This window comes from Psammomys obesus, unplaced genomic scaffold (genome assembly GCF_907164565.1).
Source record: "Psammomys obesus unplaced genomic scaffold, mPsaObe1.curated_primary_1811, whole genome shotgun sequence".
NCBI classification, from domain to species: domain Eukaryota; kingdom Metazoa; phylum Chordata; class Mammalia; order Rodentia; family Muridae; genus Psammomys; species Psammomys obesus.
In genome coordinates this window covers 25,904,024-25,966,979 of record NW_026592118.1, presented here as the reverse complement: position 1 = coordinate 25,966,979, position 62,956 = coordinate 25,904,024, and the positions used below count along the sequence as shown (strand labels likewise).

The 62,956-nt window shown below is 41.2% G+C and overlaps 1 protein-coding gene across 1 annotated transcript; it reads left to right on the top strand.

The window, feature by feature from the left end:
- The first annotated feature begins 20,531 nt into the window (after positions 1–20,531).
- Steap4 (STEAP4 metalloreductase) lies at positions 20,532–44,818 on the top strand. Its single transcript, XM_055612880.1, has 5 exons — positions 20,532–20,620; positions 38,510–38,967; positions 39,611–40,138; positions 41,539–41,703; positions 42,993–44,818. Exons 2-5 carry the CDS (start codon positions 38,512–38,514, stop codon positions 43,254–43,256), a joined length of 1,413 nt encoding a protein of 470 aa, XP_055468855.1. The 5' UTR covers positions 20,532–20,620; positions 38,510–38,511; the 3' UTR covers positions 43,257–44,818.
- The last annotated feature ends 18,138 nt before the right edge of the window (positions 44,819–62,956 follow it).

The following is a 62,956-nucleotide window of genomic DNA, read 5'->3' as shown; positions in this document are numbered from 1 at the left end:
ATAGATAGATAGATAGATAGATAGATAGATAGATAGATAGATAGATAGATGGATAGATAGATAAATAAATAAAAAACAGGAAAATGGAAGACCTGATCAATAATTTCTGCTTCATCGCACTTTGATTAAGAGGGAAAAGAGGAAATTTTACTTGGGTGCCTCTCTTAAATTGGGCACAGTTTTAAAGCAAGGCCTTGGTGACGACTAATGTAGCAGTTCATTTAACATGTGCTTCTCGTTGACCTTGTGACTCACCCATCCCGTGCGCCCAGAATATCCTTCATAAAGAAAGCTGCACCTTTGAATGTTGATGTCCTTAGAAGCCACTCAGGCTTTGCTTCTACGGTTAATGTGTCATGAGAATCTATTTGCAGTTATTGTGTAGATAGGTTTGTTGTAGCTTCCAATTACCATAGTACATATACTTTCTTCCTGTTCTCATTCTATTACCCAGGCTGTGCATTCTGCTCAGTAAGAGCCAAGTTACTTCATGCAAGACCTATTTATAAAAATCTAACTTTAAGCTTTTATACAGTAATTGAATATTGCATTTAACATAGTGAGCTTAATTCTAGTCTGGAAATCTACCTCATCCAAACACAACACTTTGAACCCTTCCTCATCCTTCTTGGTTTACCAAATAATTGATTACATGAAAATCTCAATACATCTAAAATAAAAGCCTAACTATTCACAAACCTGTTCCCACCCCCAACAATGGACTAATCTTGCAAAACTAAAGACATAACTAAAGCATGTTTAATCTAGCACCAAAATAAGCTTCTAGACAAATATAGAAAAATAGAAGTTTCCAATAATTCTGTGGTTCTGAAGTGTATAACTCCTATACCACAAGGACTTGAGAGAGACAGATGGATATGCAAAAAATGTCAAGTACAACACAACGACCTGGGCAGTGGTGGCACACCCCAGCTCTCAAGAGGCAAATAAAAATGAGTTTAAGGCCAGCCTGGTCTACAGGTCTACAGAATGTCCAGGGCAACACAGAGAAATCCTGTTTCAAGGAAGAAAAACAAACAAACAAAAACAAAACAAACAAACAAAAAACCCTGAATGGATAATTCATGCAGCTACTACCAATCACAGATTTGTTGATATAATGTTCTTGTGGAATGTATACAGTTTACCCTTGTTCATTCACATGCTGATTTCTCTACTTCACTATATAATTTTAATCTGGACATTGCATTGTGATGCTTATTCTAAACATCACCTGTATCTGGTTTGTGTAAACATGGCACCGTTTGTTCTCTGTAATTGTCAATTAAACAACCAGCCAGTGCTGAGACATAAAGAGAATAGGGTGGGATATCCTAGTCCAGAGGAGAGGAGAAGAAAGTGAGTGGGAGGAGTAGGGGAGCAGAGAGGCAGAACAGAACTTTGACCTTGAAGAGAGATGAACCAGACCTTAGATATGACTAAAAGCAAGTATAATGGGTGAAATCTCAGTGGTAGGAAACTATGCAGGCTTGGAGGTTTAGGATGGAGTAACTATTGCCCAGCATTGTGCTCTAGGTTAATTAAGTAAATCCTAGTCTCTGTGTGGTTATTGGTATACAGCTAGTTTAGAAATAACTGCTGCTTAACTAAAAGATAAATCAGTAATAAATGTTAATATCTAACAACAAGATTTCACAATTAATGTAAAGGTGAGGATTATAAATACACAGCTTGAAAAGTAAAGCCGTTTTGCAAATAAGGAAATGTGAGCCTTGGAACCCACAATCTCTTTGCAAACACGGAAGCCTAGATCTTCCAAAGCGTTGATGGGATTTCATTTGCACTAAACTATGGCAATAGCTAAGAAGGGCGAAAGACTGGTTGCATTTCATAGGTTGGCTGATTCACATTATTTTTTCATCTTTGGACTCTTCCTGCAGTGAGTTAGGTCTGTATTCAGGAAGCCTTTCAGAGTGACTCACATATGTTAAGTTCTAATAGTTATGAGTGTCTATACTGCTTCATCAAGTGGCTTCCTAGAATTACTACTCTCTCAACTCCCAACCCTCACTCAGATTGTCACAAACAAACAAACAAAAAACTATTAAAGTAGGTAAAAAAAAAAAAAACTCATCATATTCTTTCCTATTTCCCACATTACCAAATTTGATAACCAGACCTTGTAATCTTTCCGAACAATAATAGCTGGCATTTTCTGAAGTTCTATTAAGTCATGCATTGTTGTAAACACTTTACAAATATCATCTCCTTAGTTCCTGTGACTCTATGTGAGGGCTGGACTATAAACCTTCCATTTTGAACATTACTAGATATTAAGTAAATTGACCCTGACCACAAGACCAACAAATTCCAGGTCCAAAATTCAACAACAACAAAACAAAAAAGCTCGGATTTTTCTCCAGATTCCTGTGTGAGGAGCCACACAAACCACATCTACCAATGACTTCCATTATAAACTATACCTTTATAAGGAAGATGAATCATAAGGATTTCTTTCTTAAGCAATTATGTTAGACAGATTCTATGTAATGCCCTGATTTCCGTGCTCAAAAGGAAAGAAAAAAAATAACAAGTCCTATCCAAGTATGAGGTAAATTTGTAGTCCAGAAGAAACACACACTACAGTATAGCAACAGGGCTGAGGGAACCATACCCAGTGAGCTCCTGAGGACACACAGTAGAGAAGATGACTAAGTTCTTAAAAATGTTCAGGGTGGTGCCGAGAAGAGATGACAAATGGCCAAAAACCTTGAGGAACAAATAAACTTTTAAGAAAAGTGAGGAAGGCGGAAGAGGACGATGCCCGTGTCTTTTGGAAAGGGTTGCGGATGTTGCTATCACCGCCACCACCATTTAACTTAGATACCGTAGATGACCACGTTCTGCGCTAAAGACATAGGTCAGAAAAAGGCTGCAAAGGCGAGATCAGAACAGATTCACAAGGAAATCGGGGAGCAGCAGACTAGTCAGCAGCCCCTCTGTCCAAGTCCCGTGAGAAATAAGTGAAAAAAGTATTCTTGGAAATGCATTCCATTTCCTTTTTTTTTTTTTTTTTTTTTTTTAATCCATTTGGTTTCCATTAGCGCTAAATTAAGCCAGGTCTTAAATTCTAATGTTCAGAATCTGCACGAGGCCAGTTAATATTAACCCATTTGGTAGGAAGCTGCAGCAGAGAGGACAGGAAAGGAAGGAAAGGGGGGACAGAGAGAAAGAAATGAGCGAGGGGAAGTTACTTTACTTCCTTTGCCTGTTATTTTATTTGTCAGTTCTCAAGATCCCTGCCGAGCTCCACCATAGTGAAAGAACAGCTCCACGGCTGAGTTTCAGCCACGTGTGCAATCAGTTTGATGAAAAAAAAAAATTTCCAGACCAATTTTAACAGTGGTTTGGGCAAAATGTAGACTGTAAAGGATTTATGGATGGGAGGCACATGTAGTAAAGAATCAGAAAAAAGAGACATTGGAGAACTGAGAATGAGACCATGACAGAGAAAACAGGTTATGAAAAATGGCTGAAGAGGAAGCCTGGCTGTCACTTAGCTTCCAAAAGACTACAAGGAAAGGAGATGTCAGTGATCCTCGTAATAGCTAGCTTATTTCTGAAGTGGGACCATTGTAAAGAGCTATTAGTTGGGGCCTTCGGCTGGCATCGGTCCACTGAGCCCTGAAGAAGGGCAAGACTAGAGTCCCAGACGTCAGAGCTGTTAACACTGAGCTGACTCGCAGAGGCCACGTGAGCTTTTATAGGCATCAAAATGTAAAAGAACGGGATCTGGGGAAGCATGAGGAACTGAGCAATCTGGACAGCAAGATGGTGGTGTTGCTGACTGGTTTTAAGGCTGTGGGCGACCGTTTTACAAACCTCAGAGAGTGGGTAGGATTGAAGACTGGAGAACAACCACTGAAATTTCAGATAGGCCCAGAAAATCAATTATTAACATTGATTTCCTGTGAGCTCTTTGACAAAAGGGACAACTCGGAAACAGAAGGGAACTGAAAAGAAAGTAGATAGGAGAGTGTAGTGGGCAATGAAGATAATCAACATATTTTATATACATTTCTGAAAAGGTCAAAAGGAAACACATTATCTTACACAGTTAACATAGGTTCATAAACACTTCAAAATAAGTAGCTGAGCATTTTCAGCAGACACAGGAGAGACAAACAGAATAAGTTAAGTAGGACCAAATAAGTAATGAGACCAAATAAGAAGAAATCCTTTAAGTGAATATGGAAAGAGAGGTATCATGACCATTGGTTTCTTTTCTTGTTCTTTTTTCTTCTTCTTTTATTTTATTCCTTTCAATGGTTAAGACTTGATTATAGCAGTGAGAGAATATAGGAAGGCAAGATAAAATCCAGGAAGAACTAAAAAGCATACATGAGACTAAGCAGGAAAACATGATTTGGAGAAGAAAAGGAAGAGAATACCAGGTCCTCCATCTCCCTGGGAGTTGCAGTGAGGGCGTCTCTGCAGGCATCATGAAGGGAAGTGAATCCTGCTAAGAGAGACGAAAGAAAACCTGGTACAGATTGACTTCATCAACCTGGATCAGACTTCAGGGAGTCTGATGTCAGATGGTTCGTTGTTAGGACAGTTAAAACACAGGACAATTCTAGCAAAGGTTTCTGGGCAACTATCAGTCCAATCAGCCCAATTCCAGGCACACAAGAAAGCTTAAGGTGTGATTTCACAGAAACTCTTTCACAAAGTACTTATGACCATGACGGTGGGTTGTGTAGCTGAAAGATCTAGAATCCAATGTGGTTTCTGACTGATAGCATAGAAGTCAGCAGGCCATAAAGGACTTGAGACATCTCTGAGGATGGGTAATGATGTAGGGAGGGAAGAGTCTGGAATAATCGTTCTGGGGAATTAGGGTGAGGTCTGTCCCTACCGAGAGCAAAGGGCCCCCAGGTTGTTAACTCCATTCTCAGCTTTCTGGATGGAACGCAGCTAACTGACTTTATCTCCTCCACTGAGGAAATGCCCCTTTGTGACTAAGGTTCCTAGTACTCTTAGTGCTTCTCTGTGAGTACAAGGACCTCTGTGGCCCCAACATTGCAGGTAAGCCCCCAGAGATGACCGTGTCAGCCTGTGAGAGCTCAGTCCACGGCCCAGGCCTGGGGCAGGGTCAGCACTTAACAAACACTATAAACAACTACATGATTCTGCAGACAAGCACATATGTAGAAGTGTACACATAGATATTTGGTATGTTTAAAAAAAAACACTTATTTGAAAAGGAATAGCTTTCTACCGCCACCAGCCCTAAACAGCCAAAAGTAGCAATAACTTTGCTTACACTGAGCATCATACAAGAGAATCATAACTGTGACATATTGGTTCATTTAGTCATACCCTGTGTACTCAAAAAGCCATGCCACCAGCAAAATAATTGGCTATTGTGAAAGCTAGAGTAATATAAACAGAAAACTCCATTTTCATAAAACAAAACAAACAAAAAACTATGCCACCCCTTACCACATGACCTTCCTGTGCTTTCAGTATTGTCCTACAAAATATCATCATGCCTCACGGCACTAACATTCAGAAATGGTTCCCATTTTCAGCAGCAACAACAAAAAAAATCAAATAAGATCAGGCACTATGTGAGCAAGGCAGAGTTCAGATTCTCATACAGGCAAAACCCAAACCGGAAACCTGCTGATGAGCAACCAGTATGTGTCCTTTGGCGATAAATAAATAGATAGATAGATGATAAGATAGATAGATAGATAGATAGATAGATAGATAGATAGATAGATAGATGTGTAAATAAATAAATATGAAAATAAAAAGCAGAACAAACATGTTCATTCTGACAGGAAAGAAAAAGAGAATTGTTACACAAAATGTAAAGCAATTAAAGAACATCAGACCTTAGATCTTCTGGGAAAATTGGAATGTTATTTACTGTAACTTCTCAATGCCCTTGAACAGAAATAGAATAAGTAACTCGGTTTGTAAAGGAGCAGATGATTTTGCTAGAGGCTTCGGTTGTCTTTTTAAAAGCTAACACGAGTGTTAGCATCTTGGTTCTATATGCATAGTTCCATATGCCTCTTTGGCAGTCTGGTGCACTCCTCAGAATTATATTTACCAAAACAACATAAAAAAAAAATAGGCTTACAGGGGCTACTGAAACTGAACTGCAACTGACAAGCAACTGAAATAGCTATCTAAAGCCAGACATGGCAGCACATAGTCCCAGCCTTAAGGATGCTGGGGCAAAAAGACTGCCCATGGTAACATCCAGCCTTCTTGGCTACATAGTTGGTTTGAGGCCAGTCAAGGATACTGAAAGAATCCTGGACAGCTCAAGCATGGTGAGCACGGCTCTGGCAGGCCTTGCCCTTCTTCCTGATTCCTTCTGCCTTGCTAAAAAGCATTAGATTATATTCCTAAAGCTAGCCACCAAGGTCTATCCCCTTATTTGGTCAACTCTTCCTACTGAGGCTGACTACAAGGCTCAGCTATCAAAGTATTGAAGTCCAGCAAGCAAACGCCCCAGGTGGCTCGCCTAATTAACATACCTGATTAAAATTAAATACCTCATCCTAACACAAGTTTTCTATTTTACCTTTGTAAACCACCATTTGCCTCTGAGCCACATCTGTCTCTTCTCTATCCTGAGGTAGCCCTTCGTTCCTTGCCCCTTTACTCCCCTCTCCTTTCTTCCCTTCCCCTTCTCCTTCATTCTCTATTTCCTGTCTTTGTCTCTTATTCCCTGTCCTCTTTCCCTCTGAGGCAAATAGATCTTTGTGCTGAGAACTTGGTCTTTGAGGCCGTGAGCTGATACTTTCCTATTTAGATTCCACGTTTAAATATGAAACATTGTCTCAAAAGATATATATATATATGTGTGTGTGTATATAGACATCTATATAAATAGATATTTAGATAGATATCTATATAAATCTATTTATCTATATAAATAGATATTTATAGATATAAATAGATATATAAATAGATATATAATAAATAAATAAATAGATATATTTATCTATATAAATAGATTTATATAGATATCTATCTATTTATATAGATAAATATCTATCTATTTATATAGATATAGATATAGATATAGATATAGATATAGATATAGATATAGATATAGATATAGATATAGATATAGATATAGATATATACATATATATTACTGTGACAGCATCACAAGTATCTATTAGTGCAGTATAGTTCTCTGTAGCCTGTAACTTAGCTCAGATCTAAAGAAAATTCTCAGTTGCAGTCAGAGCTTAATAAAGATTCTCCCCATCTGAAAACACAAATGCCAAGTTGAAAACTTTTAGTTGTCCCTCTCATGAAAACTAGAGATATCCCTTGTGCTCACTGATGGTGACAACGACTTAAATGAATACAAGCTTTCACTTCAGAAGTGCTAAGAGTTATCGAGGCTCACAGAAAAAGAACTGTGGCTGCACCTAGCAGAGGGAAGATTGCAGTCTGTGGATATCAAGAATCACTGACACGCTCTGAGAAACATCAGCCCAAGAATGTACTCTACCGCCAAACTGGCTCCTAGAAGAAATATGAGTGTAGAAGAGCATCCTCATGTACCCCATACAAAATAATTTTCTCTCTATCCCAGAAAGCCTAGGATGTGCAAATGGCAGTCTTAAGTACCTATGACCACACTGCCATCTTTGTTTGATCCCTGTGATTTTTTTTTTTAACCTCCATGGATGGTTGAAGATTTGAACAAGAAAGATTTCAGTTTCAATGAAATCCTAAATGTGTCACTATTCATTAAAAATAGTAACATCACCCTAACATGCAAATTGTATAATAAGAATATATGGTGCATAAAATACCTAAAATCAAGACCAATGAATGACAGGTCTTTTATTTTTTTTCTTCAGTTAGTTGATTGATTGGTATTGAAATTGGATCCTCTTAACTCTGAAGGGTCACAGAAATGGCCTTTATGCCAGGTAAAGTAGCTGTTTGATGACATGTATAATAGGAAACAGCCAATAGGAAAATGATGGCTGGTAGTAGGAAGGAGTCCCCATGACATCATTCAGTACATCCATCAAGTCTGTTCATCTCCTAGAGCTACCATCGCAAATTTCCTAAATTAATAAATTTACTCCTTCATGGTTCTATAGACCAGAAGTTCCAACTCCCAATGTTATCAGAAGACAAGTGGATGCCTTGAACACCAGCATTTGAGAGGAAGAAGGAAAGAGATGTAACTTTCACATCTGGCTGGCCTACCAAGTGTGTTCAAGGCCAACCTGAACACCTGCCTCAAAAATAAATAAATAAATATAAAAATTAAAAACAGGGCCAGCATGGTCACTCAATGGAGCTCTTACTTAGTTTGCATTCACAAGGCTAATGTACCAGCAGGCTTGACTCCTGAAACCTAGAGAGAGAAACCTGTCCTGTGCCGCCACCCTGCCTTCCGAGGCTACCAACCACCATGGCATTGTGCTTCAAACCCACAAAAACTAACTCTGATGCTACTGTTACATATTATATGTTCTCTTCTGTGTCTTTGTATTTCAAATATCCCTCTTCCTTGTCTTACAAGGATACTAGTAATTATATTTAGAGTCACCTGAATTCAGAATAACCTCACTTCTGTGTCTTTAGCTGATTACATCTATAGCTCTTTCCAAATAGCCTCACTCTCGTGGGTATCAGGCAATAGAAGGAAAACTTATCATTCTAAAGGATATGACTCTACCTATCCTGACAAAATTGAATTATATATTGAAACTACATAGGCTTTTTAATAAAAGATGCCCAAGGGATTACAAAGTTTAAAGCATTTTTCTTACATTTATATACTAAATCTCCCTTTGTGAATCAGAGCCCCACAATGTACCTCAGGATGGCCTAGAACTCACAATCCTGTTTCATCTTCCTGAATACTGAGATGGTGGGAGATTACAGGTGTGCTTTACCACAATAGATACTTTATTCTTTTTAGAGTATGTATTGTAAGTTACTGCTATTTTCAGATTAGAAAACACAGAAAGTCTACATAGCGTAGCTACATAATGGAAACAGTTGATACAGTCCTGATGATTAGATGGACAGCTAAAGCATTTTTGAGAATTTAAAAGTTACAGACGTAACTTTGAAGTTCCTGGCAATGACCTCTAGAACAAGGTATACCCAAGCCATCACTGAAGGCCATGGGTCAGTGTACAGCATAAAAATAGGAAAAATACAACTTCCTTTTAGCCACCACTGCCTATAGTATGGCCAATTATTAGCAAACTTGACTAAGTATCATCATTAAACTGTCTCAAATATATGTCAATAATTATGCTTACATTAATTCTGGACATTTTATATAATATATGTAGTCCATCTAACTATATATAGTCAATTATTCTAAACTAGGGATTTGACTTACATAGATAAAAGTCAATTAAGAACAAAAACCTCTCAATATACTACAAAAAGAAAATGTCATCTAAACTGTGTAGAACAAGTAATATTTGCAGTCATATGGTTGAAGAAGGGAGAACGCATGATGCCCAAATACTGATATTAATTTTTTGAGCAAACACTCTTGTTATGAGCAAAGTTTAAAACTGGGCTGGAGAGATGGCTCAGTGGTTAAGAGTGCTGTCTGTTCTTCTAAAGTACCCAGGCTCAATTCCCAGCACCCACATGGCAGCTAACAACTGTAATGCCAATTCTAAGGGATCTGACACCTTCACACTAATGCACATAAAATAAAATTTTTTTAAATAATAAAAATTTCTAAAACTATATGCCAAGGTATGGTAGCATAGTTTTATCAACTTAGCCAACTATATTTTCCATCTTTCCAAACAGAAAGCATATTGTCATCAAATAATTAGAAGTTTATGTGCAAAGGTATAGTTTACCACTGTATTTCTTCTCTATATTTGATTATATTACTCAGTTCTTTATAGTCACTTTTAGACTTACTGAAGAGAAGAATCTCACATCTCCCTCAAAGTAATCTTGATTGCTCTGCTTTGGCACTTTCCATGATGTCTAGGTCAGTTCCTAGCATACAGGAAATTCACCATTGACAGTAACTCCCCGGTTTCCTCAAACTCTCTATGAAATGGCTATCCTACACATGACAGTGTAGAAGGAATTCATGTAAAATTAAATTTTGCTCAATATTTTTTTTTATCTAAACAGCTATACAGACTGCATGTAGTGAGTTTAGTAAATACATTGCCTTAATGTCTTCATATGAAAGCTGGAAGTTCTAACTACATCGGCTTCAGGGGGGACTTCTGTAAATACTAATAATGGCATTTGTAAGTTGTTCTGGAAAAGGACTCTTATTAGGAATAATATTAAGATTATTGTTGTTAAATATTCCTTTGGGTTGGCTGTGATGGCACAGGACTGTAATTCTAAGTTCTTGGGAGGCTTGGGCAGGAGACTGTATCTCAAAATTAAAAATTAAAGAAGGACTAGGGGCATAGGTCAGGGTGCTTGCCTGTGTGCAGAGCCCAAAGCTTGATGCCCAGTATTGCACCGTAATACAATCTATCCCTTCAGGGTGGTTAAGAAGGGTCTTTTTTGAAACCTGAGAACTTGGGTGACTTAGCAGAGGTTCTTGGGTTTTGTTCTCTTGGCTTACTTTACTATGGGCAAATGAGTCTTTGTTCTTTGAAGTGGACACAAGAGCTAATAGAATTTCACTTCCGACTGAGAGCAACAATAACCTTTCATTCCTAGGAAGGAAACTTTGGTGGGATTTGACAAACTATTCCACTTAATTTTCTGACATTCAATTAAAATTCTTCAAATCAAAAACTATGATAAAAAACTTGATTTGCTATGACCGTTCTTCTTGGGAGAACAGCCATTATGTTGCAGAGGCCCATGGATCTAAGTTCAGTGTTAAAAAGTTCTGATTCTAATTCACTTGCACCAAGCCATATAAATTATAACCTGCCTTGCCTCTAAATATGTTTTCCCTGTGGCCTTCCTCGTGTATAAAATCTGTTGTAATCACAGCTTACAAAATACAAGAAATCAGAGGGAACAAGATGGGAGAGGGAACGCAGAAAGAAATGTGGATGGAGACCAGACCCGGGGAGAGCACAGTGAGGTGAGGAGGGGAGGAAAGGTGGGACAACAGAGGACCTACAGAGAGAAGAGATACTGTGAGCAGGGGCATTTCTATGCAAGCTGGAGACCTAAGCAGGGTAAGCTTCTCGGGGGATACAGGAGTGACTCTAACTGAGACTCCTAGGACCAGGGCTCATAGAGACTGAAGAGGACACCCTTTAACTAGACAGGACTCCTAGTGAAGGGAGAGGGTCTCCAACCCACCAATCCACTCACAAAAACTTCTGCCTAAAATTTACCCTGCTTACAACATGTGCAGGGATAAAGATATAGCAGGGATTTGAGGGAGTGTCCAACCAATGCCAGGCCCAAACTGAGACCAAATCTATGGGAGAGAGCCAACCCTGACACTACTAATAATATTCTGCTGTGCTCACAGACAGGAGCCTAGCATAGATGTCCTCTGAGAGGCTTTACCCAGATGCTGAGACTCACAGACAAACACTGGGTGAAGCTTAGGGAGTCTTGTGAAAAAAGCTAGAAGGACCTGAAGGTGCCAGGAGCTCCAGAAGAAGACTAACAGAGTCAACTAACCAGAGCACAGAGGAACTTGCAGAGACTGAAGCACCAACCAAGAACCATGCATAGACTAGACCTAGGCCCCCTACACAGATGTAGCAGATGGGCAGCTTGGGCTTCATGTGGGTGCCCTAGTAAGAGGAGCAAGGGCTGTCTCTGACATGGAATCTGTTGCCTGCTCTTTGCTCACTTCCCCCTGGAGGGGCTGCCTCACCAGGCCACAGAGGAAAAGGAAGAGCTTAGTCCTCATGGGACTTAATGAGCTGGGGTGGGTGGGTTGAGGGAATAGGAGAGAGAAGATTGGAGAAGATGGAGGGAGGGTGGGACTGGGAAGAGAGGAGGGAGGGGCTATGGTTGGGATGAAAGTGAACAACTAAGCAAATTAATTTTTTTTTTAAAAACCAAAATATAAGAAGTCAAGAATGATTTTGTAAAAAGAATTCCTGAATAGACACCAGCCAACTCCAAGCAGATATCAGAAGAGGATTAGTAAAGTGAGCCATTTATTTTTGTCTCCTTTTTTAAAAGTGTGTTTCACTTCCATAAGTTAAGAGTGCATGTCTAATGCAGCCAATCCTGAGAGCCTGGGGTCAGAGGAAAGGGGAGGACCTCCTCTATCAGTAGGGAGGGCACAGGGGGAGAAGAGGGAGTGAGGGTAGGATTGGGAGGAGACGAGGGAGGGGGCCACAGCCAGGATACAAAGTGAGTAAACCGCAATAAATCATAATAATTTTTAAAAATAAAATAAAATAAAAAGAATGCATGTCTATTCCGCTCGTCCTGCAGTCATGAGACCAAAAAGAGATGGCAGTTTCACTGAATGGGAGCTCTGTCCATGGCTGCTGTATTGTTAGTTCCATGGCATGAGGGGGACATGTCCATGTCGTCCACATAATGAATTATACTGGACCTCCTTCCACAGCCTGTTTACAACTCTGACTCTCAGGACGTAGGGGGAAAAAAACTCTCACTATAGAAACGCTTTCAGAAAGGAAAGGCCCAGGAACTCTATTATATTTTTGCAAAATGCTCTCGCAGACATAGGAGATCTGGGGTTGAGAAAGAAGTAATTAAATGAAAAGGTTATAGATGGAAAAAAAAAGTCTGAAAAAAAAAAAGGAAGCAGAGCCCTGGGAATAGCAGGAGATAAAGTAGCCGGAGGCATTTGGCCTTTCTTGAACAATTTTAGCACAAGAACATTTGGCAATCAGAAGTGGGGGTTACTGGAGCATCCTGCCTCACAGAGTGAGGAGAGTCTTTTGTTTCAACAGTGCGTTTTTTATTTAAATGGCTCTCAAAGACTTCCATTTTTACATTATCCTTGTTACAGGTTTCTATCATCTCATTGTTAGCCTTCTGGTCACTCATTCTCTCATCCACTCCACATTTATTGAGAGCCTACTAAGTAACAGCCACCGTTCCAAGCGTTCTATATGCAGCAGGGTACAAATTGTGCATAAAATAAAATAGTAAAAATAAAGGAACCATTGTTCTCAGGGCTCCAGGCCTCCATGAGCAAGACAAGCCGTAGAGCTAGCTGATAAGCAGGTGGCACCGTGTTGAAAAGTAGGAGCGCCATGAACAGAAGCTAGAGCATGGTGAGATGAGGCTGGGAAGCTCTGAGTAGAACTATTTTGTTAGAATAGCACAAGCAAGGAGAGGGCTGACCAATAGGCTCCACTTCCTTTGCTGTTACCGTTGGGGTACAAAATGTGTGTGTGTGTGTGTGTGTGTGTGTGTGTGTGTGTGTGTGTGTGTGTGTGTGTGTGCTTGTTTGTGTGTATACCCATGTGAATGTAAGTGCCCACGTAATATTAAGGCAGAGAAGCTAGAGGTCATTTTCCTGTGCCTTCCTCATTCATTCTCCACTTAAAAAAAAAAAAATACATTTTTTTTTTCATTTTTTTAGTCTATGTATGCTGGTGTGTTTGCCACTGTGTTCATCTGTGTACCGTTTGCCTGCATGGAACCTGTGAAGGTCAGAAGAGAGCATCACCTAAAACTGGAGTTATCCACCGTTGTGAACTGTCGTGTGTGTGTGCTAAGGATCAAATACAGGTTGTCTGCAAAAGCACCTTGTGTGCCCTTAACTCCTGAGCCATCTCTCCAGCCCTCCTCCCCTTCGCTTGTTTGTTTGTTTGTTTGTTTGTTTGTTTCTTTGTTTGTTTGTTTCTACATCTTTCACTGAATCGAGAGCTCACCTAGTAGCTAGGTTGGCTGGCCAGAGCAGGGATTACAGACTCACACTGCCACACCCAGCTTTTTACACCTCATCAGGGAACTGATTTGAGGTCTTCATGGTCTTCATACTAGAGCAATTTTACGCACTGACACATTTCCATAGCCCCCTCAACTTGTATGTATTTTTAAGTATTTGTGTATGTCCACATGTGGCTATACACGAAAGCGAGTATGGGAATGCGTGAAACAACCTCCAGTGTTGGTCCCGCCTTCTACCTTGTTTTGAAGCAAGCTCGCTTACCGGATATGTCAGGCCAGCTGGCCTGCAAGCTTCCGGAGATTTTCCTTTTTCTGCTTCCATCTTGCTGCAGGCATGCTGGGAGACCAGATGCGTCCACTATGTCCAGCTTTGCCCGAGTTCTGAGGACCGAGCACCTATTGTCACGTTTGCAGAGCAAGGGCATTAGCCACGGAGCCATCGCCCCAGCCCTCCACTTGTGCTTGTAAGGGGCCAGTTCGTATGCTTTCATATGTATTACCTGCTATGAAATAAACCCTATGAACATAATTTCAACACGGTTTTCAGGTAAAAAGCAGAATTCAGTGTCTGGGAGAAAAGGCTTTCCACTAAATGCCTTTAAGTCTTGGATTTTACAACTGTCCATAAGTTCACTAAACCCAGGAATGCTTTATTTAAACAAAAAGGGGGGACAAGGGAAGTGTTGTAGAAATAGAAACAAGCTATAGTGGTTGGATTAAGTGAATCGTTTGGGAAATAATAAGACTATAAGATGAATCATCGATATCTATAATCAGTCCAAATACTGCCATCAGGAGAGTGCAAGTGTTATCATCGTCTTTAAAGCAATTCCACAGAAGAAAATAACTCTCAGCAAGTAACTGATCTTTATAGTCTAAAGTTCACAGGAAAGACGGTCTCACACTGCCTCTGTATTGGCCAGTTGTCTTCTCTCCTCTGGGCTGTTTCATGCTAACTTAACCTTTTTTGAGAGTTAAGAGGACCACACTGGGGGGGGGGGTACATTTTATTTTGTTTTGGTGTGGTTTTGTTTTCACCTCCTCCTTTATATGTGAAAATCTAACCTTTGGCTACTGGCACTGAGCACAAATTGGCTGAACTGAAGTTGGCTCTACCAGTTACAAAAGTTCCAGTATGAATGGTGGCCACCAGCCAGATGGATTCAAACATCCCCAAAGAGCTGGAGGCAGCACTGTATACCACGGGTCTGGGCAACGCTGACGTTGGCCTGTGTTCAGGTTTTAAGTTACTTAAAGAACATTTTTATTCATACCAACTCCGTTTATCAAATAAGGAAGCTAAATGGTTCCCGAGCTCTACAAACGATTTTGAACAACTTGTTCTCTGACGATACCCTGACTGACCACCACCTCAGATTGCTGTTAGTGATAGGCAGAGCCATAGTCCCGCCAGCGCTTTGAAAGGCTCCGAAGTTAGCGGACTCCCCAAGCCACAGTTAGACCCACATGGGGCGACAAGGCTTCACTTCCCACCTTTAATCCAAGAAGTAGCTGCACATTTTCCCCACTCTGGGATACATATATCTATGAATATATATATGAGACACATATATATACACACACATGTATTCATTGACCTCACAGATTCGGTTCTTGTTATTTTACCTTCCATTGGACCACAGTCTAACTACTCAGGACACATTTTATTTTTAACTTCTTTAAATGGCTGTTTCTGACAACCTTCCAGCCCAGTATCCAATACTGTCAGCATCTGGCCTATTTCCAACACCTTTTTGGGTACAGGTGGGTGGCAAAATGTTTGGCTTTGCTTTCTGGTCAGTGTTGGAGTATATCCCAGAACACAGTTAAAGTTGGGTCAAAGAGCTAAATGGGTTACTATAACCTTTGCTGTTTCAGAGACCATAGGAGAGGGGGAGGGGCTTCTTTTTGTTCAGTTCCCCATAGAGTAGGCAAGAAGCAGAAAAAGAAGTTTCCTGAGACAGGAAATTAAATTGCAGCTGTACTGGGAAGTAGCAGAGAGCCTTCAGCCACAGAAATCAGCTGTTTACTTGAGCCTCAATTCAACTACAAGAAAACCAAGAAAGGACAATTATGGTTGCTGTCGCTTTGAACAATGAATGTCATCTTCATTCTGACGAGGTGTTGTGATGACCCCATCTCAATAGGAGCATGATTTATGACCAGAGAAAATAGCTGATGAGCCCATTCTATACCCATCCTACCTGGCCCATTTTATTGGTTCAGACTATAAATAATAGATTTACATTTTTAAAAAATAATAAATTAGCCAGGGGTGGGGCTGGAGACATAGCTCTTCCGGAGGATCTGAGTTCAGTTTTCCAGTATCTACCTGGCAGCTCACGACAGTTTGAAACTCTGGTCCCAGGGAGTCTAAATCCCTCTTCTCGTCCCCACAGGCACTTGCATGCAAGCTGTACTCATATATACACTCAGGCACACATATCTACCCATAAAATAAAAACAATTAAATCTTTAAAAAAAAATGAATAAATAGCCCAGGGTATAGAGTACCCTTTAAGCACAAAACTCCAACAAGTCTTGAAAACTGTCTCTTTCCATCCTTTGCCCTTCTTTCCACTAAGTGGCTTCTTTCTTGGATTCTCATTCTGCTTACAGTGTCCTGGGTCCATAATGTAGCAACAACAAAGAATGCTACTTCCCAGGGCATTCAAGAAAGAACTCTGGGAACTCACTTGGGCCTCCTGCCAGCATAGAACCCACAGTTGCGGACAACACTCTACACTTAGATTGGATGAGCCCAAGTCCAAGTAGCTGTGTCGACTCGGGGTAACCTACAGGGAACAAGAGCGTGCACGGATACTTATGAACAGAAAAGGAAAAATACAAAAGCAAGAATGGAAACAAGGTAAGAAATAGGAAAAGGAGTTTGCTAATACTGATTTTTTTTAAGTTTTAAATTTTAAAAACATTTTAAAGTAACTGATAGAGCCTAAAGTGCTGCTGCAGTTGCTTGTGGGGATGGAAAATAGCAAAGGAACCCTTATCCTCTGCAGAGCCTGGACTGCAAGATATCCAGCAAGATATCAAATGAGCGTGAATGCTGAGCAAGAAAAAAAAACAAAACAGATTCCATCCAGACTCAAAAACATCTCCAGAGGACATGGACTTCACACCAATCAGAGATTCATTTCCTTGAGATAAACAGAAACATCTCTAGGGTATTCTAACTTCTTTTTCTTTCTTTTCTTCCTTTCTTCCCTCTTTACTTACTTTCTTTGAAAACAGATAGAGGGCAAATATTTAAGTGTGTGTGTTTCCCACATGCATTAATGATAGACTGTCCTCTCCAGTTCTAGAAACAGGAATAACTCTAGGCACAGTTAACATGGAAATCCCTAAGCAGGAACTCTTTGATGGAGTATAGCATCTGGAAGGCTTATCAAAGCATCTGATGATGTGGCTACAGGAAGAAGAATGGATCCTGCCAACACCAAATCCTTGGGTATTTGGGCTACTGGCATCTTTTGGAAACTTAATTTTCCCTTACAGCTGGGACTTAAAGAAAAACTAGGAGAGTTATGAATTGTGTGTGCCTCCTAGGCCTAAAGGGATAATCAATCTTTTAACCACAAGATAAATAAGTCAAGTGCCTCTCAAGTTTAATACTAATAAAGGCAATTTCTTCCATCCTTCATATTCAGTAATTTAATCTTTCTTTTCTGGGACTCTGGATGCCTTCAGCAAAGAAAAAGGCCTTACATAACTGAAATGTATTTGCCTCTCATAACAATAAAATTCAAATTTTTTTCATCTACCTAATAAAGATAAAATGTCACTGGTTGAAGGCTACATTTGACAATATGGTTGTCCATAATGACAGCTCATGATGGAGTCAGACCTGGCCTAGAAACAAAATGTTCTACTCCATTGATCCCACTTGTCTGTTCCTGGTGGCAGACAGGTAATTGGACTACTGTTTACCAATAAAGAGTTTAGTTAATCAGAGGTCCCACACTAGCAACTCAGCATCTCCTGAGCCAACACATGTGTGCTGGAGATGATCGAAAAGCAATAAAGACCTAAGACAAAACAGATGGTAGTCTCCAAAAAGAAGCGAAAGCTTTGCTTGGTTTTGTGTTTTGTTTTCATTCATGTTTTAAGACAAAAATCTCACTATGTAGACCAGGCTGGCTTGGAGCTTTTGATCCTTATAACCTCAAACTACTGACTGTTGGGACTTTAGGCCTGCACCATCATGAAAAAAAAAGTTTTAACTTTTCTCTATAGCAAGGGTTTATGGAAAAACTAGGAGAGTTATGAATTGTGTGTCCTTCTTAGACCTAAGGGAAAATCAATCTTTAACCTGTCGACATAAAGTACCAACTCTACACAAAAAAAGGAAATAGTTTATTCCAAGCCCAATATGTGCAACCATGACCTGGGGACCCAGATTCAGTGTTCCACCAAGCAGAGGTTACAGAAAATAAAAATCCATAAATCAATGTGTTTACAAAATACGGCTGTAGGGTCTTCTGTCGGGCAGGCTGTAGAACGTCTGGGAAATCTGTGGGATTTCAATGCCGTCTTTGCACATACTTAGCTTTGGGGTTGGTGAATCTAAGTGTGTCAAACTCATTGAGCTATTTCAGGAGTTTATCTCATCAAAGTCAATGACGTTAGGTAAGGTAAAGAAGTGAATAGTGAATGGCAGTTGAAAGGGGCAAAAGATCACCCAAGATGATTTTGGTTCTTAATCTACACAATAAATATGTTCTAGTCAGCTAAAGTCAAGTAGTCTTCAGGATCATCAACATTTGTTGCAGCTTCCAACCAGAACTACAGTTTACAAACTACAAGATAAATGAGTCAAGTACCTATTGTGTTTACTACTTGTCCATTTGTCTCTATTGTAAGCTATTGTCTTATTGTAAGCTCTGTCATAAACACAACAGATTCTCTTAGCCAGATGCAATATCTTTGGGATCTTGTAGCTTACTTCCCTATGATTGAGCAGCCTCATGCACATAACATTAAATGCCCAGAAGAAAAGAAAGTTGTGGTCAGAACGTCTGGTGCTCTTGGCAACTGTGTTTTCACAGTAACTGTTTGGTATTCCATTGGCAACTAAAACGTCTGCATTCTGGATGTAAATAGCAGAGTCAGTGTGTCAAGAATCCCTATATCAAAAAGGCTTAAAGCCAGCTGCTACCCCATGGCCAACGATCAAAGCGCTTGGGCTCTTCCAGTCTCTGCACTCTAAAACCCAGAATCTTCCCAATCTGTCTCTCCCCCAGCTATCAATTCACCTGTCACGAGGCTTCTTAGAGAACATCTTCTTCCCCAGACACAAACTGTCCTCTCACCTGTGAGTCTTCAAACTCAGAAAATTCAATGCCACAAAGTCAGTGTTTTGTTTTCTTTTGTTTTGTTTTTAAAGTTCTTTTCTGGCCTAAGAGTACTCTCATGAACCCTTTGCAAAATACAAGCATGAGGGGTAGGTTTATTAGCAAGTACAGTGGATATTTGTGATGCCATACTGCATTAGGTGTGATGGAAAACTACCCGTGAGGAGATACAAACATCATAAGCCTCTTAGGGAGAGAAATGCCCTAGCTACTGCACTCAAAGAAAGAAGTGATTTAATCACAAAGGGCTGTCAGGACAAGCTGTTTTGGAAGACACTGAGGTCTCATCCGGCGTCGGGACACAAGAAGAAAGTTGCAATCAAGGCAAAGAGGAGACTGGCTCAGACGTTCTGAGAACAGGCTTCCCCGGAGACAGTGAATCTGAACTTTGGCAAGACTGCTATGGAAGTTAAACCAGATGGTTGGGAGGGAGACAGAGTTGGAGAACTCTGTATTTTAGGCTGTAAAATGGAAGTGAAGGACTGCTCTTTCCCCTAAGCTTTCATGATTCTTCACTGCCAAGTGGTGGATCTGAATACCTCTACAGAGAGATACACCAAACCAATTGTGTGCGAGGTCAGCCCTCCATATCCATGGGTTTTTCAGCTGCGACCTCAACAACCTATGAGTCAAAGCCATTTAGGAAGAAAATATTTTCATCTCTTCTGCATGTGGAAGCGGGTTGTTTGTTTATTGTCATTCTGTCCCCAACAATAAAGTATGGCATCCGTGTAGATAACGTTTGCCTTACATTGTTACCACGTAGAGATGTTTTAAAATAACCGGGAAGAGGTGCATTCATTACACAGGGGTTTCAGTACCACCTGGAGCAATTGAGCCCTTGAGCAACCCCCTGTGGACCGATAGGTACATCTGCATTTGAAATGAAGACAGCTCTGACTGTAAGAATCCGGGCTCCAGGCAGAAAAAAAAAAAAAAAAAAGCCACCATTTCCTATGAACAAAGGCAAGATGGCAACTAAGAGGACTGCCTAAGGTCCTTGTTCATGTGTTGGTTTCTTAACTGCCCGGAGTCCTCTGGCTCCAACAGAAAAGGAGCGCCCCTCTGCCCCTGTAGGCTGCAGCTGGCCTGAGATGCCCCGATCCCAAGGGCTCCGGAAAACCCCTTTTAAATCCCGCTTGCCCGCGGAAAGCGAAAGTGGCCACATCTGCAAGCCAGCGCTGCACACAAAGTTCTGGTCCTTCCAGCTGTGCGGGATTCCCAGGTTGAACTCTTCCCGGAAACTTTGCTTCACAGCTCCTCTTGCGAAATCAAGCGGGCCCTCCCTCCGCTCTCGGGCCTCTTAAAGGCCAGAGTCTGGAGCCAGCGCAGAGCGCAGGCTGGCTACCTCCCTCTGCATGCCAGCAGGCAGAGCCCACCTCAGCTGCTCCTGACCAACCGCCCTTGGGGCGCTTCGCCCGCAGGTGGGTCGCTTTACTGGCTCTTGCCTTGTCCCTCTCGCCAGGGGCTGAGGTCCCTTTTCTGTCTCAGCACACCTCCAGCCCCTGTTTTCTGGACTCCACTTTCCAGCCAGCTGATACTGAGATGCAGGCAAACTCGCCCCCATATCCCTTTCACAGAAAGGTCACCCAAGGCTGCATCAGAATCAGTTAAGCAATGCAGCCAGTTGTTACCTTCCTGACTTTGTATTACTCAACTCCTCAAGGTGCAGAGGAGAAAGAACCGGGGCCAGATTCTTTCCCGAACTGGAGTCCTGCAAATCTGAAGCACCCATGGCAGAGGAGCACAGAGCAGAAAAGCAGCATAACACTAAATCTGAGGACTTCTTCACACACAGCTGAAATTGGCCCCTCTTCCTTGGTCTTAATTTAAATATCCTTAAGCCACTCAGCGGCTGCTTTTCCAGAGGAATACTTTTTGTGATACGCAAGGGAAAGAAAGCCTGTCCAAAGGCAGGTGGTAGGTGTCTGGGGGATTTTGTTGTTGTTTGTTTGTTGTCATTGTTGGTGTTATCATTTTATTCTGAATGGCGCTTTAAAAGATGAATGGTGTAACCTGGGAAGCAAGTTGCCTGAACTTGGGGTCCCAGTGTTTAGAGTTCTGTTCCTTTTCCTCACTGGCAGCTCAGTTGCATGGCCTCAGTTCCACAGATGTAAGTTGAGAACCGATTGGTCTAAAAGGGTACACACGATGTAGCCTTATGGTTTAAGATGCTGCGGGTGTGAAAGGTGTCGAAAGTCTTGCTAACGCTCTAGGTATAACTGAGTAATTAACTTTTCATAACAGCGCAAGCTTTGTATTTATAAGGAAACTCCACAGCTGTTCTCACAGGAGCATCTAAAAGTTTCACCACATTTATCATTCAGAGAATACTCCGGGCTTTCAAACCATTCTTCAGCCTTGCTGTGTGAGAATGTCCAATTCTGTATAAATGGCAGTCATATAAATGTCACTCACATGAAAGGACATTTTTTTTTCTGATACAGTAGGTGTAATTTTATAAAATGGCACATTTATTTGAAGCAGTAACTTTTTTGAGATATGGCCTTTGCAAGGCCCTGGGTTTTCACAACGCTGTGATTTAGCACGGTGTGAAATCCTACCTGCATGCATTCTACCTGCATGGCCAACACCGCCAGCCCAGAAAACAGGATGTAGCACTCTCTATTATCAGACTTCAAGGTTGTAAAGTAAATGGCACATGTGTACATCAGAATTGGGTCATAGCACTTTCTCCATTTGGCAACATTTATGGTTTTGCTAAAATTCACATAGCAACTGGCAGTTCAGAAACCAGCATAACACAAGCCCTGACCTCTGACTTTAGAATGGTTCACACACATCTGCCTTTCATAAGCTTACTAACTGTTGTTTAGAAGAAACCAAATAGATTTTATAACCTTTTATAAGAAGCTCAAAATACTAAGCCCTTCAGTGTGTCGCAAATAACTTTGGAGAAATGGGTTTGCTATTGAACATTAGAGTGAATAATTAATCCACACTGGCTTGTCTCTTGAAGGATTACCCCTAAATTACCTATGCCCTCAGTGCCAGTATCTAAATAGTATAGATTTTGCTTTCAAAGAATGCATGGCTGATTCTGCTGTCACAGAAACACATGTCTGTCTTTTATGGTCCTCACTATCTAGTTCCCTTCATAATAAATGTAAGGGCGGTGGAGATGGCCAGTAGGTAAAATATTTGCTCCCAAAGCATGAGGACCCAAGTTCAAGCCCTCAGCAATCTCACCAAAAAAAAAAAAAAAAAAAAAAAAAAAAAAGGTTTCTATGGCACACACCTGTAGTCTTATCACTGGATTGACTCCAGGAAGGATCTCTAGAGCTCATTGGCCAGTTAGCTTTGCCAAATCCATGAGCTCCAGGTTTGTGAGACTCCCAAATGGGAAGAAGGGAGACTTAGAGGGTTGAGAGGGGGACAAATAAAATTAATGGGGGAGGAGTAAATATGTTTGAAATACATCCTGTACATGTATAAAAAATGTTATCGTGAAACCCATTATTATGTATAATTAATGTATGCTAATTTAAAAATGTGAATGAGAAGCAATCCAGGAAGATAGCCAACAATGACCTCTGGCCTCCACAGACATGTGCAGACACACATTTCAGTTACTTGTGCATATACCCCATACACACAATTAAATAAGTGAATATATTTAGATTTTTTTTTCAATCAGATGCTATAAAATCATTTTATTGGAAGTCTTAGAAATACTGACAAATAACCGATGGGCAGAAAACAAAGCCAACAGAAGCACACAGTCACCCTTCTACGCTGGAGGACTTGTTAGAACTGAATTGAGTTGTCACCTGAGGACATTTGTTAAGCACCTACAGCTCATCTACCCATAATTCCCACCACAAGAAGCAGGAATAAGCCAAGCATAGTTAATTTTTCTGGATGGCCTTCAGGACTCTTTTAAAGATTAGCATAGATAAGAATAGAAATGAAATTCACAAAGACAAGGCCTCTAGTGTTACCTGTTCACATTCGAAAAGAACAGCTCATTAGTTAATTATGAAGACTTCTTGAGCTGCTCTACATGATATATGAAACCTACTCAGTGACTTTTAGGTCATTTCCAAAATGGTTTTAATTAACATTTGTTCTTTTGTTAAGAAGAAATCAGTACTGCAGAGAATAAAACTAAGTAAATAACTAAAGGATAATGAATGCTTAGAGCAATATGTGATAAGAAAATTACTTGGCCTATATAAAAATAATTTTTCTTCCAAAATGGTTGGAGAATAAAGAACAAGGAATGCTTATGCTGTTTGAAGATCGTTCAGGAACATGCCCTTGCAAACAGAGTGCGCTGTTTTCCTAAAAGAAATATTCCCACTGTAATTAAGAAGGGAGGACATTGACATCTCTGCTCTGTGTTCTGAGTTTATTCACCCATGTGTGGAGAGGTCTTTCCACATTGTACTTTGACAGGAGCATATTTCTGAAAAGTAATTGTGAGAGATATATGGTTCTTTCAAATTTAAAGTATATCATCATTCCTTACATCAGAATAGAGTTTTCTTTGCTGCTTAAAAGCAAAGAAAATGTATGGGATGGGTAATTTTGAAAAGTTAAGAGCTGTAATTTTGAATGAAAAAAAAAGACTAAGATGTAATAATCTAATTACATAGCAGATCTCTAAAAAAAAGTTGTTAGCAGGGCTGGAGAGATGGCTTAGCAGTAAGAGGGTATACTGCTCTTGCGGAGGACCTGAGTTCAATTCCTAGTACCCACATGAGGAGATTCACAGCCTAATTAATTCTTCCTCAGCAGAAGTTCAAAGGTTATTTATTTATCATGTTCAATTCTGTAACACAGGAAAAAAATAGCATGAGAAATGGGAGGAGATTGAGATAGAAATCATACAGGAACTGGGAAGATGTTGAGGCAAAGTCCATCAGTTAATTCATTGCAGTTAACAATATAAACCAGTTGTACACTTTTCCTAGACTGAGATCCTAAATGCTCCTCGCTTTAGTTTTGAGTCATGTCTGAGAAACTGGAGGATATTTTTGGTGAAGGGAGTTTACAAAGACTGCCTTTGGGAAGCAAGAGTCTAAGGGTATTAGAATTACAGCCCAAATTGTGTTGGCCCAGTGTGTGAGGAAGACAGAGTATGGGGCCTTTATTGTGGTGCTGGAAATCACATGGATTGTTTTTAAAATGAACTTGGGAGCCTTTGGGGAAAGGATACCCATAAGGAAAGATTTAGACATTAAGTAGAATCAGGATAAGAAAAGTGGTTTGAACTGTCTACCCGGTTACTTGCCCAACTCCATGGGCACAGGTCATATTTGGGAGAAGAGAATGAGCGGTAGGGAAGAGCAGGCACTAGGGTACCTGACTCTCTAAGGAGAAACAGTGTTAGTGGGCAGTGCCTGATGATTTCCATGGTGCAAAAAAACTCTACTAATATCTGATTTCAGGCTTCTGCCCAGCCAGCCAGCTCCACCCACTAGAAAGCATGGATTAAAATCCTAGGTATCAAAAAGGAAAAGCTGTTTCCTGAAATGTATTTATTAACTAGCACTGCTCAGAAGCCTGAGTACCAGAATATAACATGAGGAAGGGGTGGAAGTTCTGTCTCCTTCTGGGGCCTCTTTTAGAGCCATTGACAGCTCAGTTTATACATGGAGGCAAATATTACCCCAAAGATGAAAGACTAAGAAGTCCCCAGAAATTTCTAAAACTGGCAAGGAGATTTTTTTAAATTTATTTTATTATCATTTATTGCAATTTATTCACTTTGTGTCCTGGCTGTGTCCCCCTCCCTCATCTCCTCTCAATCCCACCTTCCCTCCCTCTTCTCCTCCTATGCCCCTCCCCCAATCCACTGATAGGGGAGGTCTTCCTCCCCTTCCATCTGATCCTAGCCTATCAGGTCTCATCAGGACTGGTTGCATTGTCTTCCTCTGTGTCCTGGGAAGGCTGCACTCCCCCAAGGGAGAGATGATCATAGAGCCTATCACTGAGTTCATGCCAGAGAAAGCCTCTGCTCCCCTTATTAGGGGACTAACTTGGAGAATGAGCCTATGGGCTACATCTGAGCCAAAGTTTTAGGTCCTCGCCTTGCATTGTTCTTGGTTGGGGTATCAGACCCTGCAGGATCCCCAAGGCTCAGTTTTTATGGCTCTGATGGTCTCCTTTTGGAGCTCCTGTCTCTTCCACCTCTTTCTATCTCTGCCTTCTTTCCTAAGATTACCTGTACTCTGCCCAAAGTTTGGCTATGAGTCTCAGCCTCTGCTTTGATACCTCAACCAGTAGAGTCTTTCAGAGTTCGTCTGTGGTAGGCTCCTGTCCTGTTCCCTGTGTTCCCCTGCTTCCAACAAAGAGATATTTTAAAATAGAATGGAAGGCCCCATTAGAGGGGTTTCTGGCAGAGAGTGGAGGGGGGAGGGTGGTAGGAAGATCAGATGTACAGAAAAATTCTGCCTCCTAACTGATTTAGTAGTTATCAATATCTATTTGATAACTTTCAGTGACATTTATGAGTGTGAATGACTATTGATTTTATTTGGAAAAAGTTGCTTGAAATTTAAAATTATTAAATCACTTCCTAAACATCCCTGACAATGAATCCCAAAAAGCCGAGCCCACTAACTGACACTAAATGTTTGGTAAATTGTTGGAGATAGGAAATCAAGCAGATGTTCATAGAATGCATATTAGTCAGATACCTTGCAGTCAGTGAGAGAGAATGCTGGAGGTGACATCTGGGTACTGCTCCTGCTGCCAAATGATTGGTGAACTACAGACTTGTAAGTTGGTCCAGATTTAAAATGCCAGTAGTGGCCAAGCTAAATTAACCAAGACATGACTGAATCTCTAGTCATGCCATGTGCCCCAAGCCTCATGCAAAAGATCTAATGAGCCCAGGCAGCAGAGACCAAACCTACATGGCCAGGAAATGGTAAAACTATCTTAATTTATCCTCACAGAGAGTGCTGATATATCACTATAACACCATGTATCCACATGATGCTCAAGGAACTACGATATCAATAAAGTACTTATTAAAAACAATTTTCTCAAGGTAGCACTATTCCTAATTGTCTGAGAAAGCACCAGATAGATTTCCAGAGTTTACATTCCCAATGGATGAGGATTTCCCTTTCTCCACATCCTTGCCGGCATATGTTGTCACTCTTTATCTTAGCCAATCTGATGGGTGTAAGGTGAAATCTCAGGGTCATTTTGATTTTCATCTCCCTGATGACTAAGGATGTTGAAAATATTTTTAAGTGTTTCTCTGCCATTTGACATTCCTCTATTGAGAAATCTCTGTTTAGCTCTGTACTCCATTTTTTAATTGGATTACTTGATTTGTTGCTGTTTAACTTCTTGAGTTCTTCATATATTCTGAATATTAGCCCACTGTCAGATATAAGGTTGGTAAAGATCCTTTCCCAATCAGTAGACTGTCATTTTGTTCTGACAACAGTGTTCTATGTTTTACAGAAGCTTTTCAGTTTCATGAGGTCCCATTTATTGATTGTTGGTCTTAGAGCCTGTGCTGTTGGTGTTTTGTTCAAGAAATTGTCTCCTGTGCCAATGAGTTCAAGGCTCTTTCCCACTTTTTCTTCTAACCAATTTAGTGTACCTGGTTTTATTTTGAGGTTTTTGATCCACTTTTGTGCAGGATGATAAATATGGATCTATTTGCATTTTTCTACATGTAGACATCCAGTTAGACCAGCACCATTTGTTGAAGATGCTATCTTTTTTTTTTTTTCCATTGTATGGTTTTGGCATCTTTGTCAAAAAAGAGGTGTCCATAAGTGTGTGGATTTATTTGGCAACTCAGTCTCCAACTGGGAACCCTAGTAAGGGGAACAGGGGCTGTCTCTGACATGAACTCAGTGGCTGGCTCTTTGATCACCTCCCCCTGGGGGGGGGGCAGCCTTACCAGGCCACAGAGGAAGACAATGCAGACATTCCTGATGAGATATATATATATAATAGGCCTGCATCACTGTATTGTCGTCCGTCTCTGGAAGGGGGTGAAGACCCCTGGCAGAAGCACGGCAGTTCGGCTGCTACTGCCACTCCTTCCCAGCTGGGCAGTGGCAGTTCACACACAAGTGTGTACACCAAGCAACACTGATGTGAAGCTTAGCTTTAGTTCCATTCTTGAGACTTGATCAATTTGTATGCTACGTTTTGTGTGTGTCGTTGTGTTGGTTAACAGCAGGACTCACAGCTTAGTCCTCGTCCAGTAAGCTTCCCTGAGATAAACAGCACTTCTCACAACGTAATTGATACGATCTATTGTTCAGCAGCTCACTTGCAATTGCGTAGATGAGGAGATAGGACATCAGCTTCCAGATGGACTCCGTGACACACACCTCTTAGCACCCAGGGCTTTGGTGTAGGAGAATCCTAGTTTAAGGCCAACCTTGGCTGCACAGCAAGTTCTAAACCAGCCCAGTCTACATGACAAAACTATTTAAGAAAAGCAAAATGTCTATGAATGTGTGATATTGGTAACTTTAGTTACCAGAAGGTTTTGTGGAAATCACAAAATGGTGATTTATCTTGTTGTGGGTGTTTGCTGCAGTTTTTACTTAAACCAACACGTTAGCAACAGAACGGGCAGCATCATGTATTTGTGGGAAGTGTATGCACCTCGGATAAGGATGTAGCTCACATGGTTGACTGTTTGCAGAACACGCACAAAGCCCTGGATATGAATCCTAGTATACTCCGGTAACCACAGGCATTCAGAAGGTGGAGCAGGAGGATCAAAAGTTCAAGGCCATCCTCAGCTATATAATGAGTTCAAAGCTAGCTGGAACTATATTTGATCCTCTCTCTCTCTCTCTCTCTTTCTCTCTCTTTCACTCTCTCTGTCTCTCACACACACACACAAAGGTATGCATATTCGATATTAGGTGAAGAGTCTGAAAATCTCCTTAGAGTATATTATTTTGTTTTTATTGTTAATACATACAAGCTTTGTGGATTTGTTCTACTTTTATGTAATAACAGTTTGTGATAGTTTTATGATCAGTATCCATGAAAGATGGATGCTGCTCACAGACTTGAGGTTTCTTTTCAGATAATCTGTCATAATCTTCAGTTTTTGCTCAGTCACAGAGATCTATGCGTAGAAACATCTGATAGCCTTCCATTTCACATGGACAACTGAGCAATCAGCTAGGAAGTGCCAAGTGATACTTCCCACTTGCTTTTTGAGTCTGTCTAGGTCTTCGGTGTAATCCAGACTGACCTTGTACTCCTCTAGAGCCCAGGTTGGGCTCAAGCTCAAAACAGTTCTCCTCGGCCCCCTAAGTGCTGGGGTTACCTCTCATTTCAATGAAACGATTTTAAAGAATAATTTTTGTAAAGATAGCCTTTAACACGGCAACAGATAACATATACCTGATAAAATGCACCATCCTAGACAAACCTGAATTTCATAGTAAATGTGAATGTGCTTCAGGTGTTGCAAAGGATATAGTTGCTCTAAAAATCACTCATTATTTAGCTAAAATCCAAATTTAACTGGTATCATGCATTTTTATTTATTAAATTTGGCAATCCTCCTTTCCAGGCACCTCCTTACAGAGACTCAGATTGACCAGCACTCAAAACTTTACTGCCCCTCTCTCATAGCAATTTTTATTCTGTAACCCTATTCTGTATTCTTCAGAGCACTTACTACTCTCTAAACCAGCCTATTTATTATTTATGTGTACATTGTCCAATTTTTTATAATAATGCACAGACACATTTTGAAGCATACAGGTTCAGAGTTATGGTCTTCTACTTCTAGACAGTCCAAACACTTTATAAGGTGCCTACATTCTTTGCCTCTTCATCCTCAACAAGCCTGTGTGCCCCACACCGGTGTATGTGTGTGTGTGTGTGTGTGTGTGTGTGTGAGTGTGTGAGAGGAATTCAGATGTTTGAAGCATCATTTCAGAATCTGAAGCCAAACTCTCAAATGGAGAAAGAGGCAGAGTGACTCTAAAGGTTGTTTCAACAAAATGACTAAGCGGCTCTGGTGCTTTCCTGCATTCGAGATGCTGTTAAGGAACTCCATGGGAGGCTTGGGAGGTTTTTCTCAGTTTGGCTAACATCCCTGTAAAATGTCCTTGACAGAATGACAGAGAAAAGCTACCTGCAGTCTGATGCCAAGTCCTGAGTCTTTCATTCTTTGACACTGTCCCTCGTGAGGTCTGCTCACTCAGGCCTCATTTTGCCGTTGGCTCTTCATAAATACAGGAATCCTAGTTTTCTGTGTAGACCACAGGGAAAAGTCGTGCAGAAGGTGAAATGGATCAGGAATGCGGTCCTTCAGTTTTTGTGCAAGCTCTCCACCTGATTTAAAGTACTGCAAGGGCTAAAAGCCACCAGTGCTTAGAGTGACACTTTAGAGAAGTATGTGTTCTTCCACAGCCCATAATGATCCCAGAAGTCTTTAATGACTAAAGTCAGGAGAGTGTGATGGGAAGAAAGATGCCTGTGTGTGTCCCCCACACTCCTCCGAGCCCTCTGTGGGTGGCTTCCCTCTGCCCGCCTTAGGAGAGGCCCCAGCACACTACTTTCTGAAACTAAAAGTTATGTGTTGTGTCAATGATGGTTTTCTCTTTAGATTCGCTTGGATCATCTCCAAACTTTTTCATATGAAATTTATTTTCGCATATTTAGTTTGCATAAATATATGAAGTTGGATTAGCTAATAAGTAAGATGACTCCAGCAATGTGTGGAAATAAATAAGGGTCAGTCTTTACGTAAGGAATTCAAATTTTCTTTGGGTGTTTTTAGAATTGAAGATGACAGAGGAAGTCACAGTGGCTACTTACACCTTTTTAAATCACCTGCACCACAGAAAGATTATTTATTTTCTTTCCTTTCTTTCCAGAGATGGTATCACATATATAAATATTTACGTATTTTCCTTTTTATTCAATAGAATCTTTGAGTGAAATAAATGGTCCATTTTCTAATCTCAAGGTGAGAAAGTATCACTTTTTGAAAAGCCATGTTTAGGTTGCTGACATTCTCACTAAAAGACCTGGCAAAGATGTTCTCCCACGAGAACATCTGACAGTGGTAAAATGTACCAGGACTTTTGTACATAAAGGAATATCAGTTCTGAGTTATCTTTCAAATGAGGTCTATGCTATTATCCATCGTGAAACTTTTTCCTACTCACTGGCTATCTACCTACTGCTACTACATGAGTTAGCATGTGTATGTGTGAACACACATGCATGCGTGCATGTGCACAAGAACACGTGTGTGGAGGCTACATGTATCAGTCTGGAGTGCTGTCACACAGGAGACATCCACCGTTGGGATTATGAGGCAAGATCTAGCTATTCCGGAGTGTTCACCAGTTAGGCTAGGCTGGCCAGGCAGCAAGCCTTCCCATCTCTCTCTCTCTCTCTCTCTCTCTCTCTCTCTCTCTCCACCTTCCCCGCCCTGGGATTACAAGCACGCACCACAGCTGGCTTCTGACATGAGTGCGGTATCCTCTGGCTCAAAATGAGCAAACCCTTTGCAACTGAATTGCCTTCCCAGCCCAACCAATTAATATTGTAACACAGCCTAGATACTTAATCTCCTAAAGTTTCTATTAATTTGCATCATAAATTTGGAACTTTTAAAACATTGATTTTTTTTTAAAGTAGAACTCTCAAAAGAAAATTTTGTGTATATGTAAGATCATTGTACAAATTACATGGAGAAAGGAGTTAGATTAGCTGTAATAGTTTTTTTTAACAATATAGTAGAATGATGCTATCAAATTTTTAGACATATATTTGTGTGTGAGTAAACATTTTGACATATATATATTACATACATGCTTATAGCTATCAGTGTTGTATGGTATAGACAAAGAAACAGATATACAGGTCAGTAGAGCAGAATTGAGACCCCAGAAAATGAGCCATACCATCATGGACTATGGACTTTTAACAAAGGTGCAAAAGCAACTAATAAAGCAGGACAGTATTTCAACAAATGATAGATAAGCATTTAGTTAACTTATGTAGGCAACACACACACACACACACACACACACACACTGACTTAAGCCTTAAACCTTGTAAAAAAAAAAAAAAAGCCAAAAATAGATCACAGATATAACTTTTTTTCAATTTAAGTTTATTTACTTTATATCCCAAGGGCATCCCCCTTCCTCCTCTCCTCCCAGTTCCCTCTCCTCTCCTTTTCCAGAAAAGCGGAGTCCCCTCCCTCACCCCCATATCAATCCTCTCCAGCACATTAATTCACATCAGGACTGAGCATATCTTCATCCACTGAGGCCAGGGAAGACAGTCCCACCAAAAGCAGGCGACAAAGTCCATGTTAGGAACAGCCCTCCCACCACTCACCAGGTGATTCATATGAAGACAAAGCCACCCACATATGTTGCAGGGGGTCCATGGTCTAGGTCCAGACCATGCATGGACCTTACTTGGGATCTCAGTCTCTGAAAGCCCCCCTGGGTCTGGGTTAGTTGTCTCTGTTGGTCTTCTTGTGGGGTTCCTGTCCACTCCAGGTCCTTCCATCATTCTCCCCACACTTCCACAGGACCCCAGAGCTCTGTCCCATGCTTGGCTGGGACCCAGCATCTGTCTCCATCTACTGCTGGGTGGAGTCTAGCATGACTGTTAGACTCCTGTCTGCAAGCAGAGCAGAGTACCTTTAATAGTGCCAAGGGCTGGCTCTCTGTAGTGGGGTGGGTCTCAGGTTGAGCCAATCTTTGGTTGGACGCTCCCTCGATCTCTGTTCCCTCTTTATCCCAGCACTTCTTGTAGGCAGGGTAATTTTTGGATCAAAGGTTTTGTTGTTCCCCTCCTTCCACTAGTTCTGCCTGGCTAGGAGGGGGTCACTTCAGCCTCCTCCTTGTCCTCCCCCGAGCCCCTAATGCTAGGAGTCTCAGCTAGAGTCACACCCATATACTCCCAGGAGCCTACTCTGTTGCAGGCCTCCAGCTTGTCACAGAGAACAACCCCCCCCCATTTTCCCTTCTCTCTCCCAGCCCTCTCATCTCCTATCCCCCTTCTCCCCACATCTGATCTCCTCTCGTTTCCCTCCCCATTCCATCTCCTGCCCAGTTCCCTGTCTTCATCCACTTCTGCTGTCTATTCTATTTCCCCTTCTGAGTGACATTCCCACACCCTCCCTTGGGCCCTCCTTGTTACTTAGCTTCTTTGGTTCTGTGGATTGTAGTATGATTATCCTATACTACAGATCTAATTTCTGCTTATAAGTGAGCACATACCATGTGTGTCTTTCTGGGCTACCTCACTCAAGATGATCTTTCATAGAGATAACTTTTACACTTTTAGAAAAATTTTTAGAACCTAGGGCTTCATGAAAAGTTCTTAGATATCAAATGAGTAATCTATAAAACAAAAGAATCAATAATTTGATGTCATGAATTTTAAAAACTTTTTCTATAAAGTCCCTATAAGACATGAAAGAATAAAAAACAAGTCATAGGCTGGGAAAACATATTTATAAATCAGATATCTACAAAAGCTCTTATATCTAATATATCTATACATATATATGAGATATATTGTCAAATTAGAAAATGGGCAAAAATCTGGGTTGGGTAGCTCATATATATATATATATATATATATATATATATATATATATATATATATATATATAATCATGGAACTTGGGAGGCTGAGGCAGAATGATTGGACAAGTCTGAGATTGCTCTGGGCTATACAGATTTCTAGGCCAGCCTGAGCTAGAGTAAAACTGTATCTCTGGGAATGAAGGGAGAGTGGGAGGAAGGCAAGGAGGGAGAAGGAGAGAGGAAAGAAAGAAGGGAGGGAAAGAAGGAAGCAAGAAGGGAGGGAGGGGGAGCATGGAGGAAAGTGAGAGAGAGGGAAGGAGGGACAAAGGATGGACAAAAGACTTGAAGCAATGTCTCACTGAGGATAGCATGCAGAAGAGAAGTAAGTACATAACAAGATGTTCAGAATCATCAGCCATTAGGGAAATACCAATTAAAAACCACACTGAAATAATAAAAAGTAGCTAAAATTAAACATACTGGAACTCATAAATTACTAAGCAGGAATGTAGAGCAGTGTGGCCTCTGGACAATGGTCAAGCCGTTCCACATAAAACTGATCGTAAACTTGCCACATGACCCAGTAATTGCACTGGGGAGCCTTTACCCCAAAGAAATGGAAACTTTCTGTCATGCCAAAACTTGTACATGAATATTCATTGCAGTGGTGCAAGTTGGAGACAACTAAAAGGTTCTCCATCAGATGAAGGTAACTCTGAGACTGGGGGTGTCATTCAGGGATAGAGTATGTGCCTGGCATGTACAAGCCTTCTATTTGGCTTTGGTCTCCAGAAACAATGTTTTACGTGAAATGGCAATACAGTTCTTCCCTGGAACACTACTCAAAAATAACATGGAAAAACTGATAAACAAAACAACTTGGATGAATCTCAGGGTCATTACATTATACTGAGTGAAAAACAAACAAGGAAGAAAAGAGGACTGTCAGCTTGTCTGTGTAAGCGTGTGATATCATTTCCGTAGCATTCTGAGAAAGACAAAACTGTAGAGAGCAGATTAATGGTTTCCAAATCAGCCTCTCTGAAGAGAGATGGGTGTGGCTGTGAAGAGAAGCAGCAGACAGAGGTGCCAGGTGCTGGAACAGTCTGTATCTCTTTGCGGTTTGCCCACGCAACTCTCATTCTCCTGGGAGGCCTCAGTGGGAGCATCTCTAAAGAATGCTGCCTCGGGTTCCCAGTGCCTGGGGTGGAATGCAGTGACAGAGGAGTATGATGGGCAAGACTCTTCATCTGGATGACAGCCGCCTCTGTGGCCATCAAAGTTACCTTCGCCGCTGCGTCGTTGGGCGTTAATTCCTAACCTGAGTAAACATTCCTGTGGGATTACTTTGCCTGTCCTGCTTAGGTCAAGGAACCTTTCTGGAAGATGTTTCCATGGGAAGTAAATCAGTCCTGGAGGTTTTCCAAGCTAGGAAATTCTCGTTCAGTTACCCAGCTGATGTGGTGCATTGCCCACAGGGAGGAGGGAAAGGGAAGGCTGTTGTTTTAACTCTTTAACCTGTTTTACCTTCGGTAAATGCTCTTCCTGTTGGCTGCCTTTCTTACAATTTCCTGTTTTCCTCTATTTTCATATGTAAGAGTAGGGTTGGACATTTTGGAAAAGTCTGAGCTAGAAACCTTACCACCTTCATGAGCTCGTGTTTACATGTTGCTATTTTGAGGTAAACTATGGCATGGGTGTGGTAGCTCTCTGCACAGCACTATTGCAAAAGACGCCCTATGCATACATCATATTTCTGTAAGTACCTATAATTACAATATTTTCCCCAAGACCTCAGAATTAAATTGCTCCAATGAGTTGTTAACTTTTTTTATGTTGTTTATTTTGTCATTCCAATCATGGTAACTTTAAATCATAATGAGACTCACAGACAAACTTTGAGCAGAGTGCAGGAAACCTTACGGAAGAAGAGGGAGATAGAAAGACCTGGAGGGGACAGGAACTCCACAAGGAAACCAACAGAGCAAAGGGGGCCTGCAGAGACTGATACTCCAACCAAGGACCATGCATGGAGAGGACCTAGATCCCCTGCTCAGAGGAAGCTCATAGGCTGCTCAGTTTCCAAATGGGTTCCCTAGTAAGGGGTACAGGGGCTGTCTCTGACATGAACTCAGTGGCAGGTTCTTTGGTCACCATCCCCTGGGGAGGGTGCAGCCTTGCCAGGCCTCTGAGGAAGATGATGCAGCCAGTCCTGATGAGACCTGATAGTCTAGGGTCAGATACATGGTGAGGAAGTTCCCCCCTATCAGTGGACTAGGGAAGGGACATAGGAAGAAAAGAGGGAGGGTGGGTGGGACTGGGAGGAGATGAGGGAGGAAGGGTGCAGTAGGGATACAAAGTGCATAAACTGAAATAAATAAATAAGTAAATAAATAAATAAAACATATATATGTGTGTGTATGTGTGTGTGTGTGTGTGTGTGTATACATATATTATCCTGAGTTACATGTCAAGTGGAGCCATAACAAAGGAATTCGTGCCAATGATTTATTAGACATGTGGTTTTGGGGAGCTGGAGAGAAGGGCAGAGGGCATGGCCAGGGAACATGGGAAAGAGGGAGCTAGGTTAACCATGGCCACAGATAACGAGTGCTCTGTTCCCCTGGGGCAGTGTAAGGAACCTTGAGAAACGTGTCAGACTACGTGCCAGAAGGAAAGGGAGCCACAAAAGAAAGACAGAGTCCACAGAGACCTGCTCCCTGTTGCTTTGTGGGCCCCGTGGACAGTTTGGAGCTGAATGCTAAGCAGGCACAGGTCCCAGGGAAGCACCATGACAAGCCAGGGGTACAGATGTCAGACTCCCAAACTGAGTTTCTGCTGGGCGGTGTTTGCTGAGCAGAGCTAAATTTCAGCCCAGAGACTGGAAATATCACCAGGGGGATTTGAAGGGAGGCTGAAGGTGTGGTCACAAAGTGTCAACCTTAGAATCACCTCTACCACAATGAGGAAGTATTCAGGGAAGAAGTAACCACATTTCCTTTTATTGGGTCAATCAGTAACATTTAATAGCCCCTTACCAGTTTTTACATCTGCAGTTTACCCAGTGACATCTTTGGAGTTTTGGAAGTGAAAACATGTTTTAGTGGTTGGGGGAATAGCTCCAGGACGTTACCTTAAACTGTCCAGATACATTTTAAGAGAATACTAAATGAAAATATTAAAAAATTATAACTAAGAGAAACCCACACTTCATCCTTTTCTACACCTGTGTTTTGATAAATTCATGTGGCTGTATCAGCCATTTCATATAGGATTTCATTAAGGAAAGTAAGTGGAGTAGGCTCATCATAATCTCTAGTTCACATTATTGCATGTTCTTAAAATAATCTCAGTCATGTAAGCATGATTAATGCTCATTATGTACTTTACATAGACATTAGTTAAGTAACTAGTGGGTTAAATTCTTTAGATAATGAATAAATTAAATAGCCTATTAAAGATAAACTATTAAAGATAAATTCGGCATTTATGTCTCAAGCACTGTTGTGAGATACGTAAATGAATCTAAGACTCAGTGACTCCGACGCGGATATTATCCCTCATCTTAAAGATAGCAAAACTGGGTTTGAATAACTTGCCAAAGGCCACCTTGCTAGCAAGTCGGTGCAAAGGTGATCTGAGGAGAAGCTCAGTCAGGAAAGTGCTTGTCATGCAAGCTCAGGGACCTGAACTGGATTCCCAGACACATGTGAAAATACTAACTAACCATGGAGGGAATTTGTAACATCAGCACTAGAGAAGTGGGTACAAACGGGTCCTGGGAGTTACTGGCCCACTAACCAAGCCTTGGCTAGCTTCAGTCCCATAGGAGAGCCTGTCTCAAAGGAGGAAAGAGCCTTCCTGAAACTGATACCCAAAGTTGTTCTTGAGCTCTACAAACATAGACATGTGTGCACCTGTACACACACACACACACACACACACACACAAAGCTAATGCAGAAACTAGTGCCACAGAGTCAATATCTTAATTTTTACAAAACTTTACAGAGAGGTAGAATGAATTAATTCAGGGGTCAAACAGCCCAAATCACCTGAAATCACTGCATTTGTAGCAACCCCTGAGAATACTGCTACAAAGAAGTTGCTTTCTCATTACTAGTAAATTCACCAATTCTATAAGTTTTGCTCATAGTAATTCAGTATGAGAAGAAAAAAAAGACATTAGAATAAAGTAGTGATGAAAATGAGGAGACGGTTAGTCAGTCCTCTGATACACAAAACAGGTGTACAGAACGGAATGGTAACTATGTTGGGTGCACCTTGAAGGTTTGCGCTATAAAAATAGCCGTTAACTGCTGGGCAGTGGCGGCACACGCCTTTAATCCCAGCACTCAGAAGGCAGAGGTGGGCAGATCTCCGTACGAGTTTGAGGCCGTCCTGGTCTACACAGTGAGTTCCAGCACAGTCAGGGCTACACAGAAAAACCCTGTCTTGAAAATACCAATATATATGTAATATCTGTTACAAATCTATGTAGTGTATGTTACATATGACACTAAAATTTATATATAAATATAAAATTGTATAATATAATATGTATTATACATTATAAACATATAATATTATATAATATATTATAAATACATACCATATTACATATAAATATAAAAATTATACACAAAAATTTATATATAAATTTAAAACATATAAATATATTACATAAAATATATAATATTAATATAGATCATAAATATAATATATTTGCATGTTTATTTTTATATAGTATATGGTATATATTACAGATTTATAATTTATCATATCTAATATATGCTACATATTTATAATGTATAGTACATATTATTTGTAATGTATATTCTCTAGATGTTAACTGATTTGCAGCTAGCCAAGTTTGCTATGCTAGTTTGCGTTCATATGTCTTGCTAAGAACTTTTCAAAGTACAGCCATGCTTGCATACGAAGAACCTTGCTCAACCCCAGATAATTTCTCACACGTGTTCATACCCTTCTTGGCACCTGCTGAGGGCATCTCTGAATAGCTTGTAAAATGATTCAGCTGTGTTGATTAGTCACGGTTTCTGTGGTAATACACGAAATTCCTGTGTTTCTTGTCTATCTCATGACTCCTGTCCGAGAGCAAAGATCTGCCTGTGTGTTCTGCATTCGCATGACTTGGGTCAAGCACAGCTAAGGCAACAGGACTTTTTCACGAGCTAAACAGAAAGGGAAATTTTCCAAAGCTCCCCTTTTTAAAAAGGTGCAATTATGCATGGATTTACATAAGTTTTGTGACTGTCATCCTCTCTACTGCAGCTTCTCTCTCCCTTGCTCTTTGGTACCTTTGATCCGTTCAGCCTCCTCCTTTACAGCACACTGTGCCTGAAACATGGGAGGATCCTGCTCCTTCTGACTCTCACATTCCATCCTGCTCATGCTTGACAAATATTTGCCAACTGTCTAGTCCTTGGTAGACAGTGTAGTTCTAAGCATGGAAAAATACATCATTGAAAAGCAGAGCCCTCCCCTACAAAAAAAAAAAAAATAGAGAAAAGTTGTCCTGAAAGAAGACTTACTATTCTCCCAAAGAATGCAGAGTAACCTAGATTATTCTATGAAGTTGTAGGACACCAGCTTCTGAACATTGTGGCTGGATTCCCAGGCAAGACGTCCAATCACTTTTGTAAACATGGCACCTCTTTTGGTTAATGTCTTGGGGAGTCTCAGTTACAAGCTGATGATCTTTAAGTCCTTTGAATTTCTACACCGCTAATCTCTTTTGTTTGCTTTTCAGTGATGGAGAAAACGTGTACAGATGTGTTTCCTCTGACTACAAATTCCTCAGGAAAGCAAGAGACTGTCTGCATTTTTGGAACAGGGGATTTTGGGAAATCATTGGGATTGAAAATGCTTCAGTGTGGTTACTCTGTTGTTTTTGGAAGTCGAAACCCCCAGGGGTCCAGCCTTCTGCCCAGGGGAGCAGAGGTCTTGCCATATTCCGAAGCAGCATCGAAGTCTGACATCATAGTCCTGGCTATGCACAGAGAGCACTATGACTTCCTCACTGAACTAGTTGATTCTCTCAATGGAAAAGTATTGGTAGATGTCAGTAACAACCGCAAAATCAATCAGTATCCAGAATCGAATGCTGAGTACCTTGCTCAGTTGGTGCCAGGAGCGCATGTGGTCAAAGCCTTTAACACCATCTCAGCCTGGGCTCTCCAGTCAGGAACACTTGATGCCAGTCGCCAGGTAAGATGAAATGAACTTGTGTTCAGCCTTTTAAAGCTGAATGTTTCCATGTATTTAATATTTTAATGTTTAAAATAATGCAGGTTTCCTTACCTTAATACAATTCAAAAAAAAAAAAAATACCCAGAAATATTTCATTTTTCTAATTGGGCTAAGGACAACTTTCTTGGGTTTGATTGAGAAGTGTCATCAATTGTGGTTCAGGTACATCTCAACTTTTATTAATAGTTTGCTGGAACAAAATGAGGTCCAAATCTAGAGTCCTCTTGCCCATACTGGAAAGGAATTGTTTGTTGATTCGCTTTCCTCTTGTGTGACACTGGGTCCACTTACGCCCCGAGATTAGCCGCAGTCATAAATGATGTGACACCCACACGCAGGAGAAAGATGAGATTACCCATGCTACAGAGAACCTCATGTTACAGCAACACGATGTGGCTAAAATTACCCTCAACTAAGAAGCTCGGTTTCTCACTGTCCAGCACACATATGCCAGTTCAAAGCATAGATATATTAATTCTCTATCTCAGTTTTTAAGATAGTTGATTATTGTGTTACTTTTTTATGTGGTGCTTATATAACTTTTAATGCTGATTACTAAAGAAAGGAAGTAATAAATATGGAACTAAATATTTTAACTCAGGTGTTTGTCTGTGGAAATGATGGCAAAGCCAAGCACAGAGTGATGGACATTGCTCGTACTCTGGGACTCACTCCATTGGATCAAGGATCTCTTCTGGCAGCCAATGAAATAGAAAACTACCCTCTGCAGCTATTTCCAATGTGGAGGTTCCCTTTCTACTTGTCCTCTGTGCTGTGTGTCTTCTTCTTTGTGTACTGTGCTATACGAGAAGTGATTTACCCTTATGTGAACGGCAAAACGGATAATACATTTCGCCTGGCGATTTCCATCCCAAACCGTGTCTTTCCTATAACAGCACTTACCCTGCTTGCTTTGGTATACCTCCCTGGTATTCTTGCCGCCATTCTGCAGCTCTACCGAGGAACAAAGTACCGCCGATTCCCAAACTGGCTTGACCACTGGATGCTTTGCAGAAAGCAGCTGGGCTTGGTGGCTCTGGGATTTGCCTTCCTTCATGTCATCTACACACTCGTGATTCCTATTCGTTACTATGTACGATGGAGACTGAGAAACTCAACCATTACTCAGGTAAATCTCTTCTCCTCTGTAGTTCTCTACTCCTTGGGTCAAAGCACGAGCCTGATCTACCACAGTCCATTTCACAGCTGCAAAAGATGGCTCCCCAAAGCGTGTTCTTTGTGTTGGTTTGGTTTTTAAACAGGTTATGATTTAGGGCTAGCTGGCTTCAAACTCATGATTTTCCTGCCTCGATCTCCCAAGTTCTGGGATTAGAGGCATGACTTGTCCAACCTATCTAGTATCTTCATTTTTTTTTTAAGTATCAAGAATCAGAAACATTATCCCACGACTTGCAAATGAATCCAGCTGAGATCCCATAGAACTACTGAGAATAAAAGTTAGATTCCAGACTCACTTGACTCTAGGTCTAATCCTCGGCTCACAGATGCTGACCAACTGGCAGATGAGGTACTCAAGGGTTTCTCTGGGTAAGAGTCAATAGCACAAATGCTTATGTTTCAAGCGTCTGTTTTTGAAGTCTAAACTACTGTCCACTAAGCATGGGGTCTGCCCAAACATGAGCCACAGCAATGCAAACAAATTCACAAAAGGGTGCTTATAAGCCCATTAATGTTTGACTTGTGGGAGGTTGTTCTCCATAGCCAGAAAAACAAACAGTTCTGAAATAAATATCAAATACTATCTTATGAATACTCAAAGACAAAATCAGCTGAAGTAGTCTTTCAGCATTTAGAGCAGAAATGTATATTTCAGTACCAGACACCTCATTAAAGGTAGTGACTATTCCTAGAGACCAGTGGTCCTCACAGTACCTAGACATGCTGCTAGTCTGTTCTGGTTTAGAAATTAATGGTCTTGATGTATCTTGCTACAGTCTCAAAAACAATCAGTAACTTACCAGCAACAAATGCATGGACGTTTCTTGAGTACAAATGACACTACATGGCCTGATTCCTCCCACAATGTGATATGAATGGTTTAATTCTGTATTATGACATAAGCAGCATGAAAGACTCAAACTTTGTGTGTGTGTGTGTGTGTGTGTGTGTGTGTAAGACAGAGAGATACAGAGAAAGAGAGAGACTAAACAGAATATAAAACTAAATTTTGATGTGATTGTTTGAGAACACTGCATTTTGTTTGAGAAGCAGAAAGCCATGTGCTAAAGAAGGTTAAAATAAATATTGACTTTGTTTGAGGGTATATAGGGTGAATTAAAACTCCCTACATATTCCTAGAAACAAGAATTATAACAAAATCACAGGAGAACCAATTACCTTTTCTGCTCAAAACATCCAAATGTATTCTTCCAAGGCTGTTCCTAACTGATCAACTGGAAATGATACACAATTTGCTTTGCACAAGTAACGCATGTAGGGTGTGTTGCAGTCCCTCTGGAAGGACAAAGTGTGAGAACGTCCATTTTAATTGTTTCCCATTTTTCATAGGCCTTGGCTAATAAAGACAGCCCATTTAGTACCTCCACTGCATGGCTGAATGATTCCTATTTGGCACTGGGAATCCTGGGATTTTTTCTGTTTCTTCTCTTGGGGATCACTTCCTTGCCATCAGTAAGCAACGCCGTCAACTGGAGAGAGTTCCGGTTTGTCCAGGTAAGTGCCTCAAATTTAAAGGTCTTGGTATTGAAACTTGAATATAGCTTTTTACAAATATTCTAGTTTTGCTCTCATATCATGCCTCATTTTCCGTTTGGCTCCCTAACTTCCCCAGTCAACTCATTAGCAGTTCACTCAGAAAATGAACTCAGAAACCGACACGCAGACTCGACAGGGGTTTGATTTGCTGCTTGGGACATCTTGCCAAGATTCCTGAGACTCCCAGAGCCACCACTGAGACCACAGAGTGAAGAGCACCAAAAAGCTATTATCGATGTGTAGAGGCACTGGGTAGAAGCTGAAAAAGAACCCAAAGGCAAAATTTCACCTTCTAAATTCAGTCTTTCGATCTGGACATACTGATAAGAAAAGGCAGATTTGCCATAAAGCTTGAAACTCCAAAGCAAAATTTTATGAGTATCATCACCCTAGACTTAACTCCTGGTCTGTCTGAGAGGAATTCATTTTTCGCTCAGATCAACCACCAGACACCTCATTAAAGATAGTGACTATTCCTGGAGACCAGTGGTCCTCACAGTACCTAGCTCATCCACAGAGAAGCAGAAGAACCCCCCGGGGACCTCATTAGGCCACAAAGCCCCAGGCCCCACCCAATCCGAGCAACTAGAAGCTCTGAAGGTGGAACCCACCAATTTGTTTTAACAAGCCCTCCAGATAATCCCATGCAAGTTCACTATGCACCTGGATAAGAAAACAGACCATTAGTAATTGAAATTAGATTTTAATTTCAAATCCTGCAATTTCTCCAAGGGCCCAAATGTAGACAAATTCAAGGAATTAAGGCAGAAAGAAAAACTGAACTTCAGAGTTCAGAGCCCCCTGAGCACAGTTTAGCACTTGTTTCTTACTGTGATGGAAATGGGCTAGCATCTGCTTTTGACCAGTAACAGAAAAGAATGCAAAGCTTGCTTGCAGAAGTCTGTTGGTTCTGAACTCCAGATAAGATGATCAATACAAGAATTTTCCTCTGTGGACCAAACAGGGCATTCATGTCTCCAAACTTATAAGAGTTTACTCCTGGGACATTTCTTTTATCAAGCCAGGTTAAGACAAAACTAGCACGCCATCAATAAACAAATCTTTTTCTATTTTAATGAAATATTTATCCTCCTGAAGAAAGATTATATATTTCTAAACCTAGTGGTGTCCTAAATATTATAATAGTATCCTGCCTTTGGCGTTGTTGGCAAGTAAACTTCATTAGCACACAGTATTTCACTCTAAGATGTGAATGATATTAACTTCCATGCTTTTGTTTTTATTAGTCCAAACTGGGTTATGTGACCCTGGTCTTGTGCACAGCCCACACTTTGGTGTATGGTGGAAAGAAATTCCTCAGCCCTGCGGTTCTGAGGTGGAACCTTCCTTCAGCCTATATTTTAGCGCTCATCGTCCCCTGCTCGGTGTTGGTGATGAAGTTCATCCTCGTCATGCCGTGCATAGACAAGACCCTCACGCGCATCCGCCAGGGCTGGGAAAGGAACGCCAAGTACTCAAAATCGGCCCTGAATGGAAAGTCAGATATTTGAGATAAAGTTGAATTTGCCGGGCCTTCTGAACTGTTGCAGTGAATGTTTCGGAGATGATGTGCCCAGTTAAGAAAGCATTCTTTCTCATCGTCGTCACAACTTTATCACCACAGTAGAAATGTTGCCTGACCTTGAAAGTCAAAAATAGGAAGGGAGCACTCGCTGCCTCACCTCCTGTGATGACTCACTGCAGGCCTCCCTCACCTCCTCTCCCAGAAACCCTGCATATGCCGCCATGATGAGGTTTAGAAACTTCTTGATTGTGGGCATGCTGTAATGTTTTGCAAAGTTCCGGAAGAGTCTATGCAACTTCCTTCTCTCGTTCAAGGGCTGACGTAAGTGGGAAAAAAACAACAACAACACTGATGGTCATAGTGAAGGTTTTGTTTGGCGTGCCTACACAGACCCAAATAAAGTGTTAGAGGATTTGTTCGTTTGTTGGAAGGAGTGATGACCGTAAGGATTGTCATACTGATCTGGGAGTATTTTAGGTTTGGGTGTAGTGCTGAGCTCAATCCTAGGGCCTTATGCATGGTACGAAAATGCTATGTCACTTCGCCACACCCAGCCGAGCCATAGTGAGTGTGTGGTCATATGTACCCCTTGACTTTGCTTTTAACACTATGGATAATTTCTATGAGGAAATATTTTGTAATATAACAAAAACATCACAATTGGTTTGAAGTAACCTTTCCTTGGATGTATCAAAATCTATCTAATTGTCACAAGCTTCTTCCTCCACAAGGAAGGGGTTAAGGAATGACAGGGTAAGAGCGGAAGTGCCACTGGATTTTTCAATGTGAAATAAGCAGGAAAAGGTTGATAATGTCCTTGTATAAAAACGTCAAGAAAAGACAGAAGTTTAGCTCGTAAGGTAAGCAAATACTATAGAATTTCACTCTGCTGTTTGGTATTATTTAGGGGTGTGGCATGCCCTCTGTATTATATATTCCAAATACTGTTTAATATTAAGCACCTGTGAAATTAATTCCTAGTATAAAGATGTAGCTTCTAGGATCTGTTTTTGTTATAATTTTAAGTCATGGAGTTCAAGGATTGACCCGGTTGTGAAACAGCGTAAAGAGAAGAACAGCAGTTGCTGGGATACAGCCTGCTCTGGCTTCCTGCTTGGATAGTGCCTTTCCCAAGGTGACCTTTAGCAGGCTGTGCGTGCCTAGCTCTAGCCTGGAGCTAAAAGGGGATTTTTGCACAATCTTCCCACATGTCACTGAAATAACTAAAAGGCACTGGTTTTGACATTTTTCTGCCTAATCTACAAAGGCTGTTTATTTTTCATTTTGCAGGCTTTTAATATCACATATCAGACACGATATCATACATCTTTCACAATCTTGGGGTTTTTTTATATGAAGCTTTTATTATATAAATGGGCTTTTTCTTTTGCTATTTCCCGAATAGAACAGGTAGACCATATTCAGCTCTTACTAAGATGACAATTGAAATGTCTTTGTACTAACGATATATTTCTGTATTTTCAGTTATTCCCTCAGAATATTTTCTGAGAGCTAACAATATAAAATTAAAGAATATTTGGTAACATATGCTGTGTTGCCAGTTTCTAAGGTGGCGGACATTCTCAGTCCCCTTGACACACCAATACAGGTTTGGGATTTTACATCAATTGTGTTTTCTTACAAAAAACTACAAAGATTTGAAGGATATGCTCCTATATATTACCTTTGATGAAGCCATGCCAGGATGCCGAGAACTGAAGAAGTCTGGGAAAAGGCAGGGCAGGGGCAGACCTCGGAACATTGGTGAAGATGGAGAGAAGCATGGCCTGCACCCCATGTTGAACAGATCAAACAATTGTGCTGGGGCTGACCAGATCATTGGCTGATTAAGGCTAAAACACCATCAGTTCGCTGGGGGTGAGGCATTTCAAGTTAACCATATTCCCATTTCAGTGAGAGCCCAAAAGATAATAAGCTAGAAAAATGCCATACTTAACCAAAGCGCTTGTAGTGAAAATCTCCTCTACTCTTCATAAGCTAATGAAGACCGTCCATCAGCACTTAGCACAAGCAGTCATCAAGCCTGAAACCAAAGAGAGACCCAGCGGCTTGCGCACTATAGCTGCCTGGTTTTTGGCCATGACTGCCAAAGCCCCGTGGGCCACCAAGAAGAAGCTACAGTTCTTCCCTCTCTCCCCCGTAGCTCAAATCTGTAAACAAATCTGACCCTGTTAACAGGTGGAGAGAAGTTAGGTCAGGTGGCAATGGGTGTTTGGAGAGAACTGTATTTATTTTAACAGAGAGAATTTTTCTACATAAAGCTGTTTCGCTGAGAAGGGGTACAGTGGCTGTAGCTGTAACCTTGGCCCTTGGAAGGTGGAGGCGGGAGGACCAAGAGTTCAAAGTCAGTCCAGAAGGAAGTAAATAGAACCCATGGGAGGAAAAGGGAAATGTCAGGAAGAAAATACTTTTACCTGGAATTATCTTTTAAAGCATGTGGGATGAAGAAAAATAAGCTTCTCCTTTAAGGAGACAGAGGGGTGGACAGAGAAACACAAATGTGAAAACACAGTCACATAGTCTCCCTTCAGAGAAGACAAAACCCCATCTATGCCATAGCATCTCCTCACTGTTTATGAGGTGCAGGGGGCAGGGAGAGAATTCAAGGTCAACCTAGACTACATGTCATGTTGTCTAAAGTAAATAAGTATGAATAAACAAACAGATGAAGAAAAATACCATACAGCTTCTTTTCGGCTGCTAGAGTGTTTTCTGCATTCCAGGAAAAAAAAAATTCTATCAAATTCATAGACATTTATTTTATATGTTTTCTCCATTTGAAAGAATGACAACTTTGGTAAGTATGTACTCATTAAATATTATGAAATATTTCTAGTTTTATTTAATTCTGACTTTGATTCATTAGCATCCCAAAGAATATAACAGAAAGTTATTGGTTGGTTGGTTGGTTGGTTGGTTGATTGGTTGGTTGGTTGGTTGGTTGGTTGGTTGGTTGGTTGGTTGGTTTTTCAAGACAGGGTTTCTCTGTGTAGCCTTGGCTGTCCTAGACTCACTTTTGTACACCTCTGCCTCCCAAAGTGCTTGGATTACAGGTGTGCATCACGTTGTCCTGCACAGAAAGATTCTGAACCACGATAGTTACAGCTTCTAGGGCTCAAAATACTTGCCTTCCTTGTGGAGGCAGAGGCAGGTGGATTTCTGTGAGTTTGAGGCCAGCCTGGTCTACAAAGCAAGTCCAGGACAACCAAGGCTACACAGAGAAACCCTGTCTCGAAAAACCAAAAAGAAAAAAGAAAAAAAAACTTGCCTTCAAGGATAATGTAAAGGAGAGGTGGGCTTGGTTTTGAAGCTGATGCATGGACTTGCAGATGCATGTAGTTCATTTTAACATCACTCAGGTGCTTCCTTTTAACCTCCGAGGCACTGGCTGGCTAGCTAAGGGGATATTATCTTTTCCTCCCTTGGACTTGTGTGAAAATTAGGAAAAGCAGTTTGCCTTATCCAGGCAGATGCCACCAGAACAGTGCTAAAAGCAGACTTCATAGACTCAGACTGTGTGACCCAGCACTAAATGCCTTAAACACTGGACAAGTACAGCTTTATTGCATGTTGGGATTTCAAACGAGACACGGAAAGGGCTGGGAACCTGAAGTAAACTAGAAACAAGTGCAACAGCCCCAAGCTGAAATTCATTTCATTTAGAAATTTATCAAGAACTCTTACCACATGCATCTACTGCTCGAGAAATCGCTAAGGAGCCATGATAACAATGCACACGTGTAACACAGTGAATCTCTGGGAGTTTGAAAGGTTCTGGGCATTGTTTGAAAACCCAAGAGGCTGGAGATCAAGATGCTGCATTCAGAGGTCATGGTTTGCAATCTCTTGGCACAGCCATAGACCCCGGTCACCATATTTACATTCCAACAGTGCCAACGTGTATTCCTATAGGAGCCTATTCTAATTTCCTATAGGGATGACTACAATCTAGAAAAGACCTCTACACCCCTACAGATATGTTTGGTATAAATTAGGGAAAGAGCGTAAGTTACGATTCTTGCATTGCCTCTCCTCAAGATCAAGACTAGATCCTGAGCTAACAAACAAGACCTGAATAAGCAAAGGTGTGGGAAGGGGAAGCCCGGAGGGGGGTGAACAGAAAGAAAGTGGGGATAATTAGGAAGACACAGCTGGCTGCATCCCATCCAATAAACATCCAGTACTACTTCCTGCTACAAGGGAAACGTGGAAGGTCCTGTGTGATATTTATGACATAGTGTTATGAGAAAATCCTGTGCCGATATGACATGTATTTCTTATTTATCCATATAACAGTCTTCTGAAATATTCTATCACTGTCTTCAGAAACACACTGAGCCTTGCCTGCATTCACACAGCTGGTGGGGAGCTGAGCTCCCTCACAGGCCAGGCTGTGACCCAGAGCCCTCTCTCAACACTATGCTCACCTCCCAAACTTTCTCACCAATCCACAAATTAGGCTGAAAGCCGCTAGTTACTTCATTCTGAAATGTTTTAGGTCTGTGTTTTAGTTAGGGTCTTATTGCTGTAAAGAGACACCAGGACCATGGCCACTCTTCAAGAGGAAACCATTTCATTGGGGCTGACTTACAGTTTCAGAGGTTTAGTCCATTATCATCATGGTGGGAAGCAAGGCAGATATGGTGCTAGAAAAGGAGAGTTCTATATCTTGATCCACAGGCAGCAGAAGGAGACTGTGTTTTATACTGGGCATAGCTTGAGCATGTGAGACTTCAAAGCCCACCCCCACAATGACATACTTCCTCCAGGGCCGCCCCTATTCCAACAAGTCCACACCTTTTAATAGTGTCATTCTCTATTTGCCTATGGGAGCCTTTTTCTTTCAAACCACCACAACGTTTTATTTTATTTTTTTATTTATTTGGGGGAAGCACATACCTGACAGGTAAGGGTGAAGGTCAGAAGACAACGTGCAAGAGTCAGTTCTCTCCTACCATCGTGTGGCTCTGGGAAGGGGGCGAAATCTGGTTCTTGGGCTTGGTGGCAATTGCTTTTATCCACTGAGCTATCTCCCAGAATCCTGAAATATCTTTTAAATGTCTACAGTAGGAACTGTAAGATTGTTGTTGTTGCCAGATCTCCACCCCATCCCCATCTGTAGGTTTCCAGAGCTCAGGAAGCCTAGAGCATCAGGAGATGGAGGAGCCACCTAGGAACAAGCTGCTCCTCTCCAGGGGCCTGAAGGCAGATCCTCCTCCCTCCATGTGCCCACTTCTACTCTGTGCTCCGCGCTGAATGAGCCTATTTGTTCCTACAAAGACCAGCCTCTTGGTTTTGTTAAAACGGAGGCCTCTTTACTGGGTCAAAAGCTTCAGAACATGACCAAGCAGAATCCAACTCCCCACATCCCCTGCCCTCCCCACTTTTTAGAGTGTGATGAAGCTTTGAAAGAACACATCCAGTGAGTTTGGTTTGGTTCCACTGATATTTTCTGCAGACAGTGAAAAAGAACAGGAGTGTCTGTAGCTGGCAGACACTCACGGCAGAGCAGTGGGAACTGCTGGATTGCAGGGTTGTCTGGAGTGCACCAGCCTGCTGTGCAGACTTACTTCTGTGATGCAATGGTACCAAACTCTGGCGGGAGGAAATTGCATCCATCTCCATGCCCCTTGGGCAAGACTAGAAAATTCTCATTTGTAGCTCACGAAAGTTCTCCTGTTTGTGCTTCCACCCATTTTTCTCAGTGCTATTGTTTAAGGAAGAGAGAGGCAGTATTTCTTTGCCTTATTTTTTTCCCCAGGTCTCACATTGATATGTCTGCAAAGCAAAAAATACTCCCACACTTAAATGCTATGGCAACATCAGATTTCAACAGGAAGTCCCAAACTGCTTCTGCCTTTATCACAATAACAATCACTTATCAAAAGTGCCATATGCAAGACCAGCCATTAGACAGCACTCAGAGGGGGCCCAGAATGGCTTGGCTTCTCCAGGAAGCTCTCCCAAGACAAGGACTCAGTAGAAATGGTTTATTCTGGAAGTGAAGCCATCAAGTACCAAGGCACAAAAGACAGATCAGGGAAACAACACAGTTCAAGGTTTCAAGCTAGTCAGCCTGGTCAGCCACTGGAACCCACGACTGCCAGGAAGCTGTCGGACACAGTCAAATGTAACCCAGAATGGCCTCCAAATAGGGGAGAATAAAGTTGGTTTTTTTCATCTACCAAATCCTGGATTACCATTGAGAAAAGCTTTCAAAGCACTTCGCAGGACTTCTAAATTTCCCTCTATACTCATGGTATGAACCATGGACAGGAGAAACAAAAGCAAATTGTTACAGGTTCCACTCACACACTCAGAGTGCAGAGGTGAATGGGTTCCAGCAGCTCGCTGGTATGCCCTCACACTCAAGACTTCACCTTCTGGGAAAGAATGGTTTGTGAATGGCATCCGGTGGGGAGCCACCAACTGCTTCACTTGTGATGCCTGAACACAGAAATTACCCAAACAGACGGGCACAACTCCAAACGTTTGAATGTGTGCTGTATGTCAGGACTGGGGAAGATTTATCCTGATGCACTGATCTTGGCTATGCCAAGTAGGGCCATCTTTGTAGAGGAAACGTAGGCAACATACTTAGAAATTAAAAGTGCAAAGTAAGTTTTGACACCAGAGATCAGTTCCTGAGAATTTATCGCACAGATATTCTGGCAAAATTGGAGATGAAGACAGGCATATCTGTTTTCATGAATGAGAACACTGTAACCGCAGAACATGGAGAGCAAGCCAAGCTTTTTTCTGTGGATCTAGCTGAGCAAATGATGGTGGATTTACCAGACAGGACTCAAAGTGGCTATTCAAGAAAGATGAAAGGCCTTTAAATATACATATGTGTATACTTTATATAATAATATAACTAATATAAAATAAAACGTTAACATATTTTAAATATACTGTATATAAATATGTAGTGTATGCATTAAAAATACATCCAAATATATATATGAAAATGTACCCAAAATATACATTGTTTATTTAATTTTTGAACTTGAGTTAGCTTTGAGACATGAGAGACATAATTCAACATAATAACCTGGAATTCAGAAGAGAAACAGAAACTTAGGATTTAAGTGGTTCCATACCAATATTGTCCTCTTTTAAATAGTAAAGAAGACAAAGGCTGTACGAAAATAGGGCAAGACTGAGCGGTTCTGGTTTTGGTGACTAGTGGATTAAACATACAAGATTTGGACCAACAAAACATTCCAGAGTTAACAACTGATTTCAATATGTGTAGAACTCTATCTATCCTGAAGGTTGAACTTCACTGCCTGCTTGATGGGAACTAGACTGACGTGGACGGCACAGCTCTCCAATACCTACGAAGGATTACCTAGTTTAGATTAATTGAAACTTAGAGGATCTGTTCCCTGTGGTTGGTATAATCCCATGGGCTAGAGTACTGGGATGAATAAAAATTAGAAAATAAGATAAGTACCAACTTTCACCTTTCTCTGCTTCTAGACTCAGATACACTGGGGAGTCCCCTGATGAGGCCTGCACTTTTTGGGTAGCATAGCTATAATCATTTCTGTTTCAGGCCTACCAATCACATCACCTCAGCTTGTGGCTGCTGTAAAGAAAAGCTCTCTGTGCAGGTTAGGTTGACCAGAAACTAGGTTTATATTCAGCATACTGTCTGGTGTTGCTACTCCCAGAAATACTCCTGCCCTAAGGACAGCTAGCCCCAACTGCCAGGCACATTTTCAAGGTTAGCTAGAACTGCTTTGTCTAATTAGCAAAAGGAATTTGAGTCAGAGGTGACTACCCTGTACCACTCTCCCCAACACCCCCACGTGGGATAACTGTGGTTTTTGCCTTTATAAAGCTAACTCCAAAAGACAATCAATGTCACAGTTTGGCTCCTGAGTCCACTGTGTCCCTGACGGTGGTCAATGGTCAGTCTTAGGGTGTTGCGTTCATTAAACTAGCCATGTCTAACTGAAAGCCATGTCTGAGTGGTTTGTGTGGCCTCTTCTGGACTCAACATCCCCCGTCATGGTAGACAGCACCCCCAAACTGTGAGCCAAAAGAAGCTCTTCTTTTCTTACATGGCTTTTACCAGATTCCTCCAACAGAAACAAGACAAGGAGCTAATACATAAAACCTTATTTAACGCATAGTAAACTAAAGTAATGGTGAGACATGGTGTTATTTGCCATCTTTCTCTTTTCTTTCTTTCTTCCATTCGTTCTTTCTTTCTTTCTTTCTTTCTTTCTTTCTTTCATTTTTGGGGTTTTGTGGGGTTTGTGTGTGTTTGTTGTTTTTTTTTTCTTTTATTGGGATTAGATTATTTTCTCATATAATACATCCTGTTATATTTATATAATATATGACTATATAATACATTTATTATATACTAAACAACTACATAATAAATTTATTATATTATATATATTTATTATATTATACACCATATAACTATATATTTATTATAGTATATATGTACTATATTATATACTATATAACTACATAATATATTTATTATGTTATATAATATACAACTATATATTATTTATAACAATATATTTAATACATTATATTATATATCCTATATGATATATATTATATTATAGTTTCTCCTCCCTCCACTCTTCGCAGTTCCTCTTCACCTTCTTTGCCCTCCAGATCCACTTCCTTTCTGGCTCTCCTTAGAAAAGAACAGACTCCCAAAGGACAATAACCAAACATACAAAATGAAGTGTAATAAGATGAAGCAAAAACTATCGTATCAAAGTTGGACATGGCAACCCAAGAGGAGGAAAAGTGTTCCCAGAGCAGGCACAAGGGTCAGAGAGCCACTTCTTCTCACAGTGAAGAGGCCTATAACTGTATATAACAGTCCAATAACAGTATTATAGCTGTAATATACACACAGAGGACCTGAGGCAGGCCCCCATAGGCCCTGCCCTTGCTGCTTCAGCCTCTGAGCTCATACGTGCTTTGCTTAGTTGATTCAGAGGACCTTGTTCTCCTAGTGTCCTCTCTCCTCTCTGGCTCTTACAATCTCTCTACCATCTCTTTCACAGAATTTTACTAATTCTGAGGGGATGGATTTGATGGAGTCCTTCCATTTAGAACTAAATGTTTGTAGGTCTGTGTGTGAGTGTGTGTGTGTGTGTGTGTGTGTGTGTGTGTGTGTGTGTGTGTGTGTGAATATTTTCACAAGTTCTGTACCACCATTGCCCTAGCAGGCAGGACAAATTGTAGATCAAAGGTTTTGTGGCTGGGTTGGTTTCCGCATTTCTCTTTCAGTAGCGTGCAAAGTACCTTTCCTCACCGAAGAGACTAGCACATGGGGTGAAGACTCAGCTCAACAATTTCTATATCCATTCCTCAGTTGAGGGACATCTGAGTTGTTTCCAGATTTTGGCTATTACAAACAAAGCTGCTAAGAACATGGTTGAGCAAATGTCCTTGAGCATACTTTGGATATGTGCCTAGCAGTGGTATAGCTGGATCTTGAGGAAGCACTATTCCTAATTGTCTGAGAAAGTGCCAGATTTATTTCCAAAGTAGTTGTACAAGTTTACATTCCCACCAGCAATGGAGGAGGGTTTCCCTTTCTCCACATCCTCTTCATCAGGTGTTGTCACTTGAGTTTTTGATCTTAGCCATTCTGATCGGTATAAGGTGAAATCTCAGGGTCATTTTGATATGCATTTCCTTGTTGACTAAAAACGTTGAACATTTCTTTTAAGTGTTTTTTCTGCGATTCTATATTCCTCTATGGAGAATTCTCTGGTTAGTTCTGTACCCCACTTTTTAATTGGATTACTTGATTTGTTGCTTTTTTAATTAAATGTTTATTTTATATTAGTTACTGTGTCCCAGTTGTAGCCCCCTCCTTCATTCCCTTCCAATCCTACCCTCCCTCCCTCATCTCCTCCCTGCCCTTCTCTAAGTCCACTGAGAGGGGAGGTTCTCCTCCCCTTCCATCTGACCCTATCAGGTCTCTTCAGGACTGGCTGCGATGTCCTCCTCTGTGGCCTAGCAAGGCTGCTCCTCAGAGGGGGGGGGAGGGTAAGGAGGGAGGTCAAAGAGCCTGCCATTGAGTTCATGTCAGAGCCAGTCCCTGTTCCCCTTACTAGGGTACCCACTTGCAGACTGAGCTGCCATGGGCTACGAGCAGGGGTTCAAAAGGTTCTAGACCCATGCATGGTCTTTGGTTGGAGAAACTGTCTCAGAAAAGATCCCTGTGCCCAGATATAATTGGTCCTTGTGGAGCACCTGTCCTCTCCAGATCATATTAACTCCCCCTTCTTTCATACGATTCCCTGCACTCTGTCCAAGGTTTGGTTATGAGTCTCAGCATCTGCTTTGACACACTACTAGGTAGAGTCTTTCAGAGGCCCTCTGTGTTAGGCTCCTGTCCTGTTACTTGTTTTCTCCAAGCTCCAATGTCCATCCCATTTGATTTGTTGCTTTTTAACTTCTTCAATTCTTTATATATTCTGGATATTATCCCCCTGTCAGATATAGAGTTGGTGAAGATCCTTTCCCAATCTGTAGGCTGTTGTTTTGTTCTGATAACAGTGTCCTTTGCTTTATAGAAGCTTTTCAGTTTCATGAGGTCCCATTTATTGATTGTTAATCTCAGAGCCTGTGCTGTTGGTGTTCTGTTCAGGAAGTTGTCTCCTGTGCCAATGAGTTCAAGACTCTTCCCCCCTTTTTTTCTAACAGATTTAGTGTGTCTGGTTTTATGTTGAAGTTTTTGATCCACTTGGACTTTAGTTTTGTGCAGGGTAATAAATATGGACCTATTTGCATTTTTCTACACATAGACATCCAGTTAGACCAGCACCATTTGTTGAAGATGCTGTCTTTTTTCCATTGTATGATTTTGGCTTCTTTGTCAAAAATCAAGTATACATAGGTGTGTGGGTTTATTTCTGGGTCTTCTATTCAATTCCATTGATCCACGATTTTGTTTCTATGCCAGTACCATGCAGTTTTTATTACTATTGCTCTGTAGTACAGCTTGAGATCAGGAATGGAGATACCTCAAGACAATCTGTTGTTGTACAGGATCATTTTGGCAATTCTATGTTGTTGTTGTTTTTTCCATATGAAGTTGAGAATTGTTCTTTTAAGGTCTGTAAAGAATTGTGCTGGTATTTTAATGAGAATTGCATTGAATCTGTAGACTGCTTTTGGCAGGATGGCCATTTTTTACTATGTTAATCCTACTGATCCATGAGCATGGGCGTGAATAAATTGTAATTAATGATAAAAAAAAAAAAAGAATCAACTTGACTTATTCATGCTCAATGAGTTGTGTGGATGTTGTCCTCTGCAATAGTGACCCACTGTTGGTTTGCAGAGAGCAGCCCGTTTTCTTAGCAACACCCTGAATTTTCCAGGAATTTTCATGGGACCCTCTCGGCCAAAAACTCAAACAAATGCAACCTAGTCCCAGCACTGGATGCCTCACCAAATGTACATTAAGTTTAAAAAGATACAAAATGATCCACAGTATGGTCCCCTTTGTAGTGTATATTTTCTTTTCCTTGTTTTGTAGTTCTGTTTTGTTTTGTTTTTGAGACAATGTCTAGCTATGTAGCAGGCTGGCCTCATACTTGTAGCAATCTTGCAATTTGCTTTAGCTGCCAAGAGAAACTGCAAGAATTGAGAAGACTCATATCCAAGAATGATGGGAAAGTGAGAACTGGAACTGAAGACAGCGCGCGCGCTTTGTGTCATTTTGGTTTCATGATTATATGGTTGTTAAACAACTCACCCAGTTGTTAAAGAATTTGATGTAAGGCCTGGAGGTGGTGGTGCACACCTTTAATCTGAGCACTTAGGAGGCAGAGGCAGGTGCATCTCTGAGTTCAAGACCAACCTGTTCTACAGGGCCAGTTCCAGGACAGCCAGGCTACACAGGGAAACCCTATAAAAAACAAACAAAAAAGAACTTAATTATAAAGTAACTAGTTGCATCTCCAGCCTAGGCTTTCTTTCAGTTCACACTGAACCTTTTGTTTAGGCTTCCTCCTGTTAATGTCAAAAAAAGGATAGGTGGGTCAGAAACAGTCTTCCTCCTGTGAAATGTTTTCCAAGTCTTTTGTTAGGATGGTCCCTCCTCTTCTTCAGGTCTCCCACACACACTTCAGAGGGCATTTAAAATACAGTTCTGGCTCCAACAAAGTAACCCTGGGCATAAGGGTGCTTCCGACCAAGCCTGATCAGCTGGGGTCAACCTCTGGTTATTACACAGTAGGACAGAACTAACTAACTCACTTTGGCCTTTGGCGGCCCTCTCACCTCCAAGCCCCTGAGCTCTGCTGCGTGTGCAGGTAATTTCCTGTGTGCACACACACCCCCACACCAAATAAACAAACAAACACACAAATAGTTTAAAACTAAAAAAAAAAAAAACCACATTTAAATAAAATATAGTTCACTGAACCAAAACTTGAACCATGGATGAGACGTAGCCACGTTAAAATGCAATTTGATCGTGGTTTTTCTTACACTGGATCATGTCTGGACTTACAGTGCCATAACCTTCACCAGTTTTCGTGTTTGTTTGTTTGTTGTTGTTTTCATGTTAAATAGCCACATGTTATCAGGATTATATCAAGTCTAAATTATTTTCACACTTTAATGTGTTAAGTCCATTTTCTTGACAATATTCCCACCAGCTCACCCCTGCCTCCTCAGACCACCAATACCACCCACCTACATAGATTGTCATTAATGTTGTCAAATTTAAATACAAAGCACAAATGAATAAGAGCTCTATTATCTTCGCCATAATTCAACAGATCCAAAGGGTTCTAAAATATAAAGGTTATTGCAAAAAACAAAAAATCCAAGAATGCATATTGAGCCTTATCTCATTGAAAATTAAGAAATTAACCTAGACCTCTTCCCAGAAAATTGTCTTATTGATTCAATTTTCAAAATATGTGTTATCTAAACATTTCCTGAGTATGACCCCCATGTTTATATTTTCCATTTTGATAACAAATATAGGTTGTTGGGGTTTTTTTTATCCATAATCTCCAACTTTCAACTTCAACATTCCATAGCCTGGGTGCTGCCTAGAGACTGTCTAATCTTACAAACCCATCTGGTGGATGTGGAAACTGAAGCATGAGGTGAGAGGCGCATTCCCTCAGGGTCTCACAGCCACATTTTAATAAATCAGAATCCAGCTGCAGGTGACTTGAGTTCCCAGCTAAGAGATTTTTCCGGTCCTCTTAGAAGCAGATGATTCCATTGAAAACAAATGGGTTGGATTCCACTGAAAACAAATGGGTTGGAGGTCAAAATCAAAGGGGTCAAAAGGACAGATGGAGCAGAAACAGATAGACCCAGCTGTGGAGTGTGGAGTATAGAGTGTGTTTTTCAGTTGGTAACCGGTGCTTCACTTCTAACTAATTGGGAGGCTAAAGGAAGTCAATCAGTGGTGTGTCTAAATTGTGGTTACTGAAATGTTAATGATGGATGGTAGCTTTAATGGCCTTTACATTCTTTAATTAAAGTAACATTTAAATTCCTAGTAGACATTTTGGGACTAATCAACATAAAAACATCCACTATTTCATCCCTGTTGGAAATTTTCCCCCAAATGAAGAAGACCTTGTCAAAACTGTTTCAATACCAAAAAAAAAAAAGTAATAAAATAGCTTTTTATATAAAAACTGGCTAAATTTAGCAGATGGGCATCGGTAACACTCATAGAAGGTGACCTGCTTAAATGTGACTTCAAGAGAATCTGCGAGGAGGGAGTGTGACTGATTGTCAACCTCCAACTGCCACTCTGTGGAATGACCCAGATCACTCATGATCCACATCGTCCCTGGGATGACAGTGATGGCAGCAATGCTGGAATCCAGCCCCCCTAGAATCCTGCAAGCCTCAGAGCAGCATGGCCCTCGCGTTTCCAGGTGCCCAGTCAAGAGATTCTCACAACTGCACTGTGATGCGAAATTATTCCTGCCCAATTTCCCTCTTCTTTCATTTTCTGTGGGTGTGGGGCCTTCATTGCAATAGAAGGGCTCCTGCTCATCCTTTAGGGAATTTGCCCCAATAAGTCTTTTACTTTTGAGATTAGAGATGTATGTCTCTGGTACAGTGTATGCTTAGCATGAGCAAGGCCTTGAGTTCAACCTCCAAAAAGAAAAAAAAAACAAACAAACAAAACCTTCCCATCCTAGCTTGTCCTATCTTACTGTTTGTTTATTTGATTCTTAGCAGATGTGGTGGTTAGAATGGCCCTAATAGGTTCATATACCTGAATACTTAGTCATCAGGGAGTGGTTTACGTGAGAAGGATTATGGGATGTGGCCTTGTTGGAGGAGGTGTGGCCTTGATGGAGGAAGTGCCTACCCGTGGGTGGGCTTTGATGTTTCAGAAACTCTAGCCAAGCTCAGTCACTCTCTCTTCCTGCTGCCTGCAGATCTGATATAGAACTCTTGGCTGCTCTTCTAGCACTGTATCTGTCTGAATGCCACTATGGTCCCTACCATAATGATGATGGATTAGGTCTCTGAAATGGTAAGAAAGCCCCAATTAAATGCTTTTCTTTCATAAGAACTGCATTGGTCATGGTGTCTCCTTCACAGCAATAGAACACTGACTAAGACAGAAGTCCTGACAAAGCAGCCACTGATCACTGAGACCTTGATAAATAATTTTTGTTACTAATATGCCATGGTAATCATAACATCTGCTATACATTCACCTACACATATCTCTCTCCAGTTAGACTAAGGGCTGTGCACTAAGATAGTTGCCATAAATAAGTGAAGAGCCACGTCATACAGTGTGCCGGGAAAGCGCAGCCCTGCCAAACTCCAGTGAGGAAAAGATCAAAGGCCCGCCCAACGGCCTGGACCTACTTAGTGCCCTCACACATACTCAGAGGAAAATATGCTAGGGATTCATTAAGGGTTATGAAGTTGGTCGTCTTAAAGAGGAACAATATGTGACCCAGGAAAAACCAAAAGTATGGTGTTTGGACAACTGAAGATGACAATAGCTAACTCTTAGGTATAGATTTTTTCACAGCTGCCAATCTGAACCTGGCATAAATGGGAGGAATATTTGGGGAATGTGTCAGAACACGGTCAAAAGAAAGACCTGTGGTGAGCAATGCCTTGAGGGAACTGTGTGAGAGGCTCAAGGAAAAAAGGCAGAGGGCCTTTTACCGATGGTTCATTTTGTTTCCTGGATTGTTCCTGGACATGACTTCATGTTTATTCTTCTTGGAAATCAAATCATAGTGGTAGAACCCAATCTGGTCAGTGTACACTGAATTTAGATATGGTCTTCTGCCTTGTTTCCATGCTTTCTCAGATAAAAATCTATAGTACATACCAAGCAGTTCTGTTTCAATTGTTCTGTTCAAGAGATAGTTCTGGGCAAGGGCTGCTCTGTTAATATTTAGTAGGTACTTACTGACCTTTATTTGCACGTTTTTCTGAACTCAAACAACCTTCCTTGGATCATTGCTTTCTTTGTCATTCATATATAAAACTACATGAAACTGAAGTAAAGCTCTCTACAGTATCATACTGTAGTTCACCCCATTCTTTCAGGCCCAGCAGACAAGATCTGCACAGGTCGGCTGAAACATCACAAATGCAGATACATGTTTGGTATATAAGATTTGGGTGTCACAAGGAGCTCTGAACAACCTCCTGAAGGACATCCAAAGGGGGAACTAGAGCCAAACAAAGTCCCCTTCCCCACTTCCTAGTCCCTAATAACTCTTGAGTTCTGTTTTGATAAAGGGGTCACCTAGCTCACTCACAAAAGTTACTTAAATGCTATGGGCTATGTAGGTGATTCTGACACAGAGAATTAAAGATATTCCTGTAGGTGAACTTTAAAAAAAAAAAAAAAAGCTCTTTTATTTACATTTCTTTTCTCTTTTTCTCCCTTCTCCACCCCAATGCCTTCCAACTCAGCAACACCAGGTAGGAGAAAGGGTTAGTGAGAGAGGGGTGCAATTCTCTTAGCTGCTTCCTGCTGGTTAGGGTCCTCGGGTTCCTTGGAGCCAATCCAGTCCTCATTGCAGGAGATCTCCAACTTCTTGTCCCACAATAACAAACAGGAGCCACAAGAGGAAGCAGGAGCAGCCTTGTTCTTTCTCGGCAACTCCACACTCTTTGGGCTGTGGAATTTATTCTTTCTCCAGAGTCCTCAGATTTAAACTATCTGCAGCTGGCGAAGAGCTCCTCTCAGAGCCCGCAGGAGGCAAATAGTCTGAATGAGTCCCACATCCCACACCTGGGACTGAAACAAAAACATGTCTGTATCCACAAGATATTCCTTTCTTTATGGCCATTTGTCTGAAAGAACATGAGCAAAGACTGAATATAAAAAGTGCCAAGTGTCCTGAAATTAGTAGAGTAGAAAAGTGAAATAGTGAAAAATCAAAAGTATATTAAAAGAAATAGGCAAGTAGGTGTTATAAGGCATAATAAGAAAAATGGGGAGTGAAGGGGGAGGATGTATCTAAGTGGACAGCATACACAGTAAAGCATGCTTGAGGCTCGGGGTTAAATAAATAATATTGAAGCATAGAAAGGAAAAAGAAAGGGGCTGAAATAACCCTTTTTTAATATTTGGGAGAAATTAATACAAATACCCAGCAGTCAAAGGAAATTCAATGTAATATTAGAGCGAAAGTTATGTTTTAAGTCTTAATTATTGTGCCTAAGAGATTCCTTTCTAAAGAATGCCTCTAATCTATAAATTTCTTGCCCAAGGACAGACAATTTCTGAAATGCTGTAGGCTATTTATTGTTGATGAAAGATAACACGCCACGGGTTTGGTTCGCCCAGAACAAGCTTGTTTGACCCAACTACACTGTTGATATGCTTGGGAAATAAGTCAGGATGTAAGCGTGTTTGGATGTAGGCGAGAGGGACGGAGGCAGGAAGTGCACCCGGATACATGCTTGCCCCTGATTGGACCTGGTGTGAAATGTGTAGCCTTATGGGTTTGCCTTTATGAGTCTCTGCAAAATGTGACATGTGGCCATTTTCTAAGAACCCCGAAGTGGACCTGACCCGGCTCTCTCATCCTGGCCAGTATTTAATTAAAGCTTGCCTCATCGTTGGCTCAAAATCGTGGTAACGAGCCTATTCTCACCCGGTGGGATTAACAGTAACTGTAATTGTGGAACCATGAAATACTTTAAAAATGCAACCCCTCTCCCAAAAGAATAATGAAAGCTTCAAAGCAAGGATGTTTTCTGACCTTAGCGAGGTTTGAATCTACGTGCCACGAAGGAAGCCAAACTGGCCAACACCATACAAAGCTTTAAAGTGTTGAATGTAAGGAAAACAATCCACGGTCATGAAAGAACACGGCAGACAGGGTGGAATCTTCTAGGCAGTTCCACTTCAGGGCAGAAAACACTGGAGCAACATCTTAAAGGCACATTTAAGATCTTTAAGGACCGGGAAGGGATGTAGACTCAGTTCCAGGCAGTTCCTCCCTGCCAGCCACATCCTCAGTGGTCAGTAGATGGCATTGTGAAATGCCACCCTGGCAGCTCTGCGGGAGGCAGGCTGTTTTTCTCTTTGTTCGTCTGTCCCAGCAATACGTCATTCTGTCGCTGCTAAATAAACAGGTGATTGAACTTTTTTGAAAATGTGATCCGAGGGGATAGCTTTGAAACCGACAAACCAGTCGTAGTTGAAGTGTATTTTAAGAGTCCAAAGTCTGAGGAAGCTATTCAGGAAAACTGAGTGGGGTGGGGCAGAGAAAAGGAAGAACTAGGCCTTTTTTGTCTTGGATTGGTTTTGGTTTTGTTGAGACAGTTTCTCGGTGTAGCCCTGGCTTCCTGGAACTCGCTCTACAGCGGCAACTATTTTAAGTGATGGCCGTATCTGATCTCTTAAATTGGGAAACATCTTTTCTGATCTCATGATCTGTAAAGCTAAGACGTGGGCGTGTCTGGCGTTCACCGGCAGTCACCAGTATAGTCACCGCGGAGGGTGGTGGGCTTGCAGCTGATTCCAGAAAAGACAAGAAAGAGCATCCTGAACAACGAGAACAACCTTCTTAACTTCCTGTACTGGAAAGGGGCAGATCCGATTATCTTCAAAACCTCCCGGTCCCAGAAGTCCATGAAATGCAGTCACTGACGTCATGGTCCAGCAATAATTGATTTTTTTTTTTTTTTTAATATCAAGAGGTTATTCGTCAGGTTTCAGTCTCAGGAAAACTATTCTTTCTGTGTCCTGGACAGACCACTAGGCTCTGAAAACATAGGTAGGCCTATGGCTTTTCAGCTTTCTTCCCCCTGTGTCCTAATCCATATGAGGGAGAGGAGGATAAGTTTTTCTCCTATTGAACTGCAGTTTCTTGGAAGACACCAAGGGCAGACTCCAGCTGAATCTTCTTCCCCTGCAGGCGAGGGGACCAAGTGTTTGTGATTCGGACCGAAACCGATACCCACTGGGAGAGGGGTGTCCGAACTCTCCAGGGAAGATAAGCATTGAAGACAACTCTGATAAGTGGATGATATTTTAAAGTATTATATTCAGCATCATAGCCCATGGAGGGAAGGAGAGAAAGCTATAGGTTCCTTCCTCATGCTCAAGATGTCTTCAACTAGCCAGGGTGGGTGTTGGTCCCATATAAATCTGGAAGTGTTTTTTGTGTTGTTGTTGTTTTGTTTTGTTTTTTCCTTTTTGGGGGGTTGTTTGGTTGGTTGGTTTTGCTATTTCTATGAAAGGCAAACACAAACATCTTGATAAAGACTGCAGTGAAGAAGTAGGATCCAGGGACACTGGGACATTGTGGAGTCATTTCTCTGCATTCATCCTTAGGTGGGTTCTGAGGATCAAATGCAAGTCCTGGCTTTACCAGCTGGGAGCCTCGGCTGCCTGAGCTTTCTTTTTCTTTCTGTGTCTGCGGAACACATGCTACCCTTTGTCGCTGAAAGCGACGCAGGTGCGGTCTTGTCTTTTGTAACGTGCATAGCTAACTTAATAAAAATTAGAAAATAAAAGATAACCAGTGTCTGTCTCTCCTCAATTATACCAGGACCCAACCACCATTCCCTTCTACCACCAATCACTCTGTGTGACAGGCACGCCCTGCTGCTTTCTTGACTCCAAACCTACTCTATTCAGGACTGTTCTGTAATTTACAGCGTGCATTTCCCAGACTCCCTCACCCTCTGGATTCCTATTTTACTCTGTTGTTAGGGGAGCTCAGGAGTGAAAGAGGAGAACAGCATCTCTTCAGGTTTTCTAGTTCCGGTCAGCATCACGCCTCAACACCATCTTCGTTAGCCCTTGCCCTTTAAGGAACACTTAGCATCAGTTCAAAGGCTTCCCTTAGACAGGCAGCAACAGCCCCCCTGCTGAGAAATTTAAGTCGCAACTTCCTTCAAACCAAAGGGGGGGGGGGGGGAGAAAAAGGAAAATCAAAAACTGCGTTTCTAAAATCTAATGTGGTGCTCTGCTACCACCTCGTGGATATTTTCTGTAACTACAACACCGAAGACCCAAACGTCAGGAAAAAAACAAAAAATATTATTTTAGAACTTACAAAGGCAAGATGACTAAATAAGTAAAATGAATAACAATTAAACATAAGACATTATTGAGTGAAATGCTAAGGATTTATCGTGTGTTCTTTCTGCAACGCAGCACTAGTCATTTTT

What these genes read in the sequence shown, in the direction of transcription:
- Steap4 (XM_055612880.1), top strand. Translation starts at nt 38,512, where the DNA reads ATGGAGAAAACGTGTACAGATGTGTTTCCTCTGACTACAAATTCCTCA. An exon ending in GAAACTCAACCATTACTCAG is followed by an intron (nt 40,139 to 41,538) that starts GTAAATCTCTTC and finishes CATTTTTCATAG; the next exon opens with GCCTTGGCTAATAAAGACAG. An exon ending in GAGAGTTCCGGTTTGTCCAG is followed by an intron (nt 41,704 to 42,992) that starts GTAAGTGCCTCA and finishes TGTTTTTATTAG; the next exon opens with TCCAAACTGGGTTATGTGAC.